General features: G+C 34.6%; 3 protein-coding genes across 3 annotated transcripts; 2 read left to right on the plus strand and 1 right to left on the minus strand.

Moving 5' to 3' along the window:
* Nucleotides 1-4,293: 4,293 nt before the first annotated feature.
* LOC100375515 (very long chain fatty acid elongase 4-like) lies at nucleotides 4,294-17,601 on the plus strand. Its single transcript, XM_002733253.4, has 7 exons — nucleotides 4,294-4,413; nucleotides 5,820-6,007; nucleotides 13,548-13,631; nucleotides 14,459-14,515; nucleotides 14,672-14,786; nucleotides 16,749-16,876; nucleotides 17,254-17,601. Exons 1-7 carry the CDS (start codon nucleotides 4,362-4,364, stop codon nucleotides 17,428-17,430), a joined length of 801 nt encoding a protein of 266 aa, XP_002733299.2. The 5' UTR covers nucleotides 4,294-4,361; the 3' UTR covers nucleotides 17,431-17,601.
* Nucleotides 17,602-27,205: 9,604 nt separating this feature from the next.
* Nucleotides 27,206-38,582, minus strand: LOC144349428 (uncharacterized). The gene is made up of 9 exons (XM_078007978.2): nucleotides 38,512-38,582; nucleotides 35,566-36,454; nucleotides 34,839-34,983; nucleotides 33,642-33,671; nucleotides 33,354-33,439; nucleotides 32,723-32,793; nucleotides 29,691-29,790; nucleotides 28,338-28,368; nucleotides 27,206-27,771 (listed from the first exon to the last, which is right to left on the minus strand). Exons 1-9 carry the CDS (start codon nucleotides 38,546-38,548, stop codon nucleotides 27,619-27,621), a joined length of 1,542 nt encoding a protein of 513 aa, XP_077864104.2. The 5' UTR covers nucleotides 38,549-38,582; the 3' UTR covers nucleotides 27,206-27,618.
* Nucleotides 38,583-38,744: 162 nt separating this feature from the next.
* Nucleotides 38,745-58,796, plus strand: LOC100375362 (nuclear protein localization protein 4 homolog). Its single transcript, XM_002733252.4, has 17 exons — nucleotides 38,745-38,881; nucleotides 39,962-40,042; nucleotides 40,344-40,453; nucleotides 41,755-41,985; nucleotides 42,205-42,253; nucleotides 43,820-43,914; nucleotides 44,818-44,941; nucleotides 47,106-47,285; nucleotides 48,698-48,784; nucleotides 49,196-49,267; nucleotides 49,599-49,725; nucleotides 51,865-52,025; nucleotides 53,768-53,839; nucleotides 56,072-56,170; nucleotides 56,324-56,440; nucleotides 56,861-56,975; nucleotides 57,207-58,796. Exons 1-17 carry the CDS (start codon nucleotides 38,867-38,869, stop codon nucleotides 57,383-57,385), a joined length of 1,914 nt encoding a protein of 637 aa, XP_002733298.2. The 5' UTR covers nucleotides 38,745-38,866; the 3' UTR covers nucleotides 57,386-58,796.
* The last annotated feature ends 7,007 nt before the right edge of the window (nucleotides 58,797-65,803 follow it).

Raw genomic sequence — 65,803 nt, forward strand, 5'->3', positions numbered from 1 at the left:
AACCAGCTTCCTGTGGATATTAAGGGCAAATTTGGAGATCTGCATTTACAATATGATGAAGTATTCAACCCTTTAATATCTAAGTATAACAGGGCTAGTGGAAAGATTGAAGCAGTGGTAAATATGGGCCCAGTCTTACCCCCACAGAGAAAGGGTAGACTTCCTCATTATAACTGTGCTACAATGATTGAATTACAAAATAAATTTGATGAGCTCGAATCTGCAGGCGTATTCACTAAACCAGAACAAGTCAATGTTACAGTAGAATATCTCAACCTGTCATTCTTAGTAAAAAAACCGAATGGCGGAAGCCGCCTAGTAACATCATTCGGTGAAGTTGCCCAATACAGTAAGCCTCAACCATCCTTAATGCCAAGTGTGGATAATGTACTACGTGACATTGCCGGATGGAAGTATATTATTCAAACAGATTTGAATCAGGCCTATTATCAAATCCCGCTAGCATCAAAGTCCATGAAATATTGTGGAGTGGCGACTCCATTTAAAGGAGTCAGGGTATATACACACTGTGCTATGGGTATGCCAGGATCCGAAACCAGTTTGGAAGAAGTTATGTGCAGAGTTCTAGGCGACCTTATCCAGGAAGGCTGTGCTTCGAAAATAGCTGATGATCTCTATATTGGGGGTGGAACACCTGACAGTGTCTTACATAATTGGAGTCGCACACTTGAAGCACTGCACAATAATAATCTACATCTATCAGCTAGAAAGACCATAGTCTGTCCCAAATCTACAAATATTTTGGGTTGGATTTGGTCAAATGGCAGAATTAAAGCTAGCCCACACAGAATTGCTACTCTCTCTTCAATCGATCCACCTAACAATGTCTCGGGTTCAGACCCCAGGGTTCATTTATTGGAGCATACAAAGTCCTCAGCTGTGTCCTTAAAGGCTATGCTGACCTCATCGATCCTCTGGAGCAGGCAACAGCTGGACAACAATCAGCTAGGAAAAAAACAGAACCTAATAGACTCATTTAAAACTGCTCAATATGCACTACAAAATTGTCGAGAGATTACATTACCTGGGCCAAATGACCAATTCTGGATAATCACAGATGCCTCCGGGAAAAACAAAAGAATTGCTGCTACATTGTACTCCTATCAACAAAATGGCAAATTACGTCTATCAGGTTTTTTCAATGCTAAATTGAAGAAACATCAAATTGCATGGCTGCCCTGCAAAGTAGAAGCTTTGTGTATAGGGGCAGCAGTAAAGCACTTTGCTCCTTATATAATACAATCAAAACATAAAACACAGCTTTTGACCGATAGTCGACCTTGTGTCCAGGCTTACGAGAAATTGAGACGGGATGAGTTCTCGGCTAGTTTCAGAGTTACTACATTCTTGTCCACATTGAGCCGCTATATGATAGATGTTCAACATATAGCAGGAGTCTCAAATGTACCTACTGACTTTGCAAGTCGACATCCCTCAGAATGTTTGGATCAATCTTGCCAAATTTGTAAGTTTGTTGAAGAGTTGGAGAGTTGTGCAGTTAGTAATATGACTGTAAGTGACGTCATTGAAGGGTCGGTGAAGATGCCTTTTACAAGTCGTGCGGCCTGGCTGGCCACTCAGCAAGAGTGTTCTAGCCTAAGACATACTCATTCACATCTTATTCAAGGCACCAGACCCTCAAAGAAATTGGTTAAAATTAAAGACGTAAAACGCTACCTGGGAGATGTCACTGTGGCCAATGATGGGCTTCTTATAGTGAGAGATACACAACCTTTCCAGCCTACCAGAGAACGTATTGTTGTCCCGAGGAGTGTCTTTGATGGCCTGCTCACTGCAGTTCATCTTTGCTTCAATCACCCCTCCAAACACCAAATGAAACGCTTGTTCAGCAGATATTTTTTTGCCTTGGACCTGGACAGAGCTATTGAAGCAGTATGTGCTTCATGCCATCATTGTCTATCCCTGAAATTTGTACCAACACAGCTGTGTCCTCAGTCAACATCAACACCACCAAACCACATAGGCAGTTCATTTGCCGAGGATATTATGCACAGACAGCGCCAGTACATCTTTGTTCTTCGTGAAACAGTATCCTCCTTCACCCTAACTGCTATGATGGAGAGCGAGAAGCATGATGACGTTCAAAATGTCATATTGGCTCTCTGTGCTGAGGTTAGATCTTTGGGTGATGAGGATATCTTCATCCGTATAGACTCTGGCCCGGGCTTGGTTGCCATAACCAATGACCCGAAACTTAAACGACTAGGTATACGTTTACAGGTTGGAAATGTTAAAAATATTAATAAGAATCCTGTGGCGAAGAATGCTATCAACGAACTTGGCCTTGAATGCCTCAACATAAATCCTGAGGGAGGTCCCTTATCCACTACTACCTTAGCAATGGCGACTGCTAATTTAAATACCAGAATAAGGAAAGGAGGCTTATCGGCACGTGAGATATGGACACAAAGAGACCAGTTCACTGGGGAGCAGTTACCTATAGATGATCGACAAATAATACAACAGCAACATTTCCAGCGCATAGTTAGCCATGGTCCTAGTTCAAAATCGAAAGCGCATGGTAAGTCACAATCTGCTGCAGGAGATATATGTCTTGGAGACCTTGTATATATCTTTACGGCGATAGGGATAAAACCAGAAATTGTTACTTGGTTGTTGGTCTGTCTGATGACCATTGTCAAATTAGAAAGTTCACAAAATCCCAGTTCTGTGCTAAAGTATATGATGTTAGACTTAATGATTGCTATCCAATTAAGCCTACTGTGCTACATCAGCCCTTCTCCGATCTTGTTAGAGGTCTAAATGAAGTTGAAGACTCTGAGTCGGATACTGAGATTACATCATTGCCTACTACCATGGTCACCCCAACCTTATCTCAAGCCTCACCAGAACGAGGTGACAATAATGAGGAGCCAGCTGATCATATTATGCCTCGTCGATCCTCCAGAGTTAGAAAGCCACCTGGATGGCAACTGAATGGAAATTGGGTAATGGAATGAATTCAAGGCCATAATAATGCCTATGTAGGGTGTGAGCCTAGCGCCACCCATGAATTTAAATTTAGGTTGTTAGCTTGGGCCTTAATAATGCCTTAACTTCGGGGTGAGAGCCTAGCGCCACCCAAAATTGTGTTTATGTTGATTATGTTATAACAATCCTGTAAATGTATATTCTCGTGTAGTTCATATTACTATACTCGAATTACAGTAACAGAATTAAAGTTTATGACATTCAATTGTGACATTTAATATCTTACATGGATTGTTAGGGGGAGAAACGGAAGGGGTATCACGCCATCACACGACCGTCTGAGTTGTTCTTTCGTTCTGTTCGTTTGTTTATCTTTACTTCTCCGTACACGTCCTTGTTATCCGCCATTAAACTACGTCCGCACAATACATCATTGGTTTGTCTCAATTGCCGCATACCATAGCACATACTACCAGTATGACGCGAGTGATAGTTGATCTGCATAACAAAAGGCAGTCTTTTTGACGAGAACCTTCCCGTTCCATTGTTGTTGTGTGAGTGATATCGCGTGTAATGAGGTTTCTCGGTTGGTACCACGTGACAAGTCTATTCTCTGTGTGGCAGTAAACTAAACGCATACAAGCGCATGGCATTATTGTACATAAAAATAGCCTATTGATCATAACCTAAATTTCTATTATATGATAAAGTATTTTTGTCTCCAATTTTTAAAATCGTACTTATGCTGGTTCCTTATAATTATGCGCTTTATGCCCGAGTCGTATACTCTGGTATACGATATTTTGAGTTTGTAGTAAAAACTATTGAATAAAACGAGCTGATTCGGACTTAGATCCGGGTTTTTGCATCCTTATGTCAGATGTCTCGCGCAGGCGCAACTTGAATTAGTACTTGTGTAGCACAAATGTGCTGGTACATGTAGTAGAAACACTCGCTTAAACTTGGAGCTAGTATATAACCACGTGTTACTCAGCTTCTGTGTTTTAGTACGTTATGCTTACAGAAAAAGGGGTTATTCAGGTCAAATCAGAGGGCCTTTTAATATTTGCAATTATAGCGGATTAGAACGTGACGAAGTATGTAATTGTATTAAAATGTTTTTCATTAATGGTAGTCACTGACATCATATTTGTTTATAGATCTAACTTAGTGTACAATGTCGGGATGATGTAGCATTCAAAAAACCACTATATTATATATAATAGGTCATATTATATTGGGAATTTTACTTATATTACTGGCTGGTATCTACCATCGGATTTTGTCTGACATGCGCAAACAGTGTACTATGCAAATTACAATCGCAACCCCCATGACTAACGCGTCCGTAACGTAGAAGTGCCGGTCGGTGCCTTTATACTATCGAGATGGCGACAAGTCAAATGAGGGAACTGTTGCAATGGGTAGAGAGCATTGCCGGTAAGTTCGTGACATGTATTCTTATTGGCTGTTATTTTACACTAAACAGCGACATGTATAGTAGCTAGCAAGTGTATGGTCAGTGCATTATCTTAAGTTGCACTATCTGTCCCGGTATACTTTGTCCTATCGTGGTTCGTGCGCTGTGATGCCCTATAAGACCATGGTACGTGAATAGGTGCGATATGCGTGGAATCATAGACCCTAAACATCTGTTAGGGTCTATGGTGGAATCAATCATTGGCTTGACATAGTAAAGATGCGAATTGGCATGGGATCGTATGAATATAGTCGTGGTGATAATACCATCACATTTTACGCTGTAGAATCTGGTGTGTGACTATTTTTAGATCGACTTTTACGTACTATCACGTATCATTCATTCACGGCAAGGTATTAGCCGCGTTTTGCTCCTTGTTGTCTTCTTATGCAGCGCAACTTGTGTGAATAGTTTTGTTGCAAAGTTTCACCGATGTATTTTCAACCGGCGTTCATATTTATATGCAACGTTGTGCGTGCATTCTTAGCTGGATTCTTTCTCTGCGGTTTACCGATCACACGTTGTATCCGTGTCACTGAACAGGATAACAACGAACTGGTACGCCCTTATCCCAGATTGCATTGTATCGACTGCTTAAACAATGGGATGTAGATACCAAACTATGACCTACTACGATTATAACAATATAGCGCTTGACACACGACATTTACGAGTATCATAAACATAGTGGTGCCATGTCCAATGGATGTTATCAGTTTAGGCAACCCATATTTTATTTAGTCGTGCCGATAACGCGTTATAATGTGGTTCTGAAGGTCAAACGATGTTCTCTCTAAGTTTAAACATTTACAGCGATTTCTATAAAAACGTGTTATATAAACATTATATAGTTTTCCAATTTTCCAATCAAAATTCAAAAATTGGTAGTTGGTGTCATATTTAATAAACCAGCTTGGAATCCATGCATGCCATTTCTTGTAAAAAAAACATTGTTTATAATATGGAGATTACATTCGTCATTAAAAACTCAAATCAATACAGCACACACAAAAAACAAGAGCAACTCGACATATAGATACAGATGGCGCTATGCTAATCAACTGCAAATTTAAACTAATTTGTCATTATAAAATGCCTGGGGCAAGCTTTCTCTTATCTCTTTTAATATTATCACACAATATTTACTACAAATGGCATCTTGTAAGAATTGACATCGCTTGATTAAGATATTCTATAAAGAAGAGCAATCGCCCGAAACGTCGGGAAATACTGGATTACCTACTACTATGTTCTATTTATCGGAAGAAGAAGAAAAATCATCAATGTCTTTCTTGTCTACTTTTCACGTCTTACGTCTCCGGTACTGCAATTGCTATGTTCACCGGGAGTATATTATTAATTTTAGATCCACGTACGAACGAATGGCCGATGGTGAAGTCGCCACTCATGCCTCTATTGGCTACAATCGCTTATTTGCACCTAGTACGCATAGGACAAGTGTTCATGGACAACAAAAAACCGCTGAATTTAAAAGGTTTCATGCTAATATACAACGCGTTTCTAGTTGGTCTTTCAACGTTTATGTTTATGAAGGTCAGTGCTCTTGTTGATACGATATGATATTATAGTATGTGGTTGCAAGAATTCTCAATGTGTTTGAATGCGGTATGTTTTGTTATCAATTTTATGTGAAACCTAGGGAGCCTGGTGCTCGCTTTCCAAAGTTGGAGTAAACGGGATACGTCGCTGTTTTGACCCCGATTTTTACGGTCCAGCCAAAAAAATGTTACCACTATTTTCGGACCTTTTACAAAATTTATACCATTTTTTAAGCGAAAAACTCCAATTGTCGAGTCAAAAGGCGTCTCCAACCTCGATCTTTTTGGGCAAGCTCGTCAAAATAATTTAGGGAAAACAATATAGCATAATGTTTCGCTAATTAGGAGATGCTGAATTGTTCGGGTTACTGATATCGAGTTATGAAAACACCGAGTTACGAAAACACCGAGTTACAAAAATGACCACGTCCATATTTCAGAAACCATGCTCGAATTGTAATTCGAGCTTTTAATAGCAGTTAACAGAACTTCGAGTTACAATTTGGGCGTGGTTTCGCAAAAGTGGGCGTGGTTTCTAAAACATGGGCGTCATCATTTTCGTAACTCTATGGAAAGCCGTAACTGTCTTAGATGCACTATAACTATTATATTCTGATCACTTGCCTTTATATTCTGATAAAACTTTATTATATTCTGATCAAACGTTATTATATTCTGATCAAATGTTATTATGTGCTGATCAAACGTTATTATATTCTGATCAAACGTTATTATGTGCTGATCAAACGTTATTATATTCTGATCAAACGTTATTGTATTCTGATCAAACGTTATTGTATTCTGGTCAAACGTTATTATATTCTGATCAAACGTTATTATAATCTGATCAAACGTTATTATATTCTAATAAAACTTTATTATATTCTGATCAAATGTTATTATATTCTGATCAAACGTCATTATATTCTGATCAAATGTTATTATATTCTGATCAAACGTTATTATATTCTAATAAAACTTTATTATATTCTGATCAAATGTTATTATATGCTGATCAAATGTTATTATATGCTGATCAAACGTTATTATATGCTGATCAAATGTTATTATATTCTGATCAAACGTTATTATATTCTGATCAAACATTATTATATTCTGATCAAACGTTATTATATTCTGATCAAATGTTATTATATTCTGATCAAATGTTATTATATTCTGATCAAATGTTATTATATTCTGATCAAATGTTATTATATTCTGATCAAATGTTATTATATTCTGATCAAATGTTATTATATTCTGATCAAACGTCATTATGTGCTGATCAAATGTTATTATATTCTGATCAAACGTTATTATGTGCTGATCAAACGTTATTGTATTCTGATCAAACGTCATTATGTGCTGATCAAATGTTATTGTATTCTGATCAAACGTCATAATGTGCTGATCAAATGTTATTATATTCTGACCAAACGTTATTATGTGCTAATCAAACGTTATTGTATTCTGATCAAACGTCATTATGTGCTGATCAAACGTTATTATGTGCTGATCAAACGTTATTATGTGCTGATCAAACGTTATTATATTCTGATCAAATGTTATTATATTCTGATCAAACGTCATTATGTGCTGATCAAATGTTATTATATTCTGATCAAACGTCATTATGTGCTGATCAAACGTTATTGTATTCTGATCAAATGTTATTATGTGCTGATTAAACATTCATTTTAAACTGTACAAAACAAATTATGATTATTCTTCTGAATGATATCCCAGAATGCATGCATGCATGCCATGTGTTAAGTGGACATATTGGAAATCTAGAATCATGAATTCGGAAATGTCAACCGTTTTGGAACATCTGAACCTTGGAAATCTGAGTGAGTGTTTTGAAAGAGAAAGAATTTCTTCTGATTTAGTATGTAAACTTACAACAGTGGATTTAGAAAAACTAGGAGTTCAGAGCAGAAGTGACATGATGTCCATACGCATGGCTTGCATCACCCATGGTGGAACTGCACCAGTTAAAATTTATTCTGACAGCAGCAGAGTTCCAGAATTTTTCATCCCATATATAGTATTGGAAAGTTTTATTGATCAAGGATTTATAGTTAAGGAAATATCATCAATTCTATCTGTTTCTGAGAGTACCATTTACAGGAGAATGCGTACGTATGGTCTAAGCAAAGTAGATTTTTCTGATATAACGAATGAAGACTTGGATGCACATGTACAGAAGCTAACAACTGATTTTCCTTATTGTGGGGAAAAATTGTTGAAAGAACTGTTATATGGAATGGAAATAAAAGTTCAGCGAACAAGATTACACAATAGCATCCAACGGGTTGACTCTGAAGGTGTTAATGCAAGGAGAAGAGGGCGTTTACAAAGACGCATATACAATGTCATGGGCCCTAACCACTTGTGGCATGTTGACACAAACCACAAATTAATACGCTGGCACATGATCATATTTGGATGCATTGATGGTTTCAGTAGACTACCCATTACATTAGCATGCACAGACAACAACCAAGCTTCAACACTGTTTAAATGTTTCATGTCAGGTGTTGAAAACTATGGGCTGCCTAGCCGTGTCAGATCAGATATGGGCTTGGAAAATGTTCATATAGCTGATTACATGATTTCAAAAAGAGGGGAAAATCGTGGGAGCATGATAACTGGAAGGAGTGTTCACAACCAGCGTATTGAACGCCTGTGGAGGGATGTGTATGAAGGAGTGTTCAGCCTTTACTCTCAAATATTTTACTTCCTGGAAGAAAATAACCTCCTCGATCCACTTGATGAGCATCATATCGCTGAACTTCATTATGTTTACATGAGAAAAATAAACCAGAAGCTTGAATCTTGGAGAATGGCATGGAGTCGTCATAGAATGCGCACAACTCACTCTTCACCCTTTCGCATCTGGATGTCAGGACAATGGCAAAACCCTATAGGAATAGAAGTCACAGACCTTGAAGGATATGGTGTTGAAGGTGTTCTTGATGATATGGAAGATGGAGAATATGATCAAAGACCCATTATCACACATGATATGTATGCACTCAGTCAACCATGCATCGATGAACTATCTCTACATATAGCAAATGACTGGCATTCAGACAACTATGGGATTGATATTTATACTCAAGCAGCAGAAATAGTTAAGTCACATTCAGGGTAGTTCTTTTTTATTCTAAATAGACAAACATCAATAAAACTACAGCTCAAATTTTAACAAAAATAGTTTTATGATTATGAAAGAATCTGCTTTGCAATATCAAAATACTGAATCAGTGAAGCTTTCTATTGTCAGGCAACCGATCGCTAGATATCAATGACTTTTCAAATAAATGATACAGTACAGAATTTGTTACCTGTTGTGCCATCTTGTTCTTCCCATATGAAAATGTGATGGCTGTTGAAAATTAGTTGTCATATTCCAGAATGGACCATTTACAGAATTTTAAATTCACATGAAAACGACCAATTTCGGACAATCGCCCTCAAAATAATTGATGAAATAGTTTCGGGACCCATCGACAGTAGAAAAGTAGAAACTTGAGGCGAAAATAATGAAAAAAAAACGGTTGTTACGGCCCGACCTGATTTCAGGTCGGTAAAATAGGGTAACTCGCATAGGATGGAACTGTAGCTCCCTGGTTTCGCGTTAACACCACGACGAACAAAATAACCGACAGCGAAACCAAGCGAGCTACAGAACTGCAGCTAAGGTAAATCCTACTCTGAGACCCAACATTTGCCTTCAAATCTTTAACAGTCCAGGGGCACTCTAAAACAGACAATTGTCTGGAATTTCTTTGGCAGTGTAGAAATTCAAAACCGCCACAGTTCTTAAGCTGCGGAAACCCAACAACAGAATTCGAAGCAGACGACGATGCAACATCCTCCAGAACGTCATCAGAGGTTAACCTCTCGATCAAACCGCGTTCGTCACAATCGCTTTCTACTTGGATTTTTTTAAAACCAAGTCCAGCTTTGTGAAGGACACTTTTTTCTGTTGCTGACGGAACTTTCGTACTGCACCTGTCCGCTAGGCAAATGAAATGGCCAGTCCAAGTACGTTTCTTGCTCGTTAGATTTCCTCGGCTACGACCTCGTCCCCTTGAACGCGATGCTCGCCCGGGCATGAACAATGCATTTCTCTCTGAAGAAATACTTCAAGCAAGACTTGACGCAAAAGCCCGCCCCGAGCCAGGCGGGTCATCGTGATCACGCTCATGTTCACCATGTTCCTGACACAGTTGTCGTAGGCGAACTCGATCACCCATTGTGGTTATCCCTAGTCTTGTTAACTCTCCTTCAGTCATGCACTGTACAATTGGCGGCTCTATTCTTTCATCCCTGAAACGTTGAATGAGGTTGCCAAGTTCCAATTTTCTTAAAATAGCTTCCATACTCAAATTTATTCATCAGGCTCGTCCCGCCGAGAATCAACATGCGTGCGCATAACAGATGTATGTCCAAGCGCGCCCTCTCTCGACAACAAATGGCCAGACAATATAATAACAACCGAGCTCATAACGTTTGATCAGCACATAATGGCATTTGATCAGAATATAATAACATTTGATCAGAATATAATAACGTTTGATCAGCACATAATAACGTTTGATCAGCACATAATAACGTTTGATCAGCATATAATAACATTTGATCAGAATATAATAACATTTGATCAGCACATAATGACGTTTGATCAGAATATAATGACGTTTGATCAGAATATAATGACGTTTGATCAGAATATAATGACGTTTGATCAGAATATAATATCATTTGATCAGAATATAATAACGTTTGATCAGAATATAATAACATGTGATCAGAATATAATAACGTTTGATCAGAATATAATAACATTTGATCAGAATATAATAACATTTGATCAGAATATAATAACGTTTGATCAGAATATAATAACATTTGATCAGCATATAATAACAATTTATCAGAATCTAATAACGTTTGATCAGCACATAATAACGTTTGATCAGAATATAATAACATTTGATCAGAATATAATAACATTTGATCAGAATCTAACAACGTTTGATCAGCACATAATAACGTTTGATCAGAATATAATAACATTTGATCAGAATATAATAACATTTGATCAGAATCTAACAACGTTTGATCAGCACATAATAACGTTTGATCAGAATATAATAACATTTGATCAGAATATAATAACATTTGATCAGAATCTAACAACGTTTGATCAGCACATAATAACGTTTGATCAGAATATAATAACATTTGATCAGAATATAATAACATTTGATCAGAATATAATAACGTTTGATCAGAATATAATAACGTTTGATCAGAATATAATAACATTTGATCAGAATATAATAAAGTTTTATTAGAATATAATAACGTTTGATCAGAATATAATAAAGTTTTATTAGAATATAATAACGTATGATCAGAATATAATAACGTTTGATAAGAATATAATAACGTTTGATCAGAATACAATAACGCTTGATCAGAGTATAATAACGTTTGATCAGCACATAATAACGTTTGATCAGAATATAATAACGTTTGATCAGCACATAATAACATTTGATCAGAATATAATAACGTTTGATCAGAATATAATAACATTTGATCAGAGTATAATAACGTTTGATCAGAATATAATAAAGTTTTATCAGAATATAAAGGCAAGTGATCAGAATATAATAGTTATAGTGCATCTAAGACAGTTACGGCTTTCCATATAACTCGGTGTTCGTAACTTAATGTCCGTAACTCGGGCAATTCACCATTTCGCTGTTCAGAGACCTCATGTTCGAATTGAACATCTAAACATGTATATCTACAAGCATTGCAAGAAATAATTGAGGACGGTTTCTTGTGTGGGCATGTCCTCTCTTCACTGGACCTGCCCGTCGCCACACCACCCAAGCCTCTTTGCGTCACCTGATGGTTTGCGAGTGTAGCGTAACGTTTAAGCGCGGTGGTCTTCGCGCTGCGCATGTGCGACATTTGTGTTGATAAACATTGATTTTCCTACAATCCAATGCGCTCTTCAAATTGAAATCACAAGTATGAGGTTTGACCTGGGCGCGACTTGTTTACCGCTGATACTCCTTCGATACCTTCCAATCACCTAAAAATGATCTAATTAAAGCTTGGAGACGTCGCAGTTTGTACTCGATAGTCTGCGCAACAGTGAAAGTCGCCATCTTTATTTATATGAGACCCATATATCTCGCGCATGCGTGACGCGACGACTACCGCACTTTAATTCTGTTAAAATGGTTAAAGCGCGGTAGTCGTCGCGCTGCGCATGAGTCACAGGTGTGTTGATAAACATTGATTTTCCCACAATCCAATGCGCTCTTCAAATGGAAATCACAAGTATGAGGTTTGACCTGGGCGCGACTTGCACTGATTACCGCCGGTGACTCCTTCGATACTTTCCAATAACATGAAAATTACTTAATTAAAGCTTGGAAACATCTCAGTTCGTACTCGTTGATCTGAACAACAGTCAAAGTCGTCATCTTTGTTTATATGAGACCCATATATCTCGCACATGCGTGGCGCGACGACTACCGCACTTTAATTCTGTTAAAATGGTTTTCTCTACCGTACAATTCGTCGATATGTTTTTGATCTACAGTCGTTCATCAATAAAGATTATGTTTTCGAGAAATTTTACTATATTCTAGATGACGAACGATTACACAACCAAATACAGTGGTTGATTTGAACGACATTGCCTCATCCATATATGAGGGGAGGCAAGGGGGGTAGCTGGTACGGTTTTACGGGAAATAAAAAGAGCGTTTTACAATTTACAAAGAAAAAAAGACGTTTTTACAGTTTACAGTGTTAAAAAAAGGAACATTGAATGGTCCGAAGAGCTCTCCGGCTCAAATTCTCCACCATTGCTGCGCCGTGTGTAGAGATGCATGCGCATATTACCCTCGCGATGCTCTTCATTCGGTTAGAGGGCCTTTTACGTCTTGACATTCAATTTTGTAGTGAATTTTGTCATCTAGTCGTTTTACAGTTTCTATAATGTAATTTCCCTGGATTATTCTTCACGATTTTTTTATTTGGATGTACCGAGAAAAATGACACATTTTTACAGTGTACGTAAAAAATATTTGATCGATTACGTTGTACGTCTAGCTTGTGATTACAGAATTACGGAATTTATTTTTTTCAATTTGCGTAGTACGAACAAAAAAATATTGCAATTACGTTGAACGAAAATAACCCTTGCCCCCCCCCCCCCCCCCATATATGTCATTTTGGCGGCATAGAAGCGCTTTATCACTTGAGGGCGCGATTTATAGAAGTGAGGAATTATGGACACCGATTAAAAACGGCAAAAGCAAAAAAAAGGTCCCGAGAAAAAAAATGCATAACACCGTTTATTATGTGATATTTATTCGACTGCATACTGTATACATATGATCTTCACTTTCAGATCTACACGGCCTTCAAGTTATTTACTATGATTACATGATTGTTTTTTCTGTTTTAAACTTGTTTTATTGTTTATTTAGTTTCTCCTAGCGGCTTGGCCACGACCAGAATTCAGCTGGTTATGCCAGAGCGTCGACTATAGTAGTAACTTACAACCAATTCGCGTAAGTATCCGTGTTCAAGTTAGTAAGTTGGTGGCGCTATTTCGTTTACTTGTATGTTTGTTATCCTGCAGTGGCTGACCCTTCCACACATAACGTCACGCGATGATATAACTGCGACATTTTTGCAGTCACAGTTGTAAGGGCGTTGTAGACCTATGGCATGTATTTAGACTGATGCTGGAACCGTTTGTATTTATCAGTATCATTAAATCGAATATTTAAATAATTAATCAGTCACGTGTTATTCAATTCATGTTCACTTTCCGACGATCGAGCAAACCACAAACCACAGACTTCATCCAAAGCACGTTTATAGGTAACTATGGGGATCCATTGTGCGTTATGCGAAGACTCGCATATCATCATGAATATACTTTTTTTTTTTAAATATGAGATTTATTTTATCGCCAAAACAAGTAAATCAATGAAGTGTTTACGTTCAAAGAGTGTACATTTGAACGACTGTGTGTTCAGTTTTTGGCTCATCGAAAGAGGGCGCAATTGATGAGATTTCGATATATGATATATTGTGGAATAAATTATTTTCGGTTGGAATTTTCGCTATTGTTGCTGATGGAATGAATCAGTTAAATAAAATCTAGCGAATATACTTTTTTCCATATTTTACATCGCAACTTATCAAAAATCAGTGAAAATGAATTCTATACAGAACACCCAAGTCTATTCAGCGAAAATGTATTCCAGTAAAATACAGTATTTTACAGTATTGACAAATTTACACATATAGCATGATGTTAAATATTGTGATAGAAATAGATGCCCGGATTAGAGATTCCATTTATTAATGCGATTGTTGTGTATTGCAGCTCGCAAGTGCTTGTTGGTGGTTTTATATATCAAAATATATCGAGTTTATTGATACGGTGAGTACTTGGTATACATCGCCTTCCCTCATGATTTTTGACGATTTTGACTCTTAAAACGCTCCATTTCCGTGTCTATTATGAAATATACGGTGAAAGTATATTAGTTTTAGATTCATTGACAAATAATGTAAAAACCGTTCCCCTTCTCAACAGTTTATTTTTATACTGAGGAAGAAAAATGGACAAGTAACATTTCTTCACTTGTATCATCATGCAACTATGCCGTTCTTATGGTGGTTTGTTACGAAGTGGATCGCTGGAGGTTCAGGTAGGTGGGAGCCTTTTAACCAGGTCTGTACTGTGGTTATTGATCACAGAGTGGATCGCTGGAGGTTCAGGTAGGTGGGAGCCTTTTATCCTGGTCTTTACTGTGGTGGTTGGTCACAGAGTGGATCGCTGCATGGAGGTGCAGGTAGGGAGGAGCCTTTTATCCTGGTCTTTATTGTGGTGGTTGGTCACAGAGTGGGTCGCTGGAGGTGCAGGTAGATATGAGCCTTTTATCCTGGTCTTTACTGTGGTGGTTGATCACAGAGTGGGTCGCTGGAGGTACAGGTAGATATGAGCCTTTTATCCTGGTCTTTACTGTGGTGGTTGATCACAGAGTGGGTCGCTGGAGGTACAGGTAGATATGAGCCTTTTATCCTGGTCTTTACTGTGGTGGTTGGTCACAGAGTGGGTCGCTGGAGGTACAGGTAGATATGAGCCTTTTATCCTGGTCTTTACTGTGGTGGTTGGTCACAGAGTGGGTCGCTGGAGGTACAGGTAAGTAGGAGCCTTTTAATCTGGTCTTTACTGTGGTGGTTGGTCACAGAGTGGGTCGCTGGAGGTACAGGTAAGTAGGAGCCTTTTAATCTGGTCTTTACTGTGGTGGTTGGTCACAGAGTGGATCGCTGCATGGAGGTGCAGGTAGGTAGAAGCCTTTTAACCTGGTCTTTACTGTGGTGGTTGGTCAAAGAGTGGATCGCTGTAGGTACAGGTAGATAGGAGCCTTTTAACCAGGTCTTTACTGTGGTGGTTGGTCACAGAGTAGGTAGGAGCCTTTTAACCTGGTCTTTACTGTGGTGATTGGTCACAGAGTGGATCGCTGCATGGGGGTGCAGGTAGGTAGGATCCTTTTAACCAGGTCTTTACTGTGGTGGTTGGTCACAGAGTAGGTAGGATCCTTTTAACCAGGTCTTTATTGTGGTGGTTGGTCACAGAGTGGGTCGCTGGAGGTACAGGTAGATATGAGCCTTTTATCCTGGTCTTTACTGTGGTGGTTGGTCACAGAGTGGATCGCTGCATGGAGGTGCAGGTAGGTAGGAGCCTTTTAACCAGGTCTTTATTGTGGTGGTTGGTCACAGAGTGGGTCGCTGGAGGTACAGGTAGATATGAGCCTTTTATCCTGGTCTTTACTGTGGTGGTTGATCACAGAGTGGGTCGCTGGAGGTACAGGTAGATATGAGCCTTTTATCCTGGTCTTTACTGTGGTGGTTGGTCACAGAGTGGGTCGCTGGAGGTACAGGTAGATATGAGCCTTTTATCCTGGTCTTTACTGTGGTGGTTGGTCACAGAGTGGATCGCTGGAGGTACAGGTAAGTAGGAGCCTTTTAATCTGGTCTTTACTGTGGTGGTTGGTCATAGAGTGGATCACTGGAGGTGCAGGTAGATAGGAGCCTTTTATCCTGGTCTTTACTGTGGTGGTTGGTCACAGAGTGGATCGCTGGAGGTACAGGTAGATATGAGCCTTTTAACCTGGTCTTTACTGTGGTGGTTGGTCACAGAGTGGATCGCTGGAGGTACAGGTAGTTAGGAGCCTTTTATCCAGGTCTTTACTGTGGTGGTTGGTCACAGAGTGGGTCGCTGGAGGTACAGGTAGATATGAGCCTTTTATCCTGGTCTTTACTGGGGTGGTTGGTCACAGAGTGGATCGCTGGAGGTACAGGTAGTTAGGAGCCTTTTATCCAGGTCTTTACTGTGGTGGTTGGTCACAGAGTCGGTCGATGATGGTTTTGTTTCAAATTGGGTCGCGGTCACACAAGTGGATAGGACGCTTTTTAACCTGTTCTTTTTTTGTTGTGGTGGTTGGTCGCTGAAAAGATGATTAGCTAGGAATGTAGGAGGGTACGGTGCCTTTTCTTTAGTGTAGTGAGCTTTCAGCTATTATGTATTCTACTCTCCGTTAGGCTTGGTAACGATATTGTGTGAATCTATTATTGTCTAATACCTCAATATTTTAATATATTTACAGCATTTTTTTCTGCAATGGTAAACTGTTTTGTCCATATTATAATGTATACCTACTACACGCTATCCGCCATTGGACCAAGTATGCAACCGTATCTTTGGTGGAAAAGATATCTCACTAAAGTACAAATGGTTAGTATACAACATTTTTTTTAGCTGAAAAGATACCTTCCTACAATTACAAAGGTTAAGCTCGTACTTCGCGGTGTTGTTTAACATTGTTTTTATCAATGAATACTGCTGTGAGACCCAAATCCGAAATTAAGCGCCTTGCAATATACCGGAAATGTCAAGTTGTCGTTCATACTATATCTTTTATAATTAAAGCGAGAGGGTCGTCACCTGCGTACGCGCAGGAATTGAGTCCCAAGCGATGATAACAACACACGCTTAGAACACAAAGGCTCATGGGTAGATGCTTGTTTGTAAACAATGACACGCTATGGCCAACTGATGCATGCGCATGACGACACCCCCGCTTTAACAATCAACTTTTTTCATCTTTGCAGATACAATTCGTCACAGTGATGCTGCACACTGCTTATGTGATATATTCAAATTGTGGATATCCACGTTGGCCAATGGCGTTTCTCATCATCTACATGGCGTCACTGTTTATTCTCTTTGCAAATTTCTACAGTAAAACTTATGTCACAAAACAGACATCTCATTTGAAGTCAGGATAGCAGGCTCGCAGTTACAGGCCCGCATTTATTTATTCGTAAAAATTAATAAATGGAATCACAATTTTTTTGAGGTATCGTGTTGCTCACAGCAATAATTTGAAATACATATGAACTATTCAATATAGACGAACATTTAACACAAAATTAAATAAAAAAGTGGTGTGAAATAAATTTATTGTCTGTTCATTGGTGTCGTGTTCGTTCAGAAAATATATCGTTGGTTCACACTGCTGTATTTTACAATGAAATGTAAGAGCATCCTAATCACACCTTTGAATGTTTGAATCTATGGTCAAACAGTACTACTACTTATTGCAGCAAAATTTAGATAATTCACTCAATTTGTCATTCAAAAAATACTTTTAACCTTATGCCAATGCAAAAATTACACTTAAATTCCACAAAACCCTGTTTCAGATAAACGCTAAGGCAACTAATTTAGCATGCCTACAAGAACTACAGTAGCCAAATATCTTCTATTATTTTCAAGTGTGAAAAAAATGATTAAATACTGGATTGAATTAAAACAAATGAAAGAAAATGCATTGCTTTACTTTCGCCCTCCGCGCTAAAAAAAAATGGAAATAAAGAAACTGATCTCAACTATAGAGGGCCTCAATCACAAAAAAAAGAGCATTGTTTTCAAGAGAGCGGTTTGATATATATTTATGACAATACAAGTTCAATAAAGATTATTATTATACATCTGTCACCGTAACGCCATACGTTACAGCGTACCGTAATTTTGCGGTATTTTACGGGGTATTTTCATCCTACCATACAAGAAAATGTGAATTCCAAATATGGAATGATTACGCGCATAAGCGTCCTCTAATAATAACAAGCTGCCTGTCGACTGAGATAGCTCTGCTGTTAGCAATGCACATGGCAATTAAAGAACAGAAGATATCATCAGAAAATGAACAAATCTGAGAGAGGTCCACATGTAGTACCTATATATATATATCAAAGCAATTGGATTTGCGGTTTTTAACAAGAAGTCGAAAATATCACTTTTTACCAAAAATGACAAAAATATTCGCCAAAATTAGAAAATTAAAGATATCATTACAAAATGAACAAATCTGAGAGAGGTCCACATGTAGTACCTATGTATGTAATATCAAAGCAATTGGACTTGCGGTTTTTAACAAGAAGTCGAAAATATCACTTTTTACCAAAAATTACAAAAATATTCACCAAAATTAGAGAATTAAAGATATCATTACAAAATAAACAAATCTGAGAGAGGTCCACATGTAGTACCTATATATGTCATATCAAAGCAATTGGACTTGCGGTTTTTAACAAGAAGTTGAAAATATCACTTTTTACAAAAAATTACAAAAATATTCACCAAAATTAGAGAATTGAAGATATCATTATGAAATGAACAAATCTGAGAGAGGTCCACATGTAGTACCTATATATGTAATATCAAAGCAATTGGACTTGCGGTTTCAACAAGAAGTCGAAAATATCACTTTTTGCCAAAAATGACAAAAATATTCACCAAAATTAGAGAATTAAAGATATCATTACAAAATGAACAAATCTGAGAGAGGTCCACATGTAGTACCTATATATGTAATATCAAAGCAATTGGACTTGCGGTTTTTAACAAGAAGTCGAAAATATCACTTTTTACCAAAAATTACAAAAATATTCACCAAAATTAGAGAATTAAAGATATCATTACAAAATGAACAAATCTGAGAGAGGTCCACATGTAGTACCTATATATGTTATATCAAAGGAATTGGACTTGCGGTTTTTAACAAGAAGTTGAAAATATCACTTTTTACAAAAAATTACAAAAATATTCACCAAAATTAGAGAATTGAAGATATCATTATGAAATGAACAAATCTGAGAGAGGTCCACATGTAGTACCTATGTATGTAATATCAAAGCAATTGGACTTGCGGTTTCAACAAGAAGTCGAAAATATCACTTTTTGCCAAAAATGACAAAAATATTCACCAAATTTAGAGAATTAAAGATATCATTACAAAATGAACAAATCTGAGAGAGGTCCACATGTAGTACCTATATATGTAATATCAACGCAATTGGACTTGCGGTTTTTAACAAGAAGTTGAAAATATCACTTTTTACCAAAAATGACAAAAATATTCACCAAAATTAGAGAATTGAAGATATCATCATGAAATGAACATATCTGAGAGAGGTCTACCCAAGGTACATATACACCAAGTATGAAAGCATTCAGGCTTGTAGTTTTCCAGAAGAAGTCAAAAAAGTAAAACATTGACACGGACGACGGATGACGACGACGGACAATCACTCATATGATAAGCTCCGCTCGACAAAGTCGACAGCGGAGCTAAAAACAGACATGCCATCAGGGTTTGGCCTAGAATTGCTTGCAGTCTGTTGCGATTCCGATGAAAAATTCTTGAAAAATAAATATAAATTGCGTAAACGAGGGGTGAAACCGAAAGTCACACCAAGTAATCATATTACTCATTTAGTAGTGTTAATGTATCTGGTTTTATCAATTACCAGTCACACCAAGTAATCATATTACTCATTCAGTAGTGTTACTGTATCCTATATTGTCAATGGCCAGTTACATAAAGTAATCATATTACTCATTCAGTAGGGTTACTGTATCCTGTTTTGTCAATCACCAGTAACATAAAGTAATCATATTTCTCATTCAGTAATGTTACTGTATCCTGTAATCTTGTATTGTCAATTACCAGTTACATAAAGTAATCATATTACTCATTCAGTAGTTACTGTATCCTGTATTGTCAATAACCAGTTACATAAAATAATCATATTACTCATTTAGTAGTGTTACTGTATCTTGTTTTTATCAATTACAAGTCACACCAAGTAATCATATTACTCATTCAGTAGTGTTACTGTATCCGGTATTGTCAATTGCCAGTTACATAAAGTAATCATATTACTCATTCAGTAGTGTTACTGTATCCTGTTTTGTCAACTACCATTCACATCAAGTAATCATGTTACTCATTCAGTAATGTTACTGTATCTTGTTTTTATCAATTACAAGTCACACCAAGTAATCATATTACTCATTTAGTAGTGTTACTGTATCCTATATTGTCAATGGCCAGTTACATAAAGTAATCATATTACTCATTCAGTAGGGTTACTGTATCCCGTTTTGTCAACTACCATTCACATCAAGTAATCATATTACTCATTTAGTAGTGTTACTGTATCTAGTATTGTTAATTGCCAGTAACATAATATAATCATATTACTCATTCAGTAGTGTTACTCTATCCTGTATTGTCAATAACCAGTTACATAAAGTAATCATATTTTTTATTCAGTAATGTTACTGTATCCTGTATTGTCAATTACAAGTAACATGATGTGATCATATTACTCATTCAGTAGGGTTACTGTATCCTGTATTGGCAATTACCAGTAACATAATGTAATCATATTACTCGTTTAGTAGTGTTACTGTATCCTGTAATCTTGTATTGTCAATTACCAGTTACATAAAGTAATCATACTACTCATTCAGTAGTGTTACTGTATCATGTATTGTCAGTTACCAGTTACATAAAGTAATCATATTACTCATTCAGTAGTGTTACTGTATCCTGTATTGTCAATTACCAGTTACATAAAGTAATCATATTACTCATTCAGTAGTGTTACTGTATCCTGTATTGTCAATTACCAGTTACATAAAGTAATCATATTACTCATTCAGTAGTTACTGTATCCTGTATTGTCAATCACCAGTAACATAAAGTAATCATATTTCTCATTCAGTAATGTTACTGTATCCTGTAATCTTGTATTGTCAATTACCAGTTACATAAAGTAATCATATTACTCATTCAGTAGTTACTGTATCCTGTATTGTCAATAACCAGTTACATACTGTAATTGTGTTACTCGTTCAGTAGTGTTACTGTATCCTGTAATCTTGTATTGTCAATTACCAGTTACATAAAGTAATCATACTACTCGTTCAGTAGTGTTACTGTATCATGTATTGTCAGTTACCAGTTACATAAAGTAATCATACTACTCATTCAGTAGTGTTACTGTATCATGTATTGTCAGTTACCAGTTACATAAAGTAATCATATTACTCATTCAGTAGTGTTACTGTATCCTGTATTGTCAATTACCAGTTACATAAAGTAATCATATTACTCATTCAGTAGTGTTACTGTATCCTGTATTGTCAATCACCAGTAACATAAAGTAATCATATTTCTCATTCAGTAATGTTACTGTATCCTGTAATCTTGTATTGTCAATTACCAGTTACATAAAGTAATCATATTACTCATTCAGTAGTTACTTTATCCTGTATTGTCAATAACCAGTTACATAATGTAATTATGTTACTCGTTCAGTAGTGTTACTGTATCCTATAATCTTGTATTGTCAATTACCAGTTACATAAAGTAATCATACTACTCATTCAGTAGTGTTACTGTATCATGTATTGTCAGTTACCAGTTACATAAAGTAATCATATTACTCATTCAGTAGTGTTACTGTATCCTGTATTGTCAATTACCAGTTACATAAAGTAATCATATTACTCATTCAGTAGTGTTACTGTATCCTGTATTGTCAATCACCAGTTACATCAAGTAATCATATTACTATGTATATTCACTGTTATTTAATTTCTGGCATTTGAAATGAACAAAAGCAAAACACTTTTTTATTATAAAAGCAAAATGTATATTTATACACTATTTTGTTTGCAAAATATAAACAAAAACTGCACACCAAAATCAAAAGTAGTATTTAAGTACACTTAACCGGTGTATTATGACAACCAAGACATAAATGTAGTACAATAAATAAACTACAACAGAATAAGAAATAAGATAAAAAAAAAAAAAAATAATTTGAACATAATATTTTTTAGAAATGGTTGGGTTTTTAGAATACAAAAATACATTGACTAGTATCACAGAAAATAATACGAGAACAATCTGATTAAAATCTGATGAAGGTATATGCTCTATTTTTTTTTTAATGTCTATATTTTTTTATTTCTATTTTTGTTTATTTATGAATATTTTGTTGGTTTTACTTGCCGTTATGTTTTTTATATTATCGTATCCATGAAGTAACCTGGAAACGATTTATAAAAAAAAACTTAATACATGTAACAAGCAAAAATAATACATACAAAAATATGTTAAAAATAAAAAAAAATGATCTACATCGGATTTTCATTAGATTGGATAGATGATACATGGTGCTCTCAGAATAGCAGAATACAACATTCTGCTATTTATTGCTTCCTCAAATATGAATTCTACTGTGTGAGAAATTTTTATTAAAGCCTAAATTAGCGTTAAATCATAGGTCCAAAATGAAAAACAAACAGACCAAACTTAGGAGAACCAAAAAACACAATTCTATGATCAGTCAGAGTTTTAGAACCAGATAAATTGTTTACTGTACTAATAGATATATATTTGTATCAACTGTTCACACACTGCATCATCAGAAATGATTGACTAAAATAAAAAGCAGCATACACTAAAACATTGAAAATGCAATGCATGGTATATCACAACACCGAAAACACTGCAAACATAAATTCCACTTGTACTTCCAAACAAAAAATGTGCATTTCGCTTTGTAGAACGCAAATGTTGACCCCAGAAGATCAGATATTCACTGCCAAATCAAATCAAAGTGATATATTTACCCTTTCCAGTTTTCTTCTTTTCATCACAAATTCACAAAATATTCCTGTTTATAGTTTATAGATTTTGACAAAAATAGCCAAATATTTTCAGTAAAAACTAAAAATTGACTAATTTTGTCTGTTGACTCCAAAATTAGGGTTCATGTCCAGAAATATTGAAGGAATATAAGAAAAAAGTGCAGACAAATTTGGGCGAGAAAGTCTTGTGGTGAAAAGGTCAAGGACCCTGAGAATTATAAAAGTTATTCATAAATGGCAGATATAATATGTGCAAAAAAGTCGTGTATACATCAAATGGCGAAACCTTAAACCATGCATACAACTATCACTAACATGAAGGTAGACAAAATATAATATCAGTGACCATATCAATTTTATGATATCGATAGAAAAGGTTTACAAGTGATTTTATTCATTACGTTAATTTTGTTTTAATTATATGCTTTAAAAATATAATAAATTCAATGATCCCATATTTTTTCCCCAATACATTTTTTATACATACTTTTTTATATTTGTTATAAAATATCTAATACATCAACAATGTGGTCACATTTTTCTTTAAAGTTACATTTTTTTATATATAAAATTGTACAATCTGAATATCAAGATAAATATTTCATAGAATCTGTCAGTGAAAGAAAATATATACAAATCTGAACACATATTATGTATTTATCTTTTAATATCATTAGAAAAGACGGGTATGGTACTGCAAATTTCTGGATTTAAACATTACTTGGTGAATTCCTCGCATTTTCTTCTGCAGCATTTTAATTTGTCTGGAAATCGACATAACAATGGTAAAAAATGAACATGTTATTGCACAACCATGTTTTGAAATGAAAATAAAACTTTTTCATAAACTAGCTAAAATTTGACAACTTTTATGACCCAATGTAGTGTTTATATTTATTATCAACCAATGTTTGAATAAAAAGATAAAGATAATGTATAAATCAAAGCACTGTCAAATAGTGTGAGATCTCTGCAATGATACTACATATATGCATCAAGACATCATGTAATGTAATCCAGTGGCGGATTCCAGGGGGGGTCGCAATGCCCCCCCCCTCCAACGCATGACGATGAATATCATCTTGATTACACATAGCTTCTCTGCGATTTACGCTCCGTATATTTTTAGCAAAGCTTGGAAACCCCCCCCCCCCCAAATACATTTTGCTGGATCCGCCAGTGATGTAATCAACTACAAAAATATGATAAAACAAAGAAAATAATCAGAGTTACAAATTTATGATTAAGGTACTTGAAAAAATATCTACACTGAGTCAGTTTAGACGGGTTTTACTGAACATTATACCGTTCTCTCTGAGACATTGAACAGAGCACCAATCATTTGTATTTTATATTCACCAATAATGTGCATCCCTGTTATTTTTTGTATTTTTTAGATTCTTTTTTAAGCAATAATCAACTCAAATATTTTTTAATGAAAACTTGATAATTGTAAAACATAAAAATAAAATTTCATGACACAATGCCTGTGTCTGAATTTCTACCTAAATAAACTCAACTTGTGGTTTGTTGCCACAATTATTGGAATGTGAATCAATGATTAAGAATGCAGTGGACAGTGTTGATGTTGCATGTGTATGCTCTGTTTATAGCAATAACAGATAGTATACATCTAACTTGATGAGTAAAACATATATATTTGTATATACGGTGATAGAGGAATTAATACACAACTAGATGAATATTGAAACTCGACAGCACTGTTTCGTAAAGTACAAGTACCTCACTCATCAGGAGCTTTATGTTCAATATATTGTGACAGTGTGATCATTATGTAAACACAGAAATGTAATTTTTAAGAAATACATATTCAGCCCAGAGAAGAAGAAATGATTGGGGAAACTTACAGTAGCTTATTTGAGTAGCAACACATTTCAACTTGTTCAAACCAAAAACCTTACCTTGTAGGGCTTTCTATATTAATTTTAATACAGCTCCATTAAAAACACCATGACATGCATAACAAATATATTCTGAATGTTACTCAAATATTTAGAAAATAAACAACTACACAAAATTCAATTCAATTAAATCAATCAATTAATTAAGACTTATTGTGGATGAATATGTTAGCATCTATATGTTTGGAACTAATGATGCTGTGAATATTTTGAAGTTAATCAAACCAGTACGTTTTAGATATCAATGCTTTTTAAGATTATTTTTCAGTAAATAAATGTACAACAACTCAATCATACGTACTGCATCAATTATTTTATGCAATAAATGTACAATCACATCATCTCAAGGTATATCAATTATTATGCATTGTTTATACCGGTACACTCATTGTAGAAAAGCCAAAATATTTTTAGGCTAAATAACAGAAGATGTATAATCACCATATCATATGAATAATCAACAAAGCACCAATAAATTATAGATTGTATAAATTTGTAATTGAATTGTCTTCATTGCAAGGCAGTGTACATGATTATAGGAATAAGAACTTCTATAATTACCATACATGTAAACTACTGTAAGATACTTTATTTTCACTTGGAATTAATTTTCGCTATTTTTGCCAAAGGAATGATTCAGTGAAAAATAAAATCCAGCGAATAAACATTGTTTTTCTATATTTTACATTCAACTCGTCAAAAATCAGTTAAAATAAATTCCAGCTAAAATAAAGTATTTTACAGTACTCGTATCTAGTTAGCATAAGATTAAATTACAAGCACAAAAATATAATATAAGTTTTTAAAAACATACTAAAAAGATATACTCTATAAATTACATGACTGTGTGTACTCTTGTGGACTGTAACATTACATTGTATTGTATTGTGATAATAGTTATTGTGTCTAGTTGTATGCAGCGCAGGAAAATATTGATACTAAAATTGAGCAATATATCTTGGTTGTGTTCAGCAAACATTTTGTTAAATTTTTCAAAACATTTCAGAATGTATAACTTTAGATTGCATACTTAATAACCCTGTCATAGGTATTCATTTCACTGTATATTTATATAACCAGGCTGAATGACGAGAGTATGAATTTAGAGAATTTGCATACTAATTTAAGCTAATTCACAAAAAGAGTTTTGAATAAATTGGTTGCGTGATACACCATCTTGTTCAAGTTAGCATTTACTGTCGATGAAATTGCTTAGTTTTGTCAATTTCTAGGAGACAGTCCATTAGATACATTCTAAGTAACTGGTGACGGACACTCTAAATGCAGTTTCAATTTCCCCCTGATAATCTCAGGTAAAATTTATTCAACTCTAAGGAGGTTGATCAGTTAAAATAAGCCCTAGAAGGGTTATTTATTTGCAGTACTAATCTAAGAATTTTATTAAAATTTTCGTGATATGTAATGTGCAAAATGATATGTAATGTGGAAAATATTTTTCAAGATGTGATTAAGACTTTATAATTAACTTACATGATTATATAGCTTTATAGATTTAAAAATTTCCTATGACACAGAATGTCAGTGACAATCCTGAAATTTTGTTTTGAATGCTATAAAATTCTCAAATGAAATGTTTTACAGTACTTGTAATTTTATATTTTAAGTGATAAGATATGAAGATGTTTAAACGCTAATGACAAAAGGTTGTTTTTATGAAAGCTTGGCAGTTATAATATCCATCTTCATTACACTCTATTGCAGGCATAGCCTTGCAATTAGAGGAATTCACAAATCTTATTGATAAGGTGGAAGGCTAATAATGATTTTTGGTCACAAATCACATTGGTTTAGTGTGTTGAGTTATAAACCAGCATGAGAAAATTTAACAAAATTGTATTTTTTGGAACAATTCCATAGGACACAATGTTGAAGCAAAATTAGCGTTTTTGTCACTTTATAAATCCCAGATTTGTTAAATAATTGATGATAACAAATACTACCCCATCAGTCATGATATATCATTATGTTACTTGCCTACAATTCGCGATATGGCATATCCTCATATTAGCAGCCAATAGTACAATCAAACTGACAAAATATTCATAATTTAACCATCATTTGCTCAAAAAATAGGCTGGTAACCTCAAACTTTTTAAGCCAACATACTTATATTGAACAATAATACAGTTTATTGCAAAATAAATATATATTTTGGGTATTTTCATTCATGAGTAGGCTTCGACCTTAATTTCAAGCAAAACAACAACCCTGGTTCCCTTAACAACATTGTAGAAGACTTTTCCGGATACTGTAAATTGTTTTTACAAAGTACTAAAAAGTGCATCATCCTGTAGCAGTGAACAATATACAATTCCCTTATACATGAATAAGTCCCTTAAAGAGTGATTGTCGTCGCGCAGCGCGTGTTCGAATTTCATGAAAACAAACAATGTATTTGCATGCGTTGTGTACGTCGCTATGAGTCCCATATCAAACAGGACTCGACACGATGTTCATCGCTCTTTAAATAAACCAACCATGGAAGTTACTAGTGAAGCGAAAGTAAAAGTGCAGTACGTTTTAAACCTTTTTGTATTCTTTCATAATATCATGTTGCATCTGCATACCCAGTTCTGCTTCAATTTCTGATAATTCTTGAACGCACAATTCTCGTTGGTGCTTGATTCTTGCTATTATTTTATCATGCTCTTTACAAAATTCCTTCAAACCAAACTGTAATATGGTGAAAGAAAACATTGATTACCGGTAAATTCACATGCACAACTGTGTGATGATAGACAGCGCAGATCAATAACCCATGATATATATACTTTAAAATACTTTTAATTTTCACTATTTTCTCTGAAGGAGTGAGTCTGAAAATAAAATCCAGCGAATATACCTTTTTTCCTATACTTTACATTCAACTTCAAAATCAGTCAGTCAAAAATCAGTCAAAATAAATTCCATAAAAAATATCCCAAATGTCTATTCAGCGAAAATTAATTCCAGCTATTATAAAAATAAAGTATTCTACAGTAATCTGATCACATCACATCAGAACAGGACAAGATAAAAAATAATTGTTTCCAATAACCCTACTTACCCGATATTTGTTGTGTAAATAAAACTTTCATTTAATACAGATTAATCTATTTTTATTTATTACAGTCATGTTCTACCCATAAATATGATTTTTTTCATTCATTTACTTTATTTGACTTGTGTGTAGTTCTGACAACAGTGCCACTGGAACTCAATAGGGACATGTGATTTGAATAACATAAAGAAAAACTCACCAAATCAGGAGGGTCTTCAGGACTCCTAATACTAGTAAGAAAATAAAATCAATAATTAAAGATTTATTCAATGAATCTCAAGATATATAATCCTGCACGATACAATCATCTTAACATATACCACATACCAGTACTGACTAAATATGACACAAAAAAATGTTGGCTGTCGTCATAAATTTATCACATATGATGCTTTATTACATAACACTTTGAACACCAGGTATTGCATGTAGTGAGTCCTGATGAGAAAACTGAACAGTTTACAAATTTTTCTATATATCTTTTTTGTTAATTTTAGATCAAATAATGGACACAATCTATAAGGCAGTATAAGGAGAGAAAAAAAGGTTAAATCTACGATTGATCTATGATTTAGATATTCTCTAAAAGTAACTGTTTTAATACTACTATAAAAACCTAAACATCTCAGACAGCTTCGACATAGGTGAATACATTAGTGCTTATGTCGTACAAATGTTTGTTGAAGTGATTACCTGATGGCCAATTTTGCTATATTGTCATTTTTTTCTATTGAAAACCCCATTTTTGCAACACTTTCAGTGATACAATTGATTTGTGAATTACACAGGACATTTGCAAGGCTGTAAACTGGAAGACTTCATCCCATTTTTTTCTTTATCTTATTTTGTTTTCTAGCTATTACCTAACAACTACACTGTATGTACATGCTACTGACAATTCAGTGGATAGTTTTGACAGGATTTAATTAGAGAACAAAAGCATAAATAAAAATAAATAAATAAATAAATAAATAAATAAATAAATAAATAAATAAATAAATAAATAAATAAATAAATAAATAAATAAATAAATAAATAAATAAATAAATAAATAAATAAATAAATAAATAAATAAATAAATAAATAAATAAATAAATAAATAAATAAATAAATACGTTGTCATACAAAAAATGCTCATCAGGTACTAGTAATCCTTTCGTCAATCGTTGGTACTGCATTCGATGTATAGACTGCTATAGTAACATACTTAGAATTTCTCTTAATTGCGGATCAATTTTTAACTCAAAATTTCAAAAACAAAATATGGAAAAATTTAGACAAGTTTGTGAAAGGTGACAAGAAAACTTTATGGCAACAAAGTACAACTGACATCTTTCTACTCACATAATACATTTCCTTTCACCTAATTACTGGTAAAAATCACAGATATCATAAATGAGCCACACGAGGCATTTATAACTACGGTAATATAAAACGTTACTACAAAGATCTGAACAGATATTCTTGTACATCCCTTTCCTTCATCTATGATATAAACCAAACAAAATGTAATCTGATTCGAGTATCTGTAATAATCTTCATTCAAACTTACTGTCTGGTTTGTCGAAGTGTTTTTCTGACTTCTCTTTGTAACAAATTAATATCATACTGATATTGCACTATTATATTATCACTCTCTGCTCTACCAATACCTGAATAGAAGACACAATGATTAATATTTAAGGTTTACAGTGTATACCTTTACAGCCAGACAACAACAGAAACATAATACTAAACAGGAAATTTTTCAAGTGAATATCGAGCGGTAGATAGTGTAAATTTTTTTCGTTTCAATTTATGAAGCAAAGAAGGAAGATTTATTCCCTGTAAATTTCTTTATTCGAAATGAAATCAGGGAATGATTTAAACATATTAACTAATCCCAATAGGGACATTGAATAGTGTCATTGAAATACAGACCGGTCTTCTGATAACGATACAATATGCAACATGTAGACCATTTATTTCAAAAAACGACTTCACTAAATACAGAGGTAAGAAAGTATTTGACCGGTACAGGAATGCGGTAAAAACAGAACTTGAACTGAACTCAAGCAGAAGTAAAACAAACACTGTTTGGTCATTGCCGACCAAGCGCAGGCATGGATTAACCCTAACTAACATAATTTATGCATTTACACTTGGATATCAGCGTTATCAGTATAACATCAAATATAACGATAATAACTCCGAAATTAATAATAATATTAATGTTCACGACAAACATCTTGCACTGGAACAACAGAGTCACAAACTGTCGAAATATCACTCCTTCCCTCAAAATTGTACATGTACTAAATTTCATTAAGCAAGTTACTTTTTGAGTCTGGCCTTGATTACTCTATCAAGTTCCATTGATGCACATTATGCATATAAATGTTGTGTAAATAATCAATTACAATTTTAATACTCTGAAATAAAACAAGAAGTCTGTCGGCTGAGATAGCTCCACTGTTAGCAATGCACATTTCAATTAAAGAATTTAAGATATCATTAGAAAACGAACAATATGTATAGTATCAAAGCAATCGGACTCGCTGTTTTCAACAAGAAGTTGAAATCAAAGAAAGCTTAGAAAGAACTCCCATGTGCTGAGAGTATTGGAGACACATTAAATATAATTCGAAATTACTTAGCTGAAAACTAATTATGCAAATCAGAAAATTAATATGAACAGATTTGAGTGTAAAACTAATGAGGTCTGCGCAATGTAACAGAAAATCTATGTTTCCAAGTTTAATTGAAATGTGATTAGAACCAAAAAATTATGAATTATTATGCTTATTAGGGAATTAATATGAACTGATTTTTACCCCAAACTAATTAGGTTTGTACATTGTCCTAGAGCATCTTTGTACTAAGTTTCATTGAAATGGAATAGTTAGTAATTTAGATATCAGTGTGAAAGCTTAAAATTGGTTAATTATGCAAATTAGGTAATTAATATGTACAGATTTTAACCCACAATTATCCAAGTCTGTCTATTGTCCTACAGCATCCATGTACATTCATTGATATGTGATGTTTAGTACCTGAGATATCAGTGTGAAAGTTGGTTAATTATGCAAATTAGGTGATTAATATGCACAAATATTTACCGGAAACTAATTGGGTCTGCATAATTCTAGATTCATTGAAATGCGATGATTAGTACTTGAGATACCCGTGGAAAAACTGAAAATTAACTAATTATGCAAATTAGGTGATTAATATGCACAAATATTTATCGGAAACAATCAATCTCTGCATAGTCCTTGAGTATGTAAGTACCAAGTTTCATTGAAATGTAATGCTCACTACTTATATCAAATGCTGAAAATTAATTAATTATGCAAATTAGGTAATTAATATGTACTGATATTACCATAAAAACTATCAGGTCTGTGCAGTGTCATATGACATCTATGTACCAAGTTTCATTGAAATGTGATGATTAGTACTTATATCAAATGCTGAAAATTAATTAATTATGCAAATTAGGTAATTAATATGTACTGATATTACCATAAAAACTATCAGGTCTGTGCAGTGTCATATGACATCTATGTACCAAGTTTCATTGAAATGTGATGATTAGTACTTGAGATATCAGTGGAAAAACCGAAAATTGACTAATCATTATGCAAATTAGGTAATTAGTATCCACGGATTATTACCAAAAACTAATCAAAACCTAGCATTAGTTCAGAGCATGTATGTATAAAGTTTCATCAAAATCCAATGAGTGGTTGTTTAGATATCAGTGGAACAATCATGGAACAGCTAAAAATCAGCTAATTATCATGCAAATTAGGTAATTAATATGCACGGATTTTTACCAAAAACTAATCAAATCTGCGCATATGTTCAGAGCATCTATGTACCAAGTTTCATCAAAATCCAATGAGTGGTTCTTTAGATATCAGTGGAACAGTCATAGAACAGCTAAAAATTAGCTAATTATCATGCAAATTAGGTAATTAACGAGCATGGATTTTTACCAAAACCTAATCAAATCTGCGCATTGGCCCAGAGCATCTATGCACCAAGTTTCATCAAAAACCGATGTATGGTTCTTGAGATAGCAGTGGAACAGTCGGACACACATACACACACACACACACACACAGACACACTAACTGCAAAGACTCCCATTATGTGCTTCGCACATGGGAGTCAAAAACCACTTTTACCAAAAAGTTGAAAATACCACTTTTACCAAAAATGACAAAAATATTCAGCAAAATTAGAGAATTGAAGATATCATCACGAGATGAACAAATCTAAGAGAGGTCTGTCCAAGGTACATATACACCAAGTATCAAAGCAATAAGAATTGTAGTTTTCAAGAAGAAGTTGAAAATGTAAAAAGTTGACACAGACAACGGACACAGGACGACGGGCAATCACTCATATGATAAGCTCTGCTTGACAAAGTCGACAGCGGAGCTAAAAAAGCAAATGGCAACACATAATTCATAGCTATGAATTTTCAGCAATGTACTCTTCTTTGTGTCAACCAAGGTTTCAATTAAAACCTTTCACTGTGATGCATGACATTTTTGTCATACAATGCTAACAGGCGTAAATGACAGAGAGACGTACCTTGTAATAATTGCTCCAAATCCTCAATTTCCTGTTCAATAACATCTCTAGTTCTTCTACCATTATATTTACTGAAGCAGAAGAAAACACTAGAAATGAGCAAAGGCTTACAACATGGAAATAACATTTATGTGCTGTATACCGGTATATACTGTAAAAGAGTTGCACTGTTTTGATTATGAGATTATTACGAGAGTACCACATATACAAAGACAATTTTATGTGATCCTACATTGCCTGAATGAATGTAATCAGCCCAGGAGACAAAGGTGTGGTTGGACAGACAGATGAACAAATGGACACACAGCAGTGAAACAATACATTGTAAGTCCCTGTTTTAGGACTACATATGCATTGGGACTAGAGTAATCTGGATACTCACATTCACTTTTCATGACTGAATGTTGCAATGACAAGGAGTTATCCATGCCTATGAAATGTAGCAGGTACATGTAGATGTAAATAATGCCAGGGTAATCATTTATTACTTATAATAATTATATTACATGTATTCTTAATTAATTTATATATGAAAACAATTCTGTGAGTATGACTAATAGGGTGCCTGTCAGTCTGTGATAATGTAGTTACATATCAATGAACAGACATATCTTATAGACAACCAACCAACCTGTGATCATGTAGTAATGTCCCATCTTTGGAATAAATATTTACATCATCACACAGTACAGATTCATCTTCTCCTTTGTTTTTATTCTGAAACAAACAAACAATGTATATTATCGGTACTCAAATCAAAGTCAATTACACCAAATATCCTTCTTCGTGTCCAACATCATACAAGAATTATTAATTGCAGTATGTATATTTATGCAGATGGGTCATGTAAATTAATCTCAAATATAGTTGAATCTATTGTAATGATGAATCAAAGACAATTAATTAAGTGTTAACTTACCATTGTATAGTGAAATAGTTTCTTTGGATCCTAGCAGAAGCAACAGATTCAAAGGTTCATTAATAACTTTTTTAAATTTATTAAAAATTGGATAATATTTCAATGATATTTCTGTAAATATCATATACGAGTCAAAATTTTTGTCCATGCTCAAATTCATCTTATTACATCATATTTTCATCCACATTACCGGGTAATAAATATTTCAATTTAAAAAAAAATACCAGTTACAGGATTTGGTAAAAAAATCCAGCAATTAGGGATATTGTACTTGCTTCATGTGCTTACATAGATGACAGAGGTGTGTCTAAGGTCAAAATATAAATCACATTTGATTTCAATATACAGTGTATACAGTGTTCTCACCAGACGTGAGACATGAAAAATTTGCCTCATGGTTTAATTTTTTGTCCCAGGTTTTTTACTCTCATGAGATAAATTGTTTCACAAAAATGTAAGAAAATACAAGTGTAGAATAAAATTCCAATATAGTAAACATTTGAGTACAGTGGTCTTCACTATAAGGGGAACAACATACTGCTTTTCAGTCTTTAGTTCCACATGGATGGGTAATTGTCTCACACTTTCTAAACTGATGGAATAATTACACCCCACGTATTCAATTCCTGGTGAACAACACTGCATTATACAATAAATGCGACTTCTAGTTACATATATGAATTTGAATTCTTTTTAAATCAATTTTTACATTTCATGTACTTTTATTATTTACTTTATTAATCTGAAAACCTAAAAGGAAATGTTAACTCTTTTTTATGGTATTAATAAAGCATTATTCTATTCTATTCTATTCTATACGTGCAGTTCCATAAGAGAAGTGCTACAGTATACAAAATCATATGTTGTCATCGTATTTTTTGAGTTATGACATCATCATTTATTTTTATACAAGTACGTCTTTATGGATTTTTTTCATACTGTAAAATACTTTATTTTTGCTTGGAATTAATTTTCGCTATTTTTGCTGAAGGAATGATTCAGTGAAAATAACATCCACCGAATATAACTTTTTTCCTATATTTTACATTCAACTTGTCAAAAATCAGTGAAAATAAATTCCATAAAAAACACCCAAAAAGTCTTTTCAGCGAAAATTTATTCCAACTAAAATAAAGTATTTTAAAGTACACAGTATATCTATGTACAAATCACTAAATTCAGTTTATGATTACTTACATATGGTTTTGTAGGTTCCTGCACTGAAGAGTATGGTATTGTATCAGAAGATTGTTGTATTGGTGGTACTAGTGGTAAATCATCATCTATATAGCATAGCAAAGATGGTAGAAATACTAAACAACTTGCTGGGTCTACACCACACCTACAAATAACAATATTGTGGGGTTTAATATTACGTAATGGCTGAACTGGTCATCTGCTCATGTTGTTTTTAAATGCAGGTCTCGCCAACAGCCATTTTGAAGTCTGCATCATGGAAAAATTTCACAGTAGCATGAAAGATGCATGAGCTGCATTTTTTTATATTTATTAATCCATGCAATAATACATAAAGTCAAAATTACTTTAAAATTGTGATACGAATTAAGTAGATGCAAGTAGCTGCAAAATTCATTTAAACACATGAAATTATTATGAACAAATAAACCTTTAGTTGTTTCACACTAAATTTTTCAGGTATGAACAAATAATTAAAGCTTTAGTTAATTCACACTAAATTATTCAGGTAGGAAACACTGAAGCTTTGATCAGTTTACAATTGTTAGAAATTAGTTATGTTATGTTTCAGTATGACAGGTACGTCAATATGTCAAATTGTGATAAGAAGAATTGTGATAAATGTGACTTAAGGAAAAAATATGCACTGAAAAGGGTTGCTGAATAAACAGTCTGGATGTTTTTTATACAATCTGATGAAATTACATGATGTAGCATATGAACTCACCCTTCTGGTGGAATATTCTCAGTCAAGTAAGGAGCTAACATAGATATTCCTTTCGGTATATCTTTCCTTTTCTGGTTGCATTTTACTTCTTCTGTAGGAATCACAACTGCATCTTTCTTATCTACAAGTTTGTATGGGAATTCCAGCCCTTTCTCATCTTCCACACTTCTAGATTTCTCCTTAGGTACTACATGTATTTCCAGTTCTAATGTTTTTGTTTTTAAAGGTTCCTTTGATACACCACTATCAAGCCTAGCTTTGGCAGATGTTGGTCTTTTTCTAAGACTGATCAAAGAGGTAGTTTCTTTCACCTTTGCAGACTGTGGTCTTCTTACACCATTAGAATGTCCAGGTTGATGAATCACATTAAAATTTATATTCCGATTGTTCTGAACTCGTGCATTTGATGGTTTATCATTGTGCTCAAGTCGTGCTTTGGCGCTCTGCGGCCTTTTCTTTTTTTGATTGTCATGTGAATTTGAAGACGCAGATATCTTCCTTGAAACAGGTTCAAACAATAAATGTTTTGATGAAGTTGATGGCACTTCAGTAGATCCCTCATGATTCCAGAAAATCTTTTTTTTATTTACACCAACTGCGTGTAATTCCGCATTTGTCTGTTGCTGATGGCTACGGGTTAAAATCCTTTGTCTTTGATACAGTACATAATCTGTATTGAGTTCTGGTAATGAACTTGATGTTTTAACACTACCCAGTGATGCTTTTGCACTCAACGGTCTTGTTCTATGTGGATATTTTACAGCCTGAGAGGCACATGGATCAAATAAAAGATGTTGAGAACTAGTGATATTTGGCTCTCTAGCATGATGATGTATGGCAGGGTTTATACTGAAATGAACTCGTCCTGATGGTGGCTTTTGTAGGACAGCTGAAAAACAATGGATGAAATTAAAGATATTATAGATTTATGTTGTTTATTTTCTAGAATTGGTTTTGTGACAGTGTTCTTGAAAATATTGAACATGCATGCGCATTATCTGAATCACACAAATAAAAAAACAATTACAGAAAGTCTCACAAGTATTGGGCAGAAATTTCAAAAACTTGCTCACTAATTCACTGAAAACTTTGGTTTTGATAAAACATATTTAACCATCGCAAAAAATAATTCATTTTTACTGGATGAAAGAACCACCTGTAGATTCAGAAAATTGTTGAAAAAATGTTCCTAGTTAAGTCAATACTAATTTATGAATTTTTTTTTACCAAATACTGCAATTTTACTTGTCCTGAAAATGTTAACAAACTCAGAATCAAAATCTCAAACACTGTTATAATATATGAATAAAATTACGAAAGCAGGTTTAGTGTATCCACATTCCGGTTTGGGTTCTGATTTCAAGGATTACTACCTGTATAGTAACGGCTGAATGCTGATGAGCTCACACGATTTGCAGATCTTATGGATATAAGAACAAAAATATCCATATACATCATCATTTTGAATATTACACTGGAAAGTAATTATTTTTAACAATATTTCACACTATGAACGATACCAAAACCCTTGCAATATATAGACCCCTAATCACCAAACTCTAATTTTTCCTGAATAACTGTATAAATCTAAAGTATTGACAATTAAAAACTGCATTCCCAAGACTATTATACACTGATGCTATCCATATTATCAATTCATTCATTCATATTTAAAAATATTTTATATTTAAAAACATTCTATATATGCATTTTGCTGATTTGAAAATTATGAATTTTGTGATTTGTTTTTTATTAGCCATTCATTAGAAAATTTATACTCTCTACGATTTGCTTACAACTTACCAAATTGTTATTGTTGTACTTTAGACACAACAAACCCATTCTCTTGATTGAATGCAACCAACACGCAATAAAGTCATTCATTAAGGCCAGTATATTTCCTAATAGTTTGAAAACAGTGCTCTTCTAGTCAATGGGCGAAGCAATTTTATTTGGTTGTTTCACAAATTATGTGAATCGAGACAGCACATTTATGATAAAGCATCTTCAGAATATTGAGGTGGGATATTGTTCAATGATAAGGCAACTGTTTTCTAGCAAGAGACTGAAAATAGTTCAACTTTGAATAGTATTTAGCATTATTTTGATCAGTGGTGACACACAAATCGTGTATGGCTCTATCTTGAATTTCACTGAACTTGCTCGTGAACTAATAACCCAACTTCTGCAGTTCACATGCTTCAACGTTCTATGGTAAAATTACTTACCAGGCATTGCCTGCTACATGTTGTTATTATTATACAATTGTGTGATTTATAAATGCATGTATTTAAAAAAAATCACAGTCCCTCAGTTGTTGACACAGGCGATCGGAACGTTTCTTGGATAACAAAAAATGACCGAAATGTAGTTTCGAAAATCGAGTTATATTCGGGAAATTTCGATGTCATGGTGTCAACGCTTTCCTACCTTGTGTTATATGAGTGGTAGGCGAATGTACCGGCGACTGATTAAATATGCCGACCCTACTTTAGGTCATTTTTTATTATCCAAGAAACGTTCCGAGCGCCTGTGGTTCAAGTTGAGGGGCTGTGTAAAATCGAAGGGTATGTTACTAGTGCAAAAATACTGGCGCTAGCAACGTACAAAAAGTAGTACGCGCGGTGGTGAGATAAATTTTGTAACAATGTTTTGTCAAAATAAATGTGCTTAATCTAGAATGGGAGAAAGAGTACCGGCCCAGGATACTGACAGTTGTCTATCAGCTGTAACTTCATCGGTCATTGACACCTTCACTCCAGGTGCAGTCGGCCGTCACAACAAACTGTCAACAAACACGCAGACGAGACGATATTTACACAAATTATGTACAGACATAACTGAAAGGTCTACTACAAAATAGCATACTTAAATTCAAATAAACTTGGGAATATGAAATTTACAACATATGTTAAGACAGATCATACAAGTATTAAATAACATTACCCAGTTTGTCCCGAAATGGCATTTGTGAGTCGGCCATCTTCAATTAAATAATGTCACGTGATAAGGCGTCTCATATTATTTTCTTGATTTCGCGCTTGAGTTTGTCGGGATACATTACGAAAATCATGTCCAAACGATTCTTTGTTGCATTACCAATACATAACAGTCTAATTATGATATATAGCAGAAAAATAATATTATACGCGTTTCTTTTAGATTAATTAAATCTCGTTTATTTTCACGCAGGTTGCGAGACTTCTCAGTCCAATATGGCAGCCTCCTGAGTTTATGAATCGTACATTCGTCACGGTTATTGAAATTAATTGGAATTTGCAATAAGGATTGAACTGAAACTATGTCGAAAAGTATCGTAAGTATACGCATCGAGGTGTTTTAGAGTACAATGTTTATAAATTGTTTGATGTGTTCTAACGTACTTCGTTTGTGGGAAGTTGAAGTTGACGATCGGCGTTCATCACATCATCATGACACTGACAAAATTATTGTCTCGCAAAAAAAAGATTGTTTACATTTTGAACTTCATTCATTGAACACTAGACGCATCTTGTTACAATGAGTTTAGTTTCATTATATCGAGGATTTTTGCTTTTCGTTAGTAAGATTGTCAAATTTATTTTTAAAAAATAGTACCCGTATAATGTGAATTCCATACATTGCAAGCTAGTCATATGGTACTTCAGTTATTACTATTTTAGTGTCAAATATGAACACAATTGTTGGTCTAACCATGTTAGCTTTTATTCAATTCTAATCATATTGTCACTATACCAATCAGTGTACTATACCGTATACGTATATAGTGTTTTGTCCTTTTTGTAAATAAAAAAATTGAAATAGAAATTTTAGTTAGTTTGGACTTCATCAATGCATGGCAGATTTACACATTTGTGATTTGCTAATAATGAGGAAGAGTTTGATAGTTGTCCTCCCTTTTTTGTCGGTTAGCGATTTTTAGAAGGACTCTAGATGGCATGTAGTGCACTTTATCTACAATTTGGTGAGCAAGTGCAGCCAAGAAGTTTTTTGATTTAGTAAAAATAGAACTGATGTAATCATATTATAGAAAGTTGAAGCGTGTGAACTGTCATTTATTTATGTGTGCTCCAAAAGCATATCTGAGTGTACCTTCTGAGGGCATGCTGCTACCAGTTTCATCAACAGTGACTTGTCGATCGAAGAGCAATGTAAAAAACTTTTGGGACTTTTAATCACATACGCATGCCTCGGTTTCCTACATTTTAAAATCGTTTTTTTTGAGTAAGTTCCAACATTGACAAAGCTCGGAAATTTTAACACTATTTAGCCAAGACTGTCTAGGTAAGAAAAACTTTAAAAGCAAAAAAAAAAAATTCTGAGTGCCTGCAAGTATACCTTAAAAAAAACTATTACTAGTATTCACACTGCATCTTTTTTTATTTTGTCATATTAGATTATACGTATTCAATGTCCAGATGGACAGAAAAGAATAAACCTTCTATCAAATGACACTGCTACAGAGCTGCTAAAGAAGGTAGGTGTAATTTTGTTTGTATTTGTGATTCCTGGTACGCTTTCACTTACTTGTTCATTGGTAATGAGACTCTATTTGTTGTCAATGTTCTATGGTGCACTCAACGTATAAAATTCTATTTAGTTTTGAAAGAAGTCCTGATGAGAAAAAGAAGAAGAAATGAAAATATATTCTATGGAACCTATTCTTGTTCCAAAATAGGGTCAATTAATACATTTCTTGTTTCATTGTCTAAGTTTGTGTTAACAATAATAACTGGTACATTATTTTTCAAATGCTTTGTGCTGTTTATTTATTATAGGTTTCAAAAGTGATATCACTTTCCACTTCCGATTATAGTCTTTATCGCACTAGAGACAAAACTGGTGAAATCAACAGTTCAAGGAAGTCACTATCTGCACTTAAAATCCAGTAAGTATAGAAGCCTGGACATCCGCTAAGGATAAAATATTTTTGCCATGATGTCACTTCGCAAAAAAATTTTGTGTAGATTCATGTAGCACATGCAATATACTATTAATACAGTATGATGATGTCATGACAGTATGATAACATGTATAAAGGATGTTTTTTTTTATGATAATTCACCTCACCCATTGGTGGCAAAATGACATAATTTGTTGTAGCCAATTCTATGGGTAGCATTGAGGCTTACCTTCTTACAATTTGCTTTTGTTCAAATTCTGTATAAAACTCTGATTGATACAATTTCTCAACACATTGAGAACTTTTTTACGCAGCGAAGTTGGACAAAAAAATGGCAATTTTTGCTGAAAATCCAAGATGGTAGCCAAATCATGTGACTGATCAAAAAGAATCTATTGCTATATAATTCTAAATGCCAAATATCCAGTTGGTTGGTTGGTTGGTTGGTTGGTTGGTTGGGTGGGTGGGTGGGTGGGTTGGTTGGGTGGGTGGGTGGGTGGGTGGTTGGTTGGTTGGTTGGTTGGTTGTGGTTGGTTGGTTGTGGTTGGTTGGTTGGTTGTGGTTGGTTGGTTGGAGCACTCATGAAACAAATGCCTCAAATTTTGGCCGAAGCCAAGATGGCAGCTGAACCATGTGACTGATCAACAATGTTGTTTTTTTTTTGAATGAAAAGCTTTGGCCTACAAGGAAAATATCAAGTTGATTGATGAAAGGACACAAGAAACAATTGCCCTTTATGTGGCTATTAAGATTTCTCAAAAACTTGTCAACCACCTGTTTTTCTATTTAGGGCATTTGTATCTCAAGAATGCCTTAACTGATCAAAATAACATGTATCAGTGAATACATATTAATTATGGCATATTCGGCCTTCATAATTGGACCCAACTAACTACTCTGCAGAATTATCTTTATCTTTGCTATACATCAGGCTATGAGAGCTCTTTCAAATAGCAAGCATTTAAAATTTTGAAACCTCACTCACATATCACTTGCTCAAAGCATGACCCACAAGTGCTATCAATTATCACTCCCTCAATCCATAGCATTTTAGTTAGATTTTATTAGCATAGCTTTCCTAATCACTTATGTTCAATAGAGCCATTTTCAGTAAGGACCTGATAATGAAAGTACCGATAACCAGTACATGTAGTATTAAAGCTACTATTTTTTGAATTGTAAATAAATAAATTACTGTCCAGCATCAACCTAATATTACAATGTAGGACTTGACATTGTCAAAATATTATTCAGCTCATGGTGATTATTCTGTATTCTGTCTGTAGTCATGGAGATATGCTGTTCGCTTTTCCACATGCTGGCATGACAGCCAGCAATGACTCTGACGCCATGGATACAAGTGACCAATCAGCTGCCCAGATCACCGTACCAAGTGCAAGCAGCGGTCCATCAACAAGCTCAGCTGCATTTGCAAGTGATGAAGTAGTTGAGGACGAGGTTGATCAGTATATTAGTACATTAGATGGTAAAATACAGAGAGACAGAGATGAGCAGTTGTAAGTAAAAATTAAGATGATTGCATATCGCATGTACCGGGTATATTTTTTCAGTTCAAGAAGCACATGTACATATTTAGGGTACAATGTAGCAGTACATTCAATTTACAATTATATGACCTGAGCTGCAGATTTTTACAAGACCTTCAGTGTAATGAATGAAGAGACATATGATTGCCAATTTGTTGTCATTATTTGTAATCTTTTTATTTACATAAGATGTCGACATGGTCCCAGAGGTAAATGTGTTCACTGTGCGGCATTGGAGGTGAGATATGTTACTTTGCCTGGACAAGTATTTGTTTGTTATTAGCCATCTTAAAGGCCATCTTAAAGGCCATCTTAAAGGCCATCTTAAAGTTGTTTTGTCGGCAGTATTTTGTTTATGTTGCATATTATATGTATTACATGTATGTAAATGCATCCAAAATCTGAATAGTTTCTTCTGATGGAAATAGATCATTTTCCATTCACTGCCAGATCCCACGTTATGTGTGACGTCGAATGTAAAAACAGGACAAACAAAGGTCATAGCGTGTAGTGACGTCCGAACATCACGTGGGATTTGTCAAACAAGGAAGTATTAATTTTGGGGGTATTTCCATGCTTAATAATGTGCTATACACATTTGAAGATGATCAATATTGATGAAGTTATGAACGGAATTTCAACACAATATTGCCCTCTTCAAAGAGCTATAAAAAAAGGAAATTCAAAATCAAATCATTTGATTTTTGCAGCCAACATTCCCAATACACAAGTTCTCACAGTGAATAAAAAATCACCTACATGTACCGGTATTACCGAGCATTTCTATAGATTTTTCAGCATCTTAGGGGCGTTATCGAGTCACTGAATTGTACGCATTACCATCTTCTTTTAGACAAAGATTTATAGAAGATATTGAAGATTGAAAATTTGTTGATGTAATTGAGGGCAACAAAAACTCCATCATTCACAATGTATATTTTTTTCAGCTTATGTCACCAGATTACAATTTGAGATATGGCATATATATCTCTGCCATAGTATACCTATAATACTGGAAAAATGGCCACTATCCACTGAAATTCAACCATCATTTTCTCGAAAATTGAGCACCAACTTTTTTTTGCCTCAATATCCTTATGTTGCCTGGAAGTACAATTTATTGGAACATGACTAAATTCTGATTTGTTTTAAGTATAGCTGTTAGGTTGCTTCCTTTTGAATTTATAGGATGATTCTTTGATCATGTTTTAGTTCCAGTGCATGCAAGTGAACATTGAATATTATGTGCTTCCTAGGTTAGTTTTGTTCAGCACACACCCAAAGCAAAATTTGAAACATCAATGTATGGCTGAATTACTTATGAGGCAATAAATATCAAAAAATTACAAAATATATCAGTATGATTTTGATTACTGTAAAATACCAAGGTACTTTATTTTTGCTGGGAAATAATTTTTGCTATTTTCGCTGAAGGAATGATTCGGTGAAAATAAAATCCAGCGAATATACCTTTATTCCTATATTTAACATTCAACTCGTCAAAAATCATTAAAAAAAAAATTCCATACAAATGACAGCATGACATTCCGATAATCATAATGTTGCCAACTCTACAATTTTAAATGGCAATGGTCATCGAGCAGCATTTCATTTCAACATTTCAATTATATGTAGCATAGAAGCCTTTTCGAACTTGACGCTTTGTTACAATGACCACCAACATGTACATGTATAATATCTATACATGTACATATACTTCCCGTAGCTGGGTAAATAACAAAAAGATGATATGGCTCTTGTTTCATGAAGTAACAATATGACACGTATTTCTATTTTCTGCCAGCCTTTTGATGAAGAATATTTAAAGAAACTTGATCCTCCTATAAAACACATGTCATTCCATGCTTACATTCGAAAACTTACAAGTGGTGTCGATAGGTAAGTGATGATTCATCAATTCAATAAAACAATACACAGTGTAGATTTGTTATAGGCATGGTTTGATAATGTTGCAGACTTACAGCGACTTACATTGTATTAATCATATTGCATTTGCGTCGTTTGTGCAATTGCATATTTCAAGAATAATGTTGCTTTAGGCTGTTTTTTTTTTCCCCCGAGGATCGTGTAGGTATTGCATGGAATGAAAATAATATCAGGTTATTACGAGGACACCTTAAAGTATGCACGAAAACAGTGCAGCTGAAGTATCGATCGACGCGTAGTGGAAGTCAATGCGCGGCGTACTGTTTGAGTGCATACTCTGAGGTATCCTTGTAATAACCTTATTATTATACATCTTTTCCTTCCAAGGATACACTATGGGAATCCCGAAATCCAAAATGTTTAGAACAGAATCAGCGAACTTATTTGTGTGGAGTTCGGTCAAACTCTGGTGGCAGCCATGTTTTTGTTTTTTATATTAGAAGGCGCTTACGCGCGTAATCATTTGGAATTTGCATTTCTTAATATGGTAGGATGAAAATACCCCGTAAAATACAGCAAAATTTTGGCGCACTGTAACTTATGGCGTTACAGTGACAGATGTATAATAATAAAAGTTATGGTCTGTCTGATACAGTTTCCCACTCTCATATATATGCTTTTGTTTCATGATCTGCTGGAAAGAGGATACCTGGTAGAGTTGTGATTCAGTGTTTGTCACCCACTTCATTTCAAAATTGTCATACATCTCTGGTGCACATTATCTTGTAAAATATGTAACAGGTGCTATGTCATTAGCAACATCTTGTGAATGTATGTCATTATATCTTCCGTTTTTATTTCTCAAATAGTGAAAGGCTAAACTTTAAATCACAATAACTGTTTTGTTGTTGGTAGGGGTAAATTCGCAATGTTGGAGAATATAAGTTGTAAAATCAAGTCTGGATGTTCTGGTCATTTACCCTGGCCTGAAGGTATCTGTACAAAGTGTCAACCAAGTGCTGTTACACTTAATAGACAGGTGAGTAAACCAAACTAATTATCCTTAGAGTAATTATTGTCTACCTTTGCAAAAACTTGCTCCATTCTGTGGGTTTTTTTCAATGATTTATAGAATGCATAATTCTCTCCCAAGGCCTTTTATTTACCACTGTGAGTTTTTCATGTTTGACCAAGGAAATTTCATGCTTGGACTTTAAAGAAACAATAGAATTAATTCTTTTATTGAGAACAGTGTGTAATTAGAGAGCCGCTTTTACTCCACCGTTCAAAAAAGTGACTACCGTATATTATAATTTTATTATTATTATAATTATGTCAATTTTTGACTCCCGTGTGCGAAGCACAAAAGGGAGTCTTTGCAGCTACCCTGTCTGTATGTATGTATGTATGTATGTCACTTTTTTTGTTCCACTGTTATCTCAAGAACCACTAATCAAATTTTGATGAAACTTGGTACATAGATGCTCTGTAATAATGCGCAGAGTTGATTAGGTTTTGGTGAAAATCCATGAATATTAATTACCCAATTTGCATAATAATTAGCTGATTTTTAGCTGTTCCATGACTGTTCCACTGATATCTGAAGAACCGCTCATTGGATTTTGATGAAACTTGGCACACGGATGCTCTGAACTAATACGCATATTTGATTAGTTTTGGGTAAAAATCCGTGAATATTAATAACCTAATTTCCATGATAATTAACTGATTTTCAGCTGTTCCATGACTGTTCCACTTATATTTAAAGAACTACTCATTGGATTTTGATGAAACTTGGCACATGGATGCTCTGAACTAATGTGCAGATTTGATTAGTTTTGGGTAAAAATCGATTTATATTAATTACCTAATTTACATAATGATTAATCAATTTTCGGCTTTTCCACTGATATCTCAAGTACTAATCATAACATTTCAATAAAACTTGGTACATAGATGACATATGACACTTCACAGACCTGATAGTTTTTAGGGTAATTTCAGTACATATTAATTAATTACCTAATTTGCATAATTAATTAATTTTCAGCTCTTGATATTTCAAGCAATAATGATCACATTTCAATGAAACCTGGTACATAGTTACTTGAGGACTGTGCAGAGACCTAAGTAGTTTTGGGGTAAATAGTTGTGCATATTAATTACCTTATTAGCATAATTAGTTAATTTTCAGCTTTTCACCTGATATCTCAAGTACTAATCATCACATTTCAATGAGACTTGCAACATAGATGTTCTAGGACTATGCAGAGACCTGATTAATTTTGGGGTAAATAATTGTGCATATTAATTACCTAATTTCATAATTAGTTAATTTTTTGCTGTTCCATGGCTGTTGCACTGATGTCTAAAGAACTACTCATTGGATTTTAATGACACTTTTAAAGAGTACTCATCATCATATTTCAATGAATCTAGGACTATACACCATAATAGTTTTTGGTAAATATTTATGCTTCTTAATCACCTAATTAACATAATTAATTAATTAATACTTGTATCTCAAGTACTGATCATCACATTTGAATAAAATTTGGTACATAAATGCTCTAGGACAGTAGGCAGATTGATTAATTTTGGGTTAAAATCTGTTCATATTAATTCACTAATTAGCATAATAATTAATATTATTTTGGTTCTAATCACATTTCAATAAAACTTGGTACAAAGATATTACATTACGCAAATCTTATTACTTTTACATTGCGCAGACCTTATTAGTTTTACACTTAAATCTGTTCATATTAGTTACCTTATTTGCATAAGCTTTTCCATCAATATCTCAAGTTCAAGTAATTTTTAATTAATTTTTAATGTGTCTCCAATACTCTCAGCACACGGGAGTTCTTTCTAAGCTTTCTTTGATTGTAATTTTGATTTTTAAATTACCGGTACATGCAATGGCCAATCATTTTTAAACTTCACATACAAGTATGATTCATGCTGAACGTTGTCGTGTCAGTGACATACCAAATCCATATGTGCATATTACTGTATTGTGTGTACGTTGCTACCATGCAAATTGGACAGTAATTATTCAGTAATTTACATTCAGTTAATATTTGAATTTCCTAATTCTTTTCCACTCAAAAGAATTAGGTTTTTATAATGAGCTTTATAATCTTATTCATAGTTTAAAAATGTATTGTTTGCAAATTTAAATATTTATTTGTCCACCACAGCACTATCGTCATGTCGACAACGTCTTGTTTGAAAATCCACGACTGTTTGATCGTTTCATCGATTACTGGAGGAAATCTGGCAACCAAAGAGCTGGACTATTATATGGTCGTTATGAGTACCATGAGAGCGTGCCATTGGGTATCAAAGCCAGTGTTTCTGCAATCTATGAACCACCACAGGTATTGAATGACACACACTTTATTGTCGTACACTGTACTGTTGCTGGGTATCGAAGCCAGTGTTTCTGTAATCTATGAACCACCACAGGTATTGAATGACACACACTTTATTGTCATACACTGTACTACTGCTGGGTATCAAAGCCAGTGTTTCTGCAATCTATGAACCACCACAGGTATTGAATGACACACACTTTATTGTCGTACACTGTACTGCTGCTGGGTATCAAAGCCAGTGTTTCTGTAATCTATGAACCACCACAGGTATTGAATAACACACACTTTATTGTCATACACTGTACTGCTGCTGTGTATCAAAGCCAGTGTTTCTGCAATCTATGAACCACCACAGGTATTGAATTACACACACTTTATTGTCATACACTGTACTGCTGCTGGGTATCAAAGCCAGTGTTTCTGTAATCTATGAACCACCACAGGTATTGAATGACACACACTTTATTGTCATACACTGTACTGCTGCTGGGTATCAAAGCCAGTGTTTCTGTAATCTATGAACCACCACAGGTATTGAATGACACACACTTTATTGTCATACACTGTACTGTTGCTGGGTATCAAAGCCAGTGTTTCTGTAATCTATGAACCACCACAGGTATTGAATAACACACACTTTATTGTCATACACTGTACTGTTGCTGTGTATCAAAGCCAGTGTTTCTGTAATCTATGAACCACCACAGGTATTGAATAACACACACTTTATTGTCATACACTGTACTGCTGCTGTGTATCAAAGCCAGTGTTTGTGTAATCTATGAACCACCACAGGTATTGAATAACACACACTTTATTGTCATACACTGTACTGTCGCTGTGTATCAAAGCCAGTGTTTCTGTAATCTATGAACCACCACAGGTATTGAATGACACCCACTTTATTGTCATACACTGTACTGCTGCTGGGTATCAAAGCCAGTGTTTCTGTAGTCTATGAACCACCAAAGGTATTGAATGACACACACTTTATTGTCATACACTGTACTGCTGCTGGGTATCAAAGCCAGTGTTTCTGTAATCTATGAACCACCACAGGTATTGAACGACACACACTTTATTGTCATACACTGTACTGCTGCTGGGCATCAAAGCTAGTGTTTCAAATATCAAATATTTTGTTAATTTTACAATTGGTCTGCACTGATACTAAAAATAACTGAATGTATGACATATAATTGTTAAATTATATGTGGGTGGGTGGGGTAGCATGACCTGAAACGTTCCATCCACATTGAACAGCGCCCTCTAGTGCCAATCCTCCTGCATATGACTATGGTTGGTACCATGAAACCAGTTATAAAATGACACCCCTTGTTGATTTAAAAACCCTGTCTAATGTGCGGTTGACAAAAGAGCAATAACAAAAAAATTTGTTATATATTTATCACTAGGACTGTACACCCAATAGTATTGAGTTCTTAGATGATCCGCATGGCTCAGTGGTAGATGAAATTGCAGGTAAACTAGGACTTCGAAAGGTAAGATAAATGTGCTGCTGCCAGGCACAAATCCCCCATCATCAGAGTGTGACGTCACAGAAGTCTAACCGTTTTATTTTACTGCTACCACCAAGCTATAGTAACAATATATAATTATGTCGGCAGATATTTTGTGTATCTTGACCAGTCATTGATTCAAATGTGGTTATTACTCATGTTTGTTAGACTCTAATCAAAAGATAAAGTTTTATATAATAGAGCAAATATACAGGAACTGTAACAACAAATACACTTGTGATTCTGAGTGCACTAAAACTCAATACAATTTATAACAAATGTTAAATACACCTCATTAAGTGCATTGGCAAATGGATTATCCTTGCAAAGACTTTTGTGTACTGCAAATATACAGACATTATTGATTGTAATGATCATCTTATTTTGAAATAGGTGGGATGGATATTTACAGATCTTGTTGCAGAAGACCTTCGGAAAGGCACAGTAAAGCATGTCAGAAACATGGTTAGTATGTCTACCTCATTGTCTGTATATGTGCGTGCATGAATGCGTGTATTATTTCATGTACATGTCTGTAACGATATTGTTTAGAGTTTTTACAAAAACAAGTCAATTGTGGTGAGTTACTGATGCATTTTGTTTTGTTGGTTTTATTCAAAATGGCTGACTGGTGGCCATTTTGTTTATGTGTTCTTTTCTTGTCTCAGATACACTTTCATTGATTTTGTTTAAATGGGGAACAAAGGCAAGACATAATAGTATGAATGTTCTTTTTAGTTGGATTTTGATGAAATTTAACTAACCAGTTGATAATCTTATATTTGATTTCAAACAGGATGCTCATTTTCTTAGTGCTGAGGAATGCATTATGGCCGGTGAATTTCAGAATCAAAATCCTAACAAATGTAAATTAGCGACAGATGGAAATTTTGGATCCAAATTTGTTACTGTTATTGTTACAGGTGAGTGCAGTGCGTCTAGTCAATATTTGCTGAGTGATCCTTTTTTGTCACTAATTTGAAACAAAATACATGTTTCTTGTGTGTGTCAGGTGTTTAAAATTAAAGTGCCTGTGCAATGCCCACCCACACGCTTCCCATTTTAGATCTGTGCCCCACTGAAATGGGCAATTATTTTTTTTTTGCTGAAAATAATTACTCGTATCCAAGTGAATTTGAGATATTTCCCGAGCTGTAGCCACGCCCACCTATCCTGAAATGGTCGACTGTTTCTGGATTTCCGACTCTCGCCGAGAGTGCGCCACCAAATGCTAAAGTATGAGAGTAAGCCATACCTCTGTGTCATTCTGTGTCATTCTGTGTCATTCAACATACTTTTAAACGATATACATTTTTTGATCGGCGTTTCCTTTTTTAGCTCCGCTGTCGACTTTGAAGGGAGAGAGACGTTGAGTGAGTGTTTCAAATGATTTGATTTTTTTTTGCGACCCTGATTATTGCTTTATAGAAACCACCCGTGATATGTAAAAGCATGGTTACTCTTTTTTAGTAACCGTGGTAAAAGGTAGCAGTAATTTTGATAATGACACGAAAACGAAGCGTCAGACAAACGGGAAATTACGCAGTCCTCAGGCTGTTTTTATTTTCACAGGCTAAAGTGTCTGAATTGTTCGGTGATTGGTGTTGAATGTCGAAGTCACACCTTTACTTGCAGCTTGATCTGCGTAATATTTTATGGAATAAGAATTCGGGCTTGGGCTGTCAATGTATTTTTTTAATATAATGTCATAATTATGAAAATCACGCTAAATCCACTCTGAATTGTCTGTATGTGAGTCGCTCTCAATTATTTTTGTTATCCAATTAAACGCCGCCATTCACGCACTTGTCCCCGTCATGACCCGAAGTGTTCACCCATTACAACAAATTTATTTCCACGCGGCAGTCATTTATTTAGTAACTGTGTTTTGTCGGTTTTTTTTTTAAATTATTTCTCTATTTTATTAATCACTTTAATTTTGAACGTGTTTTTTTACTCAGACGATCGATGAAATAAAACAGTATAGTGACGTGCCTAGTAACCTGCTAAATAACAAGACGATTCAGGCATCAAATTTGATTTTGTCCAATGTCCAGCAACAGTGTACAAACGTGCGCCGGTGACGGTGACGACCACGGTGACTAGCTACACCAGACCGGACATATTTCGTATCTGACTCAACCCCATGTAACAAACTTGATACTATGTGTTCATTTTGGTCTATTCTTCCTCATTGAACAAGTACATAAGTGGCAATTTAGTCAAAGACGAGAAAACAGCACAAGAAATTTGCCTTATTTACACGTATCGGCAATGTAAGCTACCCAGCAACTTCCCCTTCTGACATCACAGGGGGAATTTCTGTATGCAAATGAGAAGCTAATGAGGAGCCTCGTTTTAAAATACACAAAAATAAAGTTGCTGTAGACTGGGCTTAAAACGCATTTTTTCACTTTAAAAAAATAATTTATGCTTAGAAACATAAAAATTAATAATATTTATGTATTAATGGATAATTTTAGGTGTGAAAATAGCAGCACTTTAAAGGCCCAGGTATACTATAAATACGCTCCTAAACAATAGGGATTATTTCCTTGCTTATCACGCTGTAGTAAACAGCTCCAGCCAAGCTCCGGTAAAAACGTGTTTTCTCGAACTTACAGGTCGATTATGTCGTGCCAAAGTGGATGCATGTGACTATGAATATCACAGCAGTGACTGTGTATAATATTTATGACAATAAATTGTGTACGAGCTGAGATTTTGGCGGATAAAAGTAAAAAACATGAACCAGGGAAAGGGATGCGCGACTAATCTTGAATAATTACTACTGTCAATCAAAGTCACGTGATGTTGGACCGCTGAAACAGGATGCGTCATAGGCTACGCAAGTGATTAACACCATGCATTAGAATAGCCACACCTCCAATTCACACTTGCCCGAGGCAAGTGAATTGGGCCTTTAAGTCTTGTACAGAAATACAATAGTATACAAAACTTAACCATAAGACGAAAAAATAAAACACAATATAAATCAAACTATTCAAATTCATTACCTCATCACGTGACGCTGTCCTCCTTTTGATTGGTTAATCAATTAGGTGATTCAACCAATCAGATTCATACTGAAGCATATCAAGTGTCCAATCAGTGCATGGCATTAGTGAATGATGATTGCCTTATACCAACAAAAGATGCCCCAGAGCTGGGTTATATTAAAGAGTCTTCTAATGAGCAGTATGTACCTGATGTCTTTTATAAGGTATGTACCGGTATACTTAATTTATAGAATTTTATTAAACAAACTTGGTCCTAAAATAGACCAGTATTTTTTGTGAGCTGTAATTAAAATTGCCATGCACTCAGTTCACTCAGTACAGTCTATTCTATATCACCATACCTAATACCAATTTAACACAACTATTTCTGGTGTTAAGGTAGAAGCCTACTCATAAATTTAAAAACCTAGAATTTATTCATTTTGCAATAAAATGTACTCCAAGGTAATATAAGGATATTGACCTAAAAAAAGTTGGGGGTCACCATCCTTTTTTTCGAGAAATTGATGGTTGTATTTTAGTGGAAAGTCGCCATTTTGACACAATTATACCACTTTTACCACATGTTCCTATGGCAGAGATATTGTGCAATATCTCAAAATCTAGCCTGGTGACATAGGCTGAAAAAATCATATATTGTTAATGATGGAGTACTTTTTGTTGTTCTGAATTATTTAAAAAATCTGGGTTTTAAAAAGTGTCAAAAAATGCAATTTTTCTTTAACATTGTGTTCTATGGAATTGTTCTAAAAATAGCAATTTTCAAGAAATATTAGGACAGTTTCTCAAAAAGCATAACTGTAACACACAAAATAATGCTATTTCTTTGTACCATAAGACATTAGCTTCATGATTGTACATAACAGACTAATGAACATTGTCATGCGATTTATGACCAATTTTGTCAAAATTGTGAGTGAACATTACACATGCAGGATTTACAAAGTTGTTGCTAAGTGAAATCACACTCTAAAAGTGTTATGCTGGTTTTATTATATTCAAAAATATAATATTACAATTGCATATACCTTTTTTAAAGTGTTTGTTTACCATTATAAAAATTGTACACTGTGAAACTGTATAATTGGCAAACTTGATTTGTTTACGATTAAAATCCATGCATATTAATTACCTAACTTGCATAATAAATAACCAATTTCAGTTGTTCAACTGATTACCAGAAATATTGGATATCAAATATGCTTTATTCATACTTATACCAGAACAAAACAGATTGTGCATTGAGCACAGTGTTCATCTCCTGTATATATACCATGCCTTCAGTCTTTGCTTCTGATAACTTCACAACACACATGTCATGGAGTGCTTTCTATAGGCTGATGTGCAGTGCATTGAGCACAGTATTCATCTCCTGTATATATGCCATGCCTTCAGTCTTTGCTTCTGATAACTTCACAACACACATGTCATGGAGTGCTTTCTATAGGCTGATGTGCAGTGCATTGAGCACAGTATTCATCTCCTGTATATATATCATGCCTTCAGTCTTTGCTTCTGATAACTTCACAATACACATGTCATGGAGTGCTTTCTATAGGCTGATGTGCAGTGCATTGAGCACAGTGTTCATCTCCTGTATATATGCCATGCTTTCAATCTTTGCTTCAGATAACTTCACAACACACATGTCATGGAGTGCTTTCTATAGGCTGATGTGCAGTGCATTGAGCACAGTATTCATCTCCTGTATATATGCCATGCCTTCAGTCTTTGCTTCTGATAACTTCACAACACACATGTCATGGAGTGCTTTCTATAGGCTGATGTGCAGTGCATTTAAGCACAGTGTTTATCTCCTGTATATATGCCATGCTTTCAATCTTTGCTTCAGATAACTTCACAGGACATGTGTAGGTTTTCCATAGGCTGTAAACTTTCTGTGATTGTTTTTTTCATTGTATCATGTATGATGCTTGTATTGTAGATGAAGGATTCCTATAATAATGAAGTTGCTTTGTTAGCAAGACCACTTCCAGTAGAGTATCTTATTATAGATGTAAGTAAAACAGCTTCATTCTCATTAGATACCAGGGTTACAATGAGTCATCTGATATCACCTATGACAGTTTGTAAAATTTGAATCTTTACCTGAATCTCTTTGAGTAGGCTTTATATAGTAACTTTATTGACATTATTCATTTTGGATAGCACATAGTCAAATACTATTCTAAGAAACGAAATGAAAACAACAGCAAATGATGAAAATAAATTATGTATGTCATTACCTGTGATGTTATAGATTCAGCTTACCCATGTTCATCTAGTCATTGTGAGGGTGTGTTCACTAGTGGATGTTTGGAGCCGACTTTTTTGGTTTGCTTACAGCGGCAAGATGCTTCGCCGTGGTCGTCAGCTTGAATCATTGTGTGTGGGTGTTCATATGATTATAATTTGCTTGTACTTATACCATCCATGAAAAGCTATACAACAAAGGACAGCATAGAGTGTTTGCAGGGGTTTTTTTAGAAGAAAACTTCAAAATGGAGCACTGCAATTCAGCAGCACCACCAAGTAGGGGAGACAGGGTTCTCCCTACCAGGGTGTGGAGTTTTTGATAATTCTAAGTTAAAATGGAGCATTCTATGGCTTCCTTGGGGCCAAAATTACTATCAGACAGGTCACAGTTGAAAACTGTGCATGTCCACATGTGATCCCTGGTCAATCAGAATTTGATGGTTGCCAGAGGATCTGCTCTCTATGGTAAGGGGGCACATGACCATGGCATGAGGGCGCTGCGCCCCTGTTTCCTTGTTTGAAAAAAAACTGGTGTTTGTGCAATTTGGAGATTGGTTATCAATATTGTGTTTTGTTATTCACCCTCCATGTTTCATCTCCATGACAGGGCTTACTAATTTTATAAGTTTCATAATTATTACATTGTCACAGTTGATGCAGACACAATAAGCATTGTATCACCCTCCATGTCTCATCTCCATGACAGGGCTTACTAATTTCATAAGTTTCATAGTTATTACATTGTCACAGTTGATGGACACACAATAAGCCTTGTTTCACCCTTAATTCGCAGCATGTTATTCTGTTGTATATTGTCATTTCAACATTTGAAAGCAATGGACTGGACCAGAAATTCTGGTAACTGTGTATATTTTGTTGTTGAGATTATAAATGGGACACAATATTTTCAGTCGGACCAAAGCAAGGTTCATTTACTTGATAGAAAAAGCCAGCAATTTACTTATTTTTATTGTTTGTTCATAATGACTACTACAATAATGAAATCCCTTTGTAGACAGCTTTCGCTAGTGTTTTTTTTTTTCCCAAAAATTGTCTATATGGTTTATGTCTACATACAGTAGACCATAAAATCAAAGGGACAGGCAATTGCATATTTTCTTCGATATAATCTTTCAATAGTATTTAAATGTGATGTTACACATGCGAGATTACCGATACACTTGAATTTTACAATCCAAGTTACATCATACACAGACACAAACATTGTTTGATAATATTTTTTCGATGAACAAATTTCAAAAGTAAAACACATTATTAGTAGTAGTAGTACATCAACAAGTTTTGAATAAAGTTGATGCAATAAGCCTACCGTATTTATCCAGGTAAGAGCCCAGGGTCCTGAAGAATTGCCAAAAAATAGGAGTTTGACTTTTAAGCATCTGCTTTTACTGATTGTCTAAGAATGACATCACTACTAGTGTTTCATCATAGAGGTCAAGTCAACATCGCTTTCTCATCAGACTAGACGCTCATCAATCATGGTGAAAGTTATCATTCAGCAATTTCCAGAGGTTGCAATGTCTCATTATAATTTCCCTGTTCACCCCGTTTTACGCAATCAATATTTATTTTTCATGAATATTTATCAGAATCACAATAGACTGCAGGGAAGTCAACTGTTAATACAACAAACAAAAAATAGTTTTTTTTATTACAAGTGTAGAAAAAGAGCCCCTGGGCATATGCCGGCTCTTACCCGGATAAATACAGTCTATTTAACACTAAAATGTGTATGCAGTACTAGTATATGGAAGTGAATATAATATAAATATATTTTATACAGCATGTTTTAAAATGTGGGTTACATAAACTACTGGGAAAATTGTGATATGTGTAGCTGGCAACTTAATTAAATGTGACGTTCCAAGAAATTCACACAAAACAATTTATTTTTTTTCCTTTGATGTTTGTCGCAATTGTTTGTCTCTGTATTCTCCATTGTGTTTGATGTAATGTTGTTTTCTAATTCTAGGTTCCTGCTGGATTTCCTCTAGAACCCAAATATACATTTTTAGATGAGAATGAAAGAAAATTTCCAATAGAAAACAGATCAGCAATTGCTGAAATCCAGGTAACTATTCCGATAATAAAGTCATGTTCTATCTGCAATTTATTCCAGATTTATCATCAGTCATTCGTCATATTACTGTCATTTCTTGTATTTATTTCAGATTTATGATCAGTCATTCGTCATATTACTGTTATATCTTTGTATTTATTTCAGAATTTTGAGACGCTATCACAGTACTTGCAATATTACCCTGCAGCGAAATTATTAGATGCAATGTGTGATCTGCACGTGTTGTTATATCTTGCAACTATGGACATTGTGCCATTGAAGGTAAACTTACGGCACTTAACTGTGTTAGCGCCCAGGGTCCTCAACTCCGAAAATCATGATTTTTTAGGGGTGGGCGCTTAACCGAGCACCCCCCTGGGAAAAGAGTGCAAATGACAATTTTAATTCACCGTATGACAGATTAAAGGGGATATTATGTCTTTGAGGGAAAATAAAATTGACTTTTACTTTTACAATGAAGAAACAGAACTGGTCACAAAAATATGCACATTGTATCACAATATTAATTACGCACCACCCGAATTTAGGAGATTAAAAATATTGGAGTCTGTTGGAACACAGTTGAAATCTTCATCATTATCTCCAGTTCAAGATGGCCGTTTGGCGGTCGCTTTATTGAAACAAAATCCAGAATTTAATGATAGTGCATGTATGTTTAAAATGATATTGTTTATTGACTAGAATCATATGGATGGTTTATTACTTGCTGTGAAGGATAGAGATGTTGGATTGATGAGAGATTGGACCAAAGGGGAACATTGGGCAACAATAGAACAGCTCATACAAGCACACTCAGGTATCTGTACATCATCATCATTTTTCCCGCCAAAACTTTAGAGCACGTTTTCATGTATTTTTTTTTTAACCAAATGGATTTAATTCCCCATTGGTTTTTTATTTATTTTGAAAAAAGTGGCAAAGTTCACTTTGACATTCAAAGAGTTAACACACTCCAGGTTTGTGGAATATTCCATTGCATTTTGAGGGTAGTATATTAAAGAGATGAATTACTTTCTTTCGTTCATAGGATCCAGCCCATCGTCCGCTGAAGGTGCATTTTTGGAACCGTCAGATATAGCATCCGGTGGTCCTCCAGCTTCCATCGGTGGTGGCAGTGTTGCTGCTCTCTGGACTTGTAAACATTGTACATTTATTAATCAACCCCCCAGGAGAGAATGCGAAATATGTGGATTGCCCCATCATTAGCTGTCACCCCCATATATGGAATGTTAGTGTCCGCCTGATTATTTCCTGTGATTGGCGGTTGGTTGCAAGATGACATGCAGAGATTTACATCTGGGTTTTTTTACCAATTAATAGTGGAAGGATTGATTGATGTAATTATATTGTATGTTAAAATGACTTATTCTAGCTTTTCTTACAATTTTGCTATGACTTATCTTGTATCAAGTTAGTGTTAAAAAATAATGATTATTTTTTTTTCACCCACTTCTACAAAACTGTAGCAGTTCTCTACCCCAGTAAAGCTACAATAAATGTGAGATAACGACCAGGTTAAAAACTTTTAATTTTTTTTTGCATTTTTATTCTTGTAACAAAAAAGTATTTGAACATCATGATATTGCAAGTGTTTGAAATAAGGAATCCATTGCATGATCCTCTGTGAGGATTGTACTAAAAATATTAACTGTATAACTGAACTAATGAGATACAAGAGAAAATAGAATGTTGTAATACATGCTACAAGTTTTAATATATTCAACATTTATTCCGGCCTATTTGGTGTTTATTTTCAAAATCATAGCTATTTTACTGAAACAGACAATGTTACAATCACAGTCAGCTGGCATACATGTACAAGTAAAAATAAATACGATTAATTTATCGATATTTACTTTATTGAGACCACCAATTTGAAACTAAACAAGTTGAGAAACATGTTTTTCAGATTCCTACAAAGCATGAAAAAAATACCAATCTTTCACAGCCAAATGATTTCAGTTGGGCTGTCACTGATCGACTTCTGAGCTGGAATGACAAATTTTGGTTTCAAATACCCCTGGAAAGTTTTCTCTGTATAATTAGGTGTTTGTATTCAAAAGATTTTTCCACAAATAAACAACAAATTACCTGTAGACCAAATTTTGTTCACGCTTTGCACATATATTTGTTCTACAATTCAACATCATCAAGCATTTAACATCAAGGTTCAAATGGCCTGGCTAAATGATTCATACAAAATATCGAAGAACATTGAAGATGCAAAGCGTGACCAAAGTAGCACAAATTATGATTTGCTTCAGTTTGAATCATTAAACATTTGCCACTTCTGAGCTAAACAAAAGTTACCATTGCATATGAGATATTGGAGATACTGTATATGTATAATACAACTACAGATCAGGAAAGAAATTGTTAGACATTATTAGGAAATACAGATGGGCATTGATCATCAAGTTAACAGAATAAATGTCCCTTATCATACTGATCACGTTAGAGAAGAATACAACTTCCCTTGGTCTAGTAGCTCTGGCCCACAATGTACTTTACTGGGTTGGGAGCATTCTTGTTTCTGTATAACGGCGGTATCCTTCTGACTTGTTCTTGGGTGGTTGGCATATTGATTATTATAAAAATGAGCATTGTGCGTGTATTAGCCAGGTCTATGACATTTCTTCTGAAGCTGTAAGTAATATATTGATATCCCCTCCAATTTGAAACCATGTACAAATCCAAGAGGTCACTAAACTAAATCTACTAGTGTCTTCATGTTGCACCTCTGGGATTCTAGTTTGGGCCGATAATTAGTAATCAGAACTTGTTTTACCATAGACCTTAGAATGAGAGTTCCAAGGTTGATTAGAATAAGTTATAGCCGAGGTTCTTCTGCCTCGTGGTACCGGATAGTGTACGGTCAGTATACAAGGCAACGCAGTGTAAGCCAACAGATGAAACCAAGAAAATAAAAACTGCCAGAATCCATGCCAATTTATAATTTTAGTCACATGGTATGAGGTCAGAGGTCAAAAAATTGAAATTGGATTTTGAAATTCGGAATGAGATTGAAAACAAAATTGTGTTTTGACCTTTGTGCATCTGCGTGTGTGCGTGCGTCTGGACCTGTATCTTAGACATGCCTGGACCAATCATAATCAAACTTCACACATACATCATATTATACATGTGCACATCAATTTGTTTCTTGATCTGAAATATCATCAAAACCAAGCATTTTTGGATGGATTTTGTTTAAACTTGGTACATACGTTATGGGACCTTATTTTTCAGATCTAATTTAAAATTGCCGACTGGTGGCCATTTTGTTTTAATGAATGCAGTTCTAGTACCATATCTCTGCCATGCTTTGACTGATTATGTTCAGAATTTATATATTCATTATACATCATGACATAGATATACATTTGTATTAGTTTGAATATCTTATTCAAAATGGCAGCAGTTTTTGTGCTGAAAAATCATCAAAAATAAAGCATTTCTGGCATTCCAGAACTGGATCTTGGCATTTACGAATGGATTTTGTTCAATCCTGGTACATACATTAGAGATTATGGGACCTTGATGCACATCATTTTATTTTTCAGATCCAATTTAAAATGGCCGACAGGTGGCTATTTTGTTTTAATGAATGCAGTTCTAGCGCCATATCTCTGCCATGCTTTGACTAATTATGTTCAAGTTTTTTATATTTGTTTTACATCATGTTATAGATACGGTGGCCCATATATACAATTGGTCCGCTACATGAAAATCCTTTCGCTATTGGAAAATCGCTCCGCTACTTGAAAAAAAAAGTTGGTCGGCTACGTGAAAATTGCTCCTCCACATGGAAATCGGTTGGCTACATGAAAATTGGTCGGTTACATGGAAATCGGTCGACTACATGAAAATTGGTCGGCTACATGAAATTTGGTCAGCTACATAAAAATCGGACGGCTACTTGGAAATTCCTCCGCTACTTGAAAATTACAAATTATTTTAATTTTTAAAGAAAACAAACGGGAAGCTATATGCACCTCCAACGAGCTGAAAATGATACATTTGTGTCTCGTATTATTTTTTAATCTATAAAACAGCATGATGTAAAACTCGTATGTATATTTACTAAAAGCTTGCTACACGTGACGTACAATGAAGAGTTTAAGTTGAAATCGAGAGCAATGACTTGACATAAGCACGTAGCTCTTTAACCTAACTTTGCGAAGAAAATACTATGCGTAATAATTTACGATTGTTTTGCGATAACTTGCATTACGTAACAAGTGTAATCATTAATGAAGTGACATTTGAATTTCAAATGAACTTGTCATTCAGAACTGTGTTAGGTATTCGTGAAGATGTGGAACAGCAGCCATTTATTGCACGTTTTCTTCAGTGTGCCGGTGACGTTGAATTAAACGCAGGTCCCGAGGAAGACATCAAGGCCATGCAAGACATGAAAGGTGACCTTCTTGCTGAAATTAAACGACGTGGGTATGAAATTCGACAGGAACTAAAAGATATATTCAATATATAATACAAAAAACAAGCCATGCATGGCACAGTCCCCGTTAGTTATCAAATTTAAGACGTAAAGTTTTGTTTATAGTAATATAGCTGGAATATAAACATGTCAGGAATGTGATGATTGTTTAACATTTTAATGATTGACATTTGTATCTGATCGTCAAACGAGTATTGAGTTAACAAAATCAGCCATTATGAATATATGTATAATGAATATATGAAATTTGAACATAGTCAGTCGAAGCATGGCTCTAAAACAAAATGGCCACGAGTCAGCCATTCAGAATCTGATCTAAAAAATAAAACAAGTTTTTAGCACAAAAATAGCCACCATTAGGCCACTTTGAAAAGGATCGTCAAACCAATATATCAGTATATCTGTGACATGATGTATAGTGAATATTAAAAATTTGAACAAAATCAGTCAAAACAACTCAGACATGTGGGTCTGGAAACCCATTTATTAAAATAAAATGGCCACCGGACAGCCATTTTGAGTCTGATCTGAAAAATAAAATGACATGCATCAGGAACCCGTAATGTCTAATGTATGTACCAAGTTTGAACGAAATCCATCCAGAAATGCCAGAAATGCTTGATATTTGATGATTTTTTAGCACAAAAATGACAACCATTCGGCCATTTTGAAGAGGATCGTCAAACCAATATATCTGTCTATCTATGACATGATGTATAATGAATATTTAAAATTTGAACATAATCAGTCAAAACAAGTTGGAAATATGGGTCTAGAAGCCCATTCATTAAAACAAAATGGCCGCCATTCGGCCATTTTGAATGTTATCTGAAAAACAAAATTATTTGCATCAAGGTCGCATAATGTCTAATGTATATATCAAGTTTGAACAAAATTCATCTGTAAACGGCCGAGAAATGCTTGATTTTTAGGATTTTTTAGCACAAAATGGCCGCCATTCGGCCATCTTGAATCAGATCGTAAAACAAAATGATGTTCATCAAGGTCCTATAAGGTCCAACGTATATACAAGGTTTGAACAAAATCCATCTGTAAACAGCCGGGAAATGCTTGATTTTGATGATTTTTAGTACAAAAATGGCCGCCATTCGGACATCTTGAATCAGATCGTGAAACAAATTGACATGCATATGTATGATATCATGTATGATGTATGTGTGAAGTTTGATTGTGAATGGTCCAGGCATTTCTAAGATACAGGTCCGGACGCACTCACAGACGCACGCACGGAGGTTAAAACATAAGTCCCCGTTTTCGGACTTCGTCCGAACGGGGACTCAAAAATGTGCACGGTTAGATGACCGGGTGTCTAAATTGGAAACGTCTGTACATATATTGAAGGATGAAATTGGAGAAATTTACGAAAATCATAATAATCAAGATCTTGACTGTGCCGTAATAAACGAAAAGCTGGACGAAATAATCAAACGTATATATATCTTAGATGACGATGCTGATATACAGGAGTCATTTTTTTCATGAGAAAATGTGCTGGTCGACAAATATTGCCGAATAAGAATCCGGCCAAGGCCCGAAAAAAATAAACTTTATTTCTTGGAATATCATAGGATTAAAATATAAACTTCAGTCCCCCGAATTCATAAACTTTCTACTATCATATGATGTTATTTCTTTAACAGAAACCTGGGCTGAATCTGTCGATCAGTTTTCTGATTTTTTTCATGGGTTTAAAGTGTACAATCGTATTAGACCGCGAAGGTCAGTATTTTGTCGATTTTCTGGAGGTGTCTTAACACTAGTTAGAAATAATTTGATTCACCATGTAAAATGTATCAAAACTGACCTACATGATTGCTTATTTTTCTTTTTCCAGAAAGAATTGTTTGGCTTTGATAAAGATATCCTCTATTGTGATGTTTATATACCTCCCCAAAATGCAATTGAGATTCTGTCATAGTTTTTAATATCCAAACTACATGATTAGTTTTTGTCCATTCTTGAGTACTACAAATTATTATTATATTTCATATAGAAATATTGTGTTTATACCACATAAGTGTTTATTGGTAAATATTGCGTCATGTAATTGAATTCTGTCTTCTCATTGGTTATAAGTTTTACACATAGTTGGAGAGAGTCTATGACTACCAGGATGTTTCAATGTAAACAAATCTGACTCCGTCTCAACTGCAAACTGTGCCCTCATGGTCGCACACACACACACTGCTACGACTCGTCTCAATTGGACATGTTGTACCGGGCACCGAGTTACTAACATTATGGAACATATTTACAACCCGTTGTTGCGAATCATGTGATATGATGGTCGGCAAGGGGTAATTTCGTAAGCTGTAATCAATTGTTTGTATTTTCGTGATAATGTAATTTAAATAAATAAAAAACGTAATTTCGTAGCCATGAACAAGGTGTAAAACGTAATCAGCTATTCTATTCTTTCGTAATTCGTACACAAATCTTATTTTTTGTAAGAGTATAAACCATTTTCCACATTAAATATCGTAATTCGTACGCATTTACAAACTTATAATTGCTCATTTGAAGCCTGGTGTCATGCGAAGAATCTTCCGTGAGCTATAAAACATCCGGATGAGGTCGTTGCACAAGCGCAGTGAAGTTCTTGAATTTTTTTCACGGTGTAGTGGATTCTCGTAAATAATGTGCATTGTTAAATGAAAATAAACGTTCTGCTGTTGATGCATCGACGGCAGATGGCTAAGTTGTAACCTATATCTCGAATGTGGGTATTTTCACATATTTTATATCTTGTTGATTGAATCCTTGCAGTTCTATTTAGTAATCTAAAATCTAAATAAATGTATATAACAGGAAAGACTGTGTGTAGTCGAAACCAATTCCGGGATGGCGAATTTTACAATTGCAGAAACTATCAGTAAATACTAATAGTACATTTATAAACAAAATACAACAACCTAGCGAGCACCTCTGCTTGTGCAAATACCAAATGTGTTATTCACTTAAGGGTTATAAATGATTAATATTATTTTGCCTGGCGTTGTACATAATACGTGTCACATTGTTCTTGTAATTCAACTATTCTATTGTTTTACTGAAATAAAATGTGAACAAGTTTTCTCTTCTAGTTGCCTTCTTTGGTGATTCTACATACATGTCAAGCATGACCACGTATAATTTTATTTTTCCAAACATGAACAAATAATTGCTAAGAATTGAGAATAGTTGATATCGTCACAAAAAGAAAATATCTAACAGAGATTAACCCAAGATACATACATAACAAATAAATTGAGCTTGTAGTTTTCAAGAAGTCGTCGGAAATAGCAGTTTTGACATAAATGCCCCAAATTTTTCAAAAAAATACAATATTGACACAAAATCTGAGAGAAACCCATTCAAGGTAGTAGTATATTGAACATCAAAACACTACTGGTTTTCAGGACGAAGATGCAAATGCAATTGTTGAAGGACGAACGACAGCTAATCAGTAATAAGATCAGCTCCGTTGCTGTGTCATCCTCGTTGGCAGCGGAGCTAAAAATTATTAGTATTCAAGTCGCAAATACAAAACTTATAATTATAACTTATGGTTATTTCGTCAATAACATAATGAAATTAAACAATTGTTAAGCTTAAGAGATAATCCTTACAACAGACAATGATGATCATTGTTTCGCCTTGTATAGTATATTTCTGATGTTTTGTCTGGCATCAGATTGTTATTTGTCACTATAATATTATTCAAATAACTTCTCAATGAAAGATCTATTTCTCACCCTTGTATCTGTACAGATCATAATCATATCATGATTTTATACGACTATAAAAATTGAACAACTCACTGTAGTTTGTTTAGTGTTGAAGAATTATGTATGTTATCTACACTTCATTTAATGCGGTGTGCAAGTGTTCTCGTCAAGCATTGTTCTTAGTAGAACACCGGAAAGTATATCACACCTGATTCGCACCTATGCGTCATACAAACCAAGGAGACTTGTCACAGCAGAACGCGTTCACCGGAGGATTATTCTATGTGTGATATTGTTTGGCTCTTAAATCAAATATATTAAAAAACTGTAAAATGTAATTATGAATTTGTTTTATCTGTAAAGTGTAAAAACCCATTTTTACTATAAATCTGTATTAGCTATCTCCCTCGCCCACCCTCTGATATATGTTGACAGCATGAAGACGCTCGTTTTATAGGTGAATAAAAGCCAAACTTAGTAGTAATAAAGCCATGACACTGATTTGTAGTGATGTAAACGTGATACACGGTAATCTGTTTACATTCAAAGCCTACAGTCAACATGCAAATACATTCAACACATGCAAATATGATGTTTCAAGTATGCAGGTTGGTTGACTTCAGATGAATACGTTGTTTATCCGACTTCGTAAGCATACACAAGCAATGGTATACCTTGCATGTTGTACTTCCGGATCATACCTGCAGGTCAAAGGTTACCTCGTCGCAACATACGACGCGATTTTCTAAATAGTGGAGCAGTTTTCAAGTAGCCGTATCCGACCGATTTTCATGTAGCGGAGCAATTTTCATGTAGCCGACTGACTTTCATGTAGCGGACCAATTGTATATATGGGCCACAGTATATAGATATTCAAAATGGCTGACTGGTGGCCAATTTGTTTTAATTAATGCTGTTCTAGAGCAACATTTCTCAATATGGACAAGTACTCGTTTGATGATCAGATACAGATCTTCTGGATCCATACATGTACTTCTGACATATTTATGTTCCAACTATATTTCTATAAACAAAACTATACATCTTAAATTTGATAACTAACGGGGATTGTGCCATGCATGGCTTGTTATCTCTAAACTTTATGACCCAGGTCAAAGCTACACATTTCTCAAACTTTGGTTCATGTTATTCCTAGCGTATTTTCTCATCAGTTGTCTCATTTTCATTGCACTTATCGGCTACTTTGTATGTCGTGACGGATGTAAATTAATAGGCTGTCTCGCCGACTGATTTCACACTAATACAGAAGAAATTACGGAATTCGAGTTCAACTCAAATACGCACTTCTCCGCTGTAATTTATTTTCCATTTACCCAATTCGCGAGTTGTTTTGCAATATGTTCATATCACGTTCTGCATCATTTGATAGTTGTCGATATACGCTATGTACATATACCCGTTATAAATAGGGCT

The sequence above is a fragment of the Saccoglossus kowalevskii genome, chromosome 8 (genome assembly GCF_978046115.1).
Source record: "Saccoglossus kowalevskii chromosome 8, keSacKowa6.1, whole genome shotgun sequence".
Classification (NCBI taxonomy): Eukaryota; Metazoa; Hemichordata; class Enteropneusta; family Harrimaniidae; genus Saccoglossus; species Saccoglossus kowalevskii.

Bases quoted from the DNA above. Each gene is read 5' to 3' on its own strand.
- LOC100375515 (XM_002733253.4), top strand. From the start codon at position 4,362: ATGGCGACAAGTCAAATGAGGGAACTGTTGCAATGGGTAGAGAGCATT. The intron at 4,414-5,819 runs GTAAGTTCGTGA...TATTAATTTTAG, and splicing joins ATGGGTAGAGAGCATTGCCG to ATCCACGTACGAACGAATGG. The intron at 16,877-17,253 runs GTTAGTATACAA...TCATCTTTGCAG, and splicing joins ATCTCACTAAAGTACAAATG to ATACAATTCGTCACAGTGAT.
- LOC144349428 (XM_078007978.2), bottom strand. From the start codon at position 38,548: ATGGCCGACTCACAAATGCCATTTCGGGACAAACTGG. The intron at 29,791-32,722 runs GTACGTCTCTCT...TCTTCTATTCAG, and splicing joins TTTGGAGCAATTATTACAAG to GTATTGGTAGAGCAGAGAGT. The intron at 28,369-29,690 runs GTAAGTTTGAAT...TTTTCTTACTAG, and splicing joins ACACTTCGACAAACCAGACA to TATTAGGAGTCCTGAAGACC.
- LOC100375362 (XM_002733252.4), top strand. The intron at 47,286-48,697 runs GTATTGAATGAC...ATTTATCACTAG, and splicing joins CAATCTATGAACCACCACAG to GACTGTACACCCAATAGTAT. The intron at 56,976-57,206 runs GTATCTGTACAT...TTTCGTTCATAG, and splicing joins GCTCATACAAGCACACTCAG to GATCCAGCCCATCGTCCGCT.